The sequence below is a fragment of the Papaver somniferum genome, chromosome 10 (genome assembly GCF_003573695.1).
Source record: "Papaver somniferum cultivar HN1 chromosome 10, ASM357369v1, whole genome shotgun sequence".
NCBI classification, from domain to species: Eukaryota; Viridiplantae; Streptophyta; class Magnoliopsida; order Ranunculales; family Papaveraceae; genus Papaver; species Papaver somniferum.
Genome location: NC_039367.1, coordinates 41,472,101 through 41,544,189, shown reverse-complemented (window position 1 = coordinate 41,544,189; position 72,089 = coordinate 41,472,101). Strand labels below are relative to the sequence as shown.

Sequence of the window (72,089 nt, the reverse complement as noted above, 5' to 3'; positions counted from 1 at the left end):
TGGGTAACCGTACCTAAACGTGTATTTGAGTTGGCTCAATAATAGTTAACCGAAGTTAGCCATATGAACACTTATGTCTTAACCACATTCATCTAACACTTCAAGATCAACTATGATGATGAATCAACCATGAAATATAATCAAATGAATCTAATTGTGTTTCAAATAGAGTTGTTCAATTTTTCACTATTTTACAGAAATATATATGAACCAATTGAATCAAAATCGAAATTGATTCATGAGAATCTATTCATGAATATTAAGCCACGGTTTGTAAAGATTGCATTTCTTAATTCATAAATGTATTTGTTCATGAGTATGAAAACATACTTAACCGATTTTAGAACTTTAACCACTAAGTTTGCAAACAGGTACGCAAACTATAGCTTCTGGACTTTTATCTTGTCCAGCAGTTTGCAAAATGGTATGCATACTGTTGTCCCGGACCTTAACTCGGGTAGAACCGTTCGCATACAAGTATGCAAACTTGGTTCCCGGACTTTAACACTTAAAGTCGTTCGCATACTGGTATGCAAACAAGGTTTCTGAACCTGAATCATACCACAACAGTTTGCATACTGGTATGCATACTGTGTTGTATCCAGGCAAATGTTAATTGTTCTAAACACCCATTTCAATCATTGAAACATCCTTAGAAAACGACAATAGTTGTCTCACACAAACTATTATCTTATAAGTAATTTTCAAGTGATTGAATGATTAATACGAAACTTTCTGAGTCGACATCAAATGATTGACCCACACAAATCATATAAGATGTTTCAAGGCGATTTTCACATGATCATCTTTTGACTTATTATTTAGTTTCCAACAAATAAATTGTTTCCAAATAAAATCATCAAGAATATGATGAACGTATCTTAAGCAAAAATCTTCCAACACATATTTCGAGAAATAGATAACCGAGTTAAACTCAGCTCGAAATATCAAATGTGTATAATATAAAAGTATATATAGCTATACGACTTAATCTCATTAGGAGATAGAATATAATATACTTCTGAGTGATAGATAAGTTTTAGTCTCCATATACCTTTTGTTGATGAAGTTCCTCCAAGCTCTCCTCAGTAGATCTTCGTCTTCAATCGATGAACGCCGTGAAGTCTAAAACTCAATTGCACATTCTATCTGTTAATGGTGGATTTTCGACAAAGGTCAAAATTGTAAAATCATGATACTGCAAGTTTCTGACCCGGCTTCAGGAACGCATGTGACGATTCATATTTTACGATCCGTGAACCGTTTCACGATCTCTGATCGAGTTCCTCTCAGATCCATGATGAATATGATTCTCGAAAGGCCTCCCACTAGCTGAGCGTTCGATGCTGCGCATTTCATCGTGACCTCTATGTAGAATAACATGATTGGCAGTCCTCCTACATAATTGTTTGTTGAGAGGGATTAACGCCTTCAGGACGTCGGCGACACTCGTTGTTCCCTGACTATATAGAGAGACCCACCTCTACATAGAAGAATGATTGGGCGGTCCTCCTACATAATTGTTTGTTGAGAGGGCTTAACGCCTTCAGGACGTCAACGACACTCGCTGTTCCCTGACTATGTAGAGAGACCGTGTATAGATTCAGGCGGCTCTCCTACATAATTGTTTGTTGAGGGGGATAAACGCCTTCACGACGTTAACAACGCTGCACGTTGTTCCCTGACTATGCGCCTTTCAGAACGAGTATGATGCTTCAACTATCTCATATCTCGATTATACAATAGATTAATTGTACCGTGACATTCGCCACTGAATTCCTAGAAAATAATCTATTATATCTCATTACTCCGTTCCATGAATCCCCGGCTGACTCCATGGATTAGTAATAGATAACCAGTTCATCTCATTACTCCGTTCCCTGAATTCCCCGGCTGGATTCATGGATTAGTAATAGATGCACAATTCATGATTAGTACTCCGTTTCATGAATAATTTTCCACTGAATTAGTAATAATTACTCAACAATCGGGCATCTGGACTATCACCGAGTAAGCCCCAATAAAATGGTGCAAGTGTACTCAACAATGATGCACGAACGAGCACCCAAATGCACGAACGAGCATTCGAAAATATGGACAAATGAGGAATCCTACACAAAACAGGAGAGAGAAAATAATAATAAAAAATAAAAAAGAGGCGCCTAGGGACCGGGCCCACAGGTCGGCCGGCCATGCCGCCGTGGCCGGTCCCCCACGCCTCTTTCTTTATTTTTCTTATTTTATTTATTTTCATGAACTCATGAAAACTCCTTCATTCAAGCAACTTTCCTTGTTTGAGCAAAACTCACGGTTTCTCCATATTTTCACGGTTTCATGAAAAAATAATAAAATAGGGAAGGTATCGCGGGACCGGTCTACCTAACCGGTCGGCCATTCCCTAGCCGTGGCCGGTCCCACACCTTGCAATCCCTTGTTTTCATAATTATTATTTCCCTCATCTCATGAAACTCCTCCGTTTGAGCAAAAATCATGTTTTTTTCATATTTTCTCAAATATTGCCCAAACCATGAAAAAGCCAAAAAGTCAAATGGTCACATGACCGACTAGGCTAGTCAAATGGTCACATGACCGCCAAATAATAAAATATTATTATTTTAATATTCTCCAAATTTTGATCAAATGAGCAAAGTTCTACTTTCTCATTCGAGCAAAATCAAGAATTTCAGTAAAAGATCGAACTCTTCTGAAATTCCGAGATATTGCTCAAAGGCATACCAGAAAATATCAAAACTTTCAGGACTGAGACGCGGACATTATGGTGACACGGGCATGCTTCCTTGACTGACCAAGGCCGGCCTTAAGGCTTGCAAGGAGCTGGTCTCACACATTCTTATAATTTTGACCTAATTTGCTCAATCACTCATATTGGGTCCAAACTCTTTCCAACCAACTTGGAATTTGCTCAATCGACCATCAGCTAGTCCCACACACCAAGGTACGGTCCTATGCTCCCTTGGTCGGTCCCTCACTTCTCCATAATTAGGTTTTATCACCTAATGCTCACACGACGTTATTCTAATAAATGGTCAACACCAGCATTTGATCATTCATTCACCAACCGATCAACTAAGGACCCTGGTGCACGCTCACTCGAGCACTTGGGCACCACATGGTCATCCATCATCCCATTTGGTCGGTACCTCCCTCACTCATGACCTATTTTCAACAATTCATCAATTGACGAACAATTGATCAAAAATTAGGGTTTCGAACAAACGCTCCACAAATCATCATTCTGAGCAAGTTCAAACACTAATAAATTTATGTTGATCCAATAATCAACATTCAGATTAATTACATAATATTTGGTAGGTTACCAATATTTCAATTAATATTTTATTGGTCACTTTACCAATGATTCATCGAATTGAGCAATGCTTGCTCAGTTGCTCGAATATTGATCCAACTATCAATATTCAGTAATTCGTCGAATTGAGAAATACTTGCTCAGTTGCTCGAATATTGATCCAACTATCAATATTCAGTAATTCGTCGAATCGAGTAATACTTGCTCAGTTGCTCGAATTTACAACATTTGCTCAGACAAGCAATATCAACATATGAACTGTACGTCTGATATGTTCAATCCATGAATCACTGAACATTCGTCATTCATTCTCAATTCAACAAAACTTAGACTCACTTTATAATAATTCAACAACTGACCTAATACACGTCTACCTTGCAGACTCCACGTTCGTGAGACATCAATCACGTCACATGGGGGGGATATCAATTAGGGTTTTGGTATGGCGGCCTACGGCACGTGTGTTCATCCACAATGAGAAATGTGAGTAAGTCATTCAAACGGTTGAAGGAGTTAGCAAAGTGGTGGGTGCATAATCAATTAAGTCTCCGCACGACATGGAACTGATTTTACCATGATCTCCCACTTTCCCACTCTTTCACTCCAGAAACCCTCACACTTACTGGGATCAATGTGTTCACTATTCCGACAATATAAATAAGTCTCTGAATCCATGATTAAATAAGACACAGAAAATCCACGAGATACTGAACATACAATCCATCGTCTAACCAAGAATCATCGTGTGAGCAACACTCTCTCAATCATTTGAACTTATTCATCAATTTGTAGAAACCCACAACACATCCACAATCCTTGATCATCATCGATCCCACATAATTCTCAGCTTCCCTCCTACAGATCAACCCATCTCCCTCTTTGTGACCGAATTGACTCTAAAACGGCCATTGACTTGGTTTAGGCCGGAGTCTTACATATTGATCTATCGAACTCAAAGAAATCACGTGCAGTGCATCTGTGTGAGGTTAAGCAGTTTGCTCGGTTGAGGAGTCTCGTCCGAACGATCGTCTCTTCACTTTCCTAAAAAACCAACAAATCGTTTTCCCCCATCTACACTATCCTAATCCGAGACATAGCTATAAGTAGACTAGAAATCAAGACTTATAGTTTTGATCAACTAAACTTGACAAACAATCTTGAGATAGCAACCCTTGCGAGTTCGACCGAGAAATGCTCTAACAATCTCCCCCTTTGTCAATTTTAGTGAAAAAACTATTAATACCTATGGATTACATAATAAATAAACTTTGTAGCTTCTTATCCATCATGCTTGATTTCCTTGGTTCTTCAGCATTCCTTGAATTCTTCGCTACTCCAAGTACTCCAGTGATTTTGAACGTGTTCAACTCAGCATCATTGTTGCTGAACATCTGTAGCCATAACAATAAGAAAACATATGAAAAACATCTGTTCTCAATCATTTTTATACAGTGTTATAGTATCATTATACAACATCAAAGTCCAATTGTATCACAACTTCGACAATAATACTACGGTGATATGTATCCCCCCCTAGTCAATACTTCCATCTCACAATGAAAACCGCTCCCCCTTACATAATGATTTGTAATCCATATGTATGTAGTGTGAACTACCAAATAATTCTCCCCCTTTTTGTCAATATAAATTGGCAAAGGTCGAAAACTGCGGGATCATAATGAAATTCTCAAAGAGATAATTCATGACTAAAAGAGAACATATCAACTTTCTTTCGATGATTTCACATAGTCGAAACTTAGTGTATTAATCAAGGAGTTTATAAAGATACAAGATAACTCCTACAGTATTCCACAACCGCACTCCCCACAAAGATTTGGCAATTAAGCACAAGTTCAAATAAGAACTCTCCCCCATGAAATGTCATTCCCGAAAGAACAAAAAGAGCGACCTTACTTTTAACAAGAAAAGAAGGATTTCCTTGGACATTAAGAAATTACATGAAACATGAATTTGTATCCAGAAAACTAGAATAAATTAATCACAAGAAGACCTTATAGATTAATTTAGTCGGAAATGCTCAACATAAGAAAACTTACGGAGCCATACAGTACTTTCACATAGAAGTGGATCAGAGAAAGATCAATACTGCAGAATATTCAAAAGTTCATTCTATCTTTTATCAATATTTGCATAAAGGCATAATAGACTTAACTTTTGGAATATATGAGATAATCATAGTTCACGGACGTAAATACATATATCCCATAAAATATTTTTTGCAATATATAAAACCAATAAAGATTAATACTGCAAAATCATCTTTCAAATAACTTAGAATTTAAATAAATAAACCTAAAACATTGCAAGATGTCAAACGTTGGCAATAGCTATGTGTAATCACAACATTTGGTATTACAAACCCTAGTTATCCTTCTCAACCATAAGAATAAATTCTCATAAGAAGTTTCCTACAAAAAATAAGAAAGATAAGAGTTAGAGAAATCAATCATCATCTTCATCATCGGAATACATCCAAAAGGCATGAACTTTTTCCATTTCTTCCTTAATTTCGGGGAACTTTCTATCAATCACACATAATTGTTCTTGCACATATTTTACCTTGGAATTGATCTTAATATTAGAGCATAGCTCGATTGAACCCACCAAGCGTTGGTATGTCAAGTTTGGTTGTCATATTTTAGTGAACCAAAACTCATTTATAGAGTCGCTTGATTATGTACTAGAGTCAACTTCATATAGGTTAGCTTGAAAGTATTAGGATACGAGACATTACAAGTATTACGTGAACACTTGAAGAATGTGAAGAAGTACGGAGCTACAACGACAACATCATCCTTCCACTTGAGGTTAGTAATATTTGACTTGAACTGTTTCATTCCCTAACGTATCTTTCAAGTCGTGCATATTGAAAACATAACTGCGAAGCTATAAATGATTATACTCTAGTTAGACGTAGTATTAAGGAATACAATACGAAGTATAACGCTTATATTTTGAACTTCGTGCACAAGACACCGACATAATCGTCTGAATGCTATTGTGATTATGTATGGATGGGTATGAGGTGAAGATTTCATCCTAGGAAACAATCTTTTACATTCATTTAAAGGAAGTAAATTCATGAACTTGTTTTGTGAATCGAAAGGGAAATCGCTAGACTTATTGGTATTGTTATTCATTACATATCTTTTGAACTACCAATATGTGTGATTAGTATAACCGCTCATGACTTGTTTATGTTCTTGGTAAAACTATTCACAAGGCCTAACTTTTGTATTGGTATGACTTTTATTAGTGAAACCGATATTAAGTAATCACCTGAGATGGTATGATCGATTTAGGTGAACTATAGGTTTAGTTGCTTGGTCTCAACTATACGAAGTTGGTGTAATTTTGTGTAGCGGCTTAATCCTGAGAGTATTCAATTCTGGACAAGGTCCCGGGGTTTTTCTGCATTTTCGGTTACCTCGTTAACAAAATTTTGCTGTGTCATTTACTTTATATTTCCGCATTATAATTGTTTTATTATAATTAAAGTAAATCGCACAAACGTTAATTCCTATTTACTTGATAAGCAATCTTATTGTGTTTGGTTAAGTCCGAACCTTTGTATCAAGTAAACATACTTCGTTGTTGTACTGTCTCGATCTCGTATCCATAGACGAAGTGTGAACTGATTAGTTGTATTGTCTCGACTCTGTCCATAAACAATCACTTTCGGAGAAAGGACTTATAGGTAGGAAAAGTTTTAGATTGATGTATATTTGGGTACCCTCGCCTTTTTAATTGGTATCAGAGTAGGCAAACACGAAAAGATCTAACAATCTGTGTTATGTGCGATCCAACCTATAAGAATTGAAGCTAATGTCTGATTCCGTTAACGTAGTGGCAGGATTTGACTACTTTATAAGATCGTGGTGAAAATCACGTATGAAGTATGTAATACTCTTATTCCTAAACATGTTAGCAATTATGCTTGTGTATGTCTTGAGTGACTTACATGATCCTTTGGTCATCATAGGATTGTATACCATTATGGTAAATAACTATGGTACAATGGCCTATGAGGCATGTCGTATCGTGAAAATGCATGAGATTCTGCTTAAGATTTTTATGAACATCGGCTATTGTGTTCAGGCAAAATCAGGAATCTTAAATATATTTTGGATGGCCTACCAAAGTATACGCGTGTATATTTTCAGATCAACGACTGTCAATGTTCCGCTCTCTAGGATGCGGTTTTGGAAAATATGTGATTCTTCAAGGAATGTGTTTTCAGTATATAATTTTATTAACAATGGTTTGCTTCATGCACCTCACAATTGTTTTAATGAAGCAAGTGATCTTTTGAACTGGGATTATGATTCTGATGATATTTTATCTTGTTCAAATCTATCTTTGTAACTCTAGTAAATTCTTGAATAAATTTCAAGTGATACTGCCACTCTCAGGTAATAAAAGAGTAAACAGGTTTTTGGAAAAAACATGGAATCAATCTGAAATAAAGATCCAGTCCATAGAAAACCGGTTTTCCAAAAGAAAGACCTAGATACAAAATCGGAATTGTTTCCCCACAAGCCACGGTTTCCGATTTTGAGTGTTTTTCCTAAAACTACTTATTTCCGGTTTTTGATTTCAAGTCTTCCTATAAAAGATAATCTCTTGCTATATGTTCAAACATATTGGGGAAGATTGGTCAAAACCGTAACTAGGGTTTTTCATATTTTTGCAAGTATGAAAAAAGGGAAATCAAGAACTAAATCCGCTAATAAACATATCAGAATTGAAAACATGGATGAAATCAGATTTCCTAACAGTGTTGACAACAAGCATGAATTTGCACGTTTCTTTGATAGCTCTTGCTTCAGGAAATATGAAGCACTTAAAAGAATGGATTTTACCTCTGAAAAGAAGTTTGATCCAGATGTTCAAAATAAGGATTATGTGAATTTTGTTCAAGATCGAAACTGGGGGAATCTTTTTAATCTTGAAGAATATTCACCTGATTTGGTAAGAGTGTTCTATGCCAATATACACAATGTTGATCACAAAAAACTTAGTTTTGTGACTTTTGTTGGTCGATGTATCTATTATATTGATCGTAAAACCATTTCTAATGCTATTAAGTATAGTGAGGAAAGTAATGACCTGGTTACTGGAGTTGAAATTGAACACGATACCATTTCAACATGTCTCATTGGAAAGAAGGTTGCATGGAAAAATGATAGATTACCAACAAAGAATATACCCCTTCATCTTAGGGTTTTTGGTAAACTTGCTTTAGCATCCATATTTGCAAGTACAAGATATAAATCAGTCTGGGATAAGACGTTTGCAGAATTTGTCTTTTCTCTGTTAAAAGAGGATACTGAAATAGATCTTTGCGGTATCATTGTCAGCCAAATGATCAAGATATCAAATTTTATCTCATCTTCTGGTATCAAGAGGCATCTCAGTTTTTCGTGCATAATTACCAAAATCTACGAATCAGTCAAAGGAGAAGATTTTGACGAAATAATGAGCATTAATGCTATGACTAATAAGACGATAAGTCAAATGATTGGGGTACAAACCCACTATGATGTTGTTAGAAGAATTTCTCCAAGGAAGACTCTTCTTGTTCACCTTGAAAGTTTAGGTAAACAACTTGACTGTTTTCAGAAACAGCTGGGCTTTGCTGCTCGAAAAGACATAGAAACTCTTAAAGGGATTCGAAATTTTGAATCAGAGTTTTGGGACCAAGAATCAAAAATTGAAGAAGAGCGACAAAAAGCACTTGGTTCAAAGGAATTTTCTTCCCAATGATTAAGTTATATAAAAACAAAAAGAAAGGATAAATAGACAGTAATTTTTGATTTATTTCAATAAAGTCTATTATGAATAAAACTATTATGAATAAAATTATTTGATTGGTAATTGTTCTTGTGATAGTTTCAGTTTACATAGCATGTGCTTGAATGCTTTTATCTTATTGCTATCTATGTTTATGGGATGTTTGATTTCGGTTTTACTACCTTAATATCCGATCTCATATATTGTGAACCCTTATGGTTTGGGTGATTTTTTGATTTAGCAGGATTAAGTTCTATCCCATGTTGGTAGGCTTTATCAAAGGATCATGAGGGGTTCTGGTAGAAACAATATGTGAAAAAATCACAATATGTTGAATCGGTTTTGATTTAGCAAAAAAGCATATGTGTTTCGACGGTTTTCAACTCTTTCTTGCAATTGTTAAAACTGGTTTTCAACCTTTCTCTGGTAAAGGTTGAGGGTTGTTGTTATTCTTTTTTTTATGCATAAGGATGACAACGTGATGACATTTCGATATCAATTCTCCCTGGACGAAGATGCAAACATATTGGAGAAGTGGATGCGAAAGTTGAGGTAACAATCTTGTTACTTAATTGTTTTCCTGTTTAAGAAAAGCCTGAGTTTATATTATATATATTTGTTGCTTTTGCTTAACAAAATTTCGGTACAATTGATGTTTATTCCATGTGTGTGTGTGGATGTGTGATTCAATTGGTTCCGGTTAAGAAAAACTATTGTTATCTTGCTTTATTGTGTGGTATCAATTATTTAGGCTTAGAAAATTTCGATGCAATTGCGGTGCTTTTAATGTCTATGTTGTTTCAATTGCTTCCGGTTGAGGTGAATAATTATGCAAGTTGATTTATTTTGTTTGTATAAATTATTTATGGCTTAACGAAATAAAAGGTGTACGAGATGAGTTGTTTAGTCCAATTCGATTCCGGATAAGAGAAACTAGTTAATTCTGATCTTAATTAGACTTATCAAAGTGAGGTTTCGGTTATTCAAGTCTAATCGAATGCCTTAACAAGAAATGCTAGTTAACTAACCTAGTACTTATCTTGTTTAAAATTGGAAGGTCTAAGTTTATGGATAATTAGAACCTGATGAGAAAAATAGAGTTAATCTTTATTTTGGTCTTATCGAATTAAGCGGTTGTTTTTGAACTTTCGGTTTAGCAAAGGGACTAAAGTGCTTAGTTGATTTTTGGTTTGCTAAACTAAATTGGAAAAATTGTTTCGGACAATTGTTTCCTTGATAACATATCAAAATAAAACTACTTGTAATTTCGGTTTTGATATTGGTTATCAGAACATGATGTGTGGAACCCTCGTGCCTAACTCTACAGGTTTGCAAGTCTATCTTGAGATTTGTAAGACTCTTTTCGTGTTGTCCTTTATTTTTTTCGTTTCTTTGTCATTTTTGTGACAAAAGGGGGAGAAATATACAGAGTAAACAGGTGATACTGGCATTGATTTTATATTGATTGGTATCGCTAAGGAAAAGAACAATGGTGCTTGAATGTTTATCTAACAAAAGAGTGAAAGCACAGACTAAGGGGGAGTAACATGTCATATGAATTGGTATAACAAAGACGTGCGGATTGAATATCTACCTATATTCCTTAGGGGGAGTAATAGCTTTGTTATTATAATGTCAACAACGACATTTTCAAGGATTGTATGTAAGCAGTTTTACTGTGATGTTGAATTGGGAATCAAGTGGATGTGTAATGAATTCTTCTAATTTGTTTATCCATATGATGTAAGAGTTTTGTCACTAAAATTGACAAAGGGGGAGATTGTTAGAGCATAGCTCGGTTGAACCCACCAAGCGTTGGTATGTCAAGTTTGGTTGTCATATTTTAGTGAATCAAAACTCATGTTAGGAGTCGCTTGATTATTTACTAGAGTCAACTTCGTATAGGTTAGCTTGAAAGTATTAGGATATGAGACATTACAAGTATTGCTAAGTCTTGAAGATGTGAAGAAGCAAGGAGCTACAACGAAAACAATCATCCTTCCACTTGAGGTTAGTGATATTTGACTTGAACTGTTTCATTCCCTAAAGTATCTTTCAAGTCGTGCATATTGAAAACATAACTGCGAAGCATATTTGAACTCTAGATAGACATAGTATTAAGGAATACAATACGAGGTTTATTGCTTAACCATTAAACTTTGTAGATAAGACATCGCCATAACCATTTGAATGCTATTGTGATTATGTATGGGTATGAGGTGAGGATTTCATCCTAGGGAACAATGTTTACATGTGTTCTAAGGAAGTAAGTTCATAAACTTGTTTGTGAACCGAAAAGGAAATTGTCAGGTGTTATTGGTTTTGTTATTCATTGCATATCTTATGAACAACCAATATGTGTGATTGAGTATAACCGCTCACAACTTGTTTGTGTTCTTGGTAAAACTATTCACAAAGGCCTGACTTATGTATTGGTATGACTTTTATTAGTGAAACCGATCTTAATTAATCACCTGAGATGGTATGATCGGGTTTGTGTTTTGTCTGACCAAATATGGGAAAGGGGAACCAATCCTAGTAAGAGGTGCAGTACATCACAAAGGGTAACCGATCCTTGTATGGGGTGCAGCAAGGTTTATAGCAGAAAGGGGAACCGATCCAATGGACATGTGCAACACGTTTTTAGGCAAAGGGGAACCGATCCTATGGACATGTGCAACACATATAAGTTAGATACCATATATATGTGGGGAACCTATCCTAGTACCTAGTCAACCAAAATCTGGAAAGCTAGTGTGACTACGCACAGTACTCACATGGATGTAGAACCGAAACTTGTTTTGGTAGAACCGTTAAACCCATGATTGTGATTGAATGTTGGTTTGATCAATCACATAGTTCTTGAAAGTCAGATGAACCAATCCTAAACTTGTTTGGAAGTGTGCCAAATCGGTTTCAAGGTTGTAAGTGTGAAAGAGAACTTACAAAGTAAGGATGTCGACATACTTTGAACACGTGCTATGAATGTTTATTTCTTTAATTGTTCAAAGATATTCCATAACGGATAAGGGAAGAGAATCCCAGGATCGAAACATAAGTAAGTTAAGAATCTTTTAATTAAGGTTATTAATTTCATTTTGTAGGGAAATTCCAGAATTAGGAATGTGCATTTACTAATTAGATTTTTCGAGAGATTTCGATCATTATTGTTGGACAGAGCATTTTCAGGAATTATGAAAACCGAATTTGTAATTTAATGAATATCTTGAGAATATTTTCGGTTTTGGAAATTCCTTGGTGTCCAAACTTCCTTGTCTATAAATACTTGAAGTTTGCCTTTCTAGCAAACTAATCCTTCGTAACAACAGACTTCCTCTTTTGTTGTTGTTACTGGTGTAGCCGCCTATTCGGAGAGGAGAGTAACCTAATTAGGAGAAATCTCTTGCGGCCGCTCAGTTTAAAGTTTTCTTTGGGATTGAGAAGCTCTAGCGTGTACCGTTGGTGGGAAACTAGATAATTGCGGTTTATCTTTTGTTTTCATTGATTTGATTGACTAACGGTGGTTGAAATCTGATTGCACCTAGTTTGTTTATTCTTGAGAATCTTCTCTTCTGATATAAGATTCACTCAAACTAGTTCAGAGTTTCGACAGGGATCTTTAGACTGTTGTTAGTTCTAAAGACGATCTTGTGATAATCCACTGTTAACAGACTTCGTTCTGTGCGTGATTGATCACAAGAGATTCAAGTGATTGTGTGCAGGTTTTTATTGAAGATTTAAGAAGATTTGAAGACAAATAATATATTGAAGATCTGACTTGGGTTTTATAATCTTTGGTGTGCACAATACTTGTTTTGGTAAAAGAGTATCCAATTAATAATCGATTTATCCTTGTGGTAGATTGGATTGATTAATTGAGTAGATCGGTATCAACCCAATTCTTTGGATTTAGAGTGTTGTTGGCTTAATCTTAAACGATTACTTCGGTAATTGAACATAAGATAGATCTAAGGGCCTGACGAAGGAATTTATGTTAAGATAAACGGAAGAGCCTTTGTCCGACTCATATCACTTGGTTGAATAGAGTTGATACCAAACAGATTTTTTGTTCCTTTACTGTTTGGAATACTAACCAAAGGAATTATTCCAAGTACGTGACTTATTTATAAGTTGGACGCGTGGGAATACAGACAGAACTAGGTGAACTATAGGTTTAGTTGCTTGGTCTCAACTATACGAAGTTGGTGTAATTTTGTATAACGGCTTAATTCTGAGAGTATTCAATTCTGGACAAGGTCCCGGGGTTTTTCTGCATTTGCGGTTTCCTCGTTAACAAAATATTTCGGTGTCATTTACTTTATATTTCCGCATTATAATTATTTTATTATAATTAAAGTAAATGGCACAAACGTTAATTCCTATTTACTTGATAAGCAATCCTATTGTGTTTGGTTAAGTCCGAACCTTTGTATCAAGTAAACATACTTCGTTGTTGTATTTTCTCGATCTCGTATCCATAGACGATCACACTAAATGTGAACCGGTTAGTTGTATTGTCTCGACTTTGTCCATAGACAATCACTTTCGGAGAAAGGACTTATAGGTAGGAAAAGTTTTAGCTTGAGGTATATTTGGGTACCCTCGCCTTTTCAGTAACATATCAAAACAAAATTACTTTGTAGTTTCGGTTTTGATATTGGTTATCAAAAATTGTGTGTGGAACCCTCGTGCTTAACTCTTATAGGTTTGCAAGTCTTGTGAGATTTGTAAGATCCTTTCGGTTTGTCCTTTATTTGCTCGTATCTTTGTCATTTTGTGATAAAAAGGGGGAGAAATATATGGAGTAAACAAGTGATATTGGTATTGATTTATATTGATTGATATCACTAAGGAAAGGACAATGGTGCTTAAACATTTTATCTAACGAAAGAGTAAAGCATAGACTAAGGGGGAGTAGCATATCATATGATAATGGAAATAACAAAGACGTGCGGATTGAAAATATACCTATCTTACCTTTAGGGGGAGTATTAGCTTTGTTATTATAATGTCAACAACGACATTTATGGATTGAATGTATACAAGTTATTGTGCTGTTGAATTTGGGAATCAAACGTATGTGTAATGAATTCTTGTAATTTTTTTATCCATATGATGTAAGAGTTTTGTCACTAAAATTGACAAAGGGGGAGATTGTTAGAGCATAGCTCGGTTGAACCCACCAAGCGTTGGTATGTCAAGTTTGGTTGTCATATTTTAGTGAACCAAAGCTCATTTAAAGAGTTGATAAACGCATTTATGTGTCTATTTTGTTCTCAATGTTCTGTATTGTTAGACTCGATTAAATACTTATTGTGTTATTTTATGTTTTTGTAGATGTTTTTGGAAAAATAAGCTCTTGCGGCGAAATTGGCTCGAAAAGTGGTGTTTTACACCCCAGGATAGAGACTAAAAACACCCCAGAAAAATTACTTAAGGCACCCCAAAGGAAATGTATTATTCGGACTCCAGCAACGGATACGGGGCGACCACTGGATAAGGGGTGACCTTCTTCACAAATTCAAAAAAATATTTTGGCGGAAAAAAATTTCTTTTCACAGGCAGATTTTTCGATCGGATTTTGGAGGAGTTTTTGTGCGATTCAATCGCTGAAACTTCATGGGTAGTTGAGATATGTCCTAACAAAGCTAGTATGGGTGTTTGTTTCGATCAAATTTGTCTTGATAACTTGGTTTAATCCAAACAGGGAGTTGGAGGAAAAACATGAGCTTACACGAGTTGTGGTGAATCTAAACGTGTACTGCACGTGTTTGGAAGCCTTAATCAACACTTTGGAACGTGAAGAAGATTTATAAGGAATTTAATCCAGTTGCAGATGCGTAAAAATCAAAATCATTGATAAAAAAAGAAAGAAAATATCCCGAGTAAAAGAAGATTATTTGGGATTAATGGAGGAGATTCAACGCGTGTTTTTCTTTAAATAGATTCCCTGGGATTCCTAGAGAGGGTGTCAAGAGTTTGGGGGGCTGAGGAGAGCCAGAGAAGAAGAAAAAAAAATCAAGTTACAGAGCTGCCATTTTTCTGCTGCTGCTGAAGAACACGAAGAACATAAGACCCACACAGGGCAGTCTTATTTTGCTACAATTTCAGCGACTGTCGCTCGACAGTCTTATTTGTTACAGTGACAGTCTTATTTGTTACTGTCGCAGGACTGTCTTATTTTCCGAGGGTCGTAGTTCTCTGGTTTGTAACAAATATAATTGTTACAAACCCGGTTTTGAATTATTTCTCCCTTTTCATCATTTGTAAACACCCTTTGAGCAATAATAATGATTTTGAGCGTGTTTCCAACATGATAAGCGGCTAATTCTCCCACAACCAAGGAAATGAGGAAGCTATTTAGGCATGAATAATTGGTAACTATTTTATTTTCTCTAATATTTAAGTATAATTCACTCAATCACTGCTTTTGCAGAGTTTTAAATTGTTTGCGTAATTTTCCTAATCGGTTGTGATTCAATTAGATAGGTTATGCTTTGTTTAGATAATCTTTGCTTAAGGGATACAATTGATGTTTGAGAATTTGCTTGATTATTAGTGAGTTAAGATATAAAGGACTTAAAAGATAATTAGAGTTTTGGATTATTTACCATCATAATTCATGTGTAATAGTGGAATCAGTGTCTTGGTTGTTTTCTCATACCTCTCGCCCACTTTGCTAATATTTTTGTATATAATTTTACTAAATCTTTAAATTTAATCTTCACAAGTCCAAGAGTTTGAACCTCATTACTACAACATCATTCAAAAATATCATCAATTTTTGGCGCCGCCGACGCGGATTTGTGCTTAGGTAGAATGTTTAGGTTTTTTTTATTTAATTGTTTCTTTTTACGTTTCTTTGGGTGTGTCTTTGTATTACAGGTTTGAAGTTGGATACTAAAGACTTGGAATCAAAACTTAAAGCTAAAAGAGAAGGAAAAAGACAAAGCAAAAAAAAAAGCGAAAGAAAAAATTAAAAAAAAAGAGAGAGAATTTATTTTTATTTTATTTTTTTAGAGACTTTCCATTTTTTGTAATTATTATTTTTTTTTAATTTCTTTTCTTTTGCACTTTATTTGGACTTTGGACTTGGACAATTATTATTTTTATTTTTTTAAACCCTAAGGAAGGGTACATTAAATATAAAACTGTTTGCAGGGAAGGACGACGATTACAATATCGTCTCGGCCCCTCGGGTTCGCACATGACATAGGAGTCGTGGCCCGAGTCGACTTTAGCGGTTCTGCGCCCGTCTGGTACGGGAGGTAAGCTTTCGAAACACCCGTGAATCCCCTGTCAGCGGGTTTATTGTATGCCTTAAGGTGAATATATGCTGAGGATTTGAATACGGTTGTTTTAGTTTCCTAATAAAGGGAAAGGCCTGGCCAAATTAAGATAAGGACTCGGATTTCATCACTGTTTCCTTCTTGCCCGCCTTAGGAAAACGAAACCAAACGCGAACCTAAGCTTAAAATTTTGACTAGAACGAGACCTATAGGGTAACGAGCTTAATAGGAAAGTCGTTCGAAAAATATTGGTTACTATTTTGAGCATACTTTGAAGTTCATGATGGTTTCTGCGAGTTGAATGTGTGACTGCGCCTCCTTATAATACCGGTGAGACCTTGGGTATCAAAGCTCCTCGCAGCTTCCCTCGTCTCAATTCAACTTACTTAAACTCGGATTGATTCCAGAGAGGTTTTCTCAGATTGTAACGAATTCCTTTTCGAAAGATTAGAAGCTGGTCTAGAAACAATCTAAGTGGAGATATCATGCTTGTTGTTTGCTAGATTTTATAGGTTTGATTTGGTCTAGTCAGCCTTGTTTGTGATTGTGTAGAATTCCCTTACAATTAAGAATGTCGAACTGGTATGATAGAAGCCAATACAATGATTATCGACTTGAATTTGAATATGGACATCATCCTTTTTATGACCATGTTGGGAATAGTGGTTGGGAACGCCATCCTTTGGAAGGATATGGGTCATACCCTGGTGAGCCCAATTACTATCCACACATGCATCAGTCTTACGAGCAAGAAGATTATAGTACTAGTTCTTCGTCTCTAGAGGATACAATCAAACTATTGAAAAGTAGTCCTTTTTATGATCCCTCTGTTCCTATTCCTCCTTTAGAAGAGTCCCTCAGGAAGTTAGCTGAGTCGACGCGTAAGTTAGCTGAGATGAATAGTATAATTATAGACGAAAGAACTACAATAATGAGTGAACCTTCTTTAGAAGACCACCTCAAGCGGATAGCTGAGACGAACGAAAGAATTGCTCGAAATTACTTGAATTGCCAATATAGTGTATCCAATAATACCCTTGAGAATGAAGATAGTTATTTACATAATCAAGATAACAAGGTTAGAATTGGTAGCACTACTTGTTTTGATGAGGTTCGATCTTTTTCATGTTATTATGATGAGGATAGTGTTGATGGAGAATCATACTTATGTAGGAATAGTGATCAGGAAATGGATACTCCAATTGAGCTTTACAATGATAATATTTTCTATTTCAAATCCAAATAATTTTAATAATTATTCACCTATTCAAAAGGACGAGGATTTGACTAGAGATACCCTCGTTTTAGACGATGTAGTATTTCCTGTTTACAAAGCCGATAATGATTTAGAGGAACGAGTTTATTCTGAGAATAATGTTTTAGAGTCTAGCGATTTAGAAACAATAGTCTTAGACGAAGAAGATGAACTCGTAGAGCTTTTAAATATGAGTGAGGATGCATCACCTGAGTATAACCTAACAGAAGCAATTGACCATTTTCAGGATTCCGATGATCTAGAAATTAGGGAAATTGTAGTTAGTCTACCTAGAGACACCCAAAACTCTAAGTTTGGGGGATTATCATTCTCCCTGTGCTTTACCTTTAACTCTTAGAAAGTTCCCTCGTGTAGGGCTTGACATTTGTGCCTCAACCATCGTACAAGATTATCTCCATACACGTTTTCCCGAACCTAATAATGTCCAGAAAGAAGTTCAGTCATTAGAAACCCATCCTCTGGTTGATGTGGTTTGCCCAAGCTATGATACCCTTATTGACTTTGTTTTCCCACCAAATAGTTTTCCTCCAAATGTGGGAACGTTTATATTTCAAATGTGTCAAATGTTTAGTTGTGAGACTAAACCTAAATGCTTTAGGAAATTAGAATCAATACATTTTCTTAAGAATGACTACTACCCTCAATGTGGTCAATTTTGTAAGTCAAACCTGATTGACTTAGAGAATCCTCAATTATTTAGGTTATATGTGCTTCTAAATTTTTATTTGAGTTTTTACAGACTCTAGGACCTAATAATTTAGATCTCACTTTTGAGGAGTTGCAGCCTAAAGAAATATATTTAGACCCTTTTATAGAACCTGAACCTGAACCACAATTAGATGTAGTTGTCTTAATCAGGAAACTAGGTAAGGGCATGCTAGTCTTGTTCATTTTCTTGGTTTACTGCAGTTTCCTTTGGTCAGCTCTATTTGGTTTTGAAGACCCACAGTTATTCCGGCTACTGTTATACGGTTCGAGTTGACTAATCCTTTCCTAAGTCTGGATGAAGACTTTAAACTTAGCACTTCTTGGGAGGTAACCCATGCTCATGCAACATGGTAATATCTTTCCTTAACTCTTTTTCTTCAAGTGGTAACAGTTTCTCCTTGTTCATGCTTTTAATTTTATCTTTAGAACATCGAGGACAATGTTAGATTTAAGTTTGGGGTGGGGAAGAACTTTTTAGTTGCACTTTTGAAACTTCTAGCGTCACATGGTACCCGGTTAGCTAAGTTTACATGATGTTTCTCACTGAAAAGATAGAAATTGGAATGCTAGGGATAACAACCTTTTGAGACATTAGAGAAATAAACATTGAGATCCTTTAAATTCAGGAGAGAACTTGTTCCTTTTAGAGGGTAAGCGTGATGGACCTAACCATACATGATGGAAAGGCAAGTAGGTCAGGAAATGCCAGAAAGATAAAGCAACCTCACAATGTAGTCTTAGTTACTGGATTGCGACTCTCTCTCAGTAGAAACTTGTCATCAACAACAAGCGGAGCGACATCAAAATCTATGAAGAAAGTTGAAGACGTTTTAGGTTTAGAAGCAACAATAGAAAAGAATAATTCAAAAATCAAAGTTGAAGTTATAAGAGCAAACGATATAAGTTGTTAGAATCCATGATACCAAGACATCACAAGTTGCGAAGATCCAAGTTTTGAAAGTCCTTCTCTCATGGCCATGTAAATTGTTGTCTTGTAATTTTTGCTTCCAAAAAAAAAAAAAATTGAAAAAAAATGAAAAGAAAAAAAAAATGAAAAATGAAAATAATCATCGTTACGTTTTGTTCAATATAAGGCCAAAGGGAAGTAGAAATTTATAAGTCAAGCAAGAAATCAAAGAGAAGAGTTAATTGTCAAGGTTCTATGAGGTTCGATAGTTTATCATCAACAGTTGAAGACCGAAGAGGACGTTGTTTCTACTGAGCACTATGAGAGAGTCGAAGAAAGATACATTTGGTTTCTTTGTTAGTCCGCTTCCCATCTGGCACAAGATCTTTCTAGCACTGGTTAACTCATCACACGTAATTAGTCCAGCTGTGTAGCAGATGTCCCTCTCATCTTTATCTCTCTCCTAATCTTATCCAGATGTAAAGCAGCGGACGCATCTTACAATGTTTATCTAGCTGTGTAGCGGATATCTCTTTATCTAGCAGTGTTGCAGATGTGTCTCCCCTTTTCTTCAGTTAGCTTTAGAGATGACACCTTTAATTTCTCTGGCATTCTAGTTACTTGGAGATAGGTTGAGAATATGTATGTCCTCATAGCCTTTTGGATACTTGTGACCAATTAGAAGTGATGGTTTTGTGGGTACACCTCTGGTAAACCCTCCCGAGATTAACTCGGTTTTATTTTTTAGTTTTGCTCGAGGACTAGCAAATAATAAGTTTGGGGGTATTTGATAGACGCATTTATGTGTCTATTTTGTTCTCAATGTTCTGTATTGTTAGACTCGATTAAATACTTATTGTGTTATTTTATGTTTTTGTAGATGTTTTTGGAAAAATAAGCTCTTGCGGCGAAATTGGCTCGAAAAGTGGTGTTTTACACCCCAGGATAGAGATTAAGAACACCCCAGAAAAATTACTTAAGGCACCCCAAAGGACATGTGTTATTCGGACTCCAGCAACGGATAAGAGGCGACCACTGGATAAGGGGTGACCTTCTTCACAAATTCAAAAAAATATTTTGGCGGGAAAATATTTCTTTTCACAGGCAGATTTTTCGATCGGATTTTGGATGAGTTTTTGTGCGATTCAATCGCTGAAACTTCATGGGTAGTTGTGATATGTCCTAACAAAGATAGTATGGGTGTTTGTTTCGATCAAATTTGTCTGGATAACTTGGCTTAATCCAAACAGGGAGTTGGAGGAAAAACATGAGCTTACACGAGTTGTGGTGAATCTAAACGTGTACTGCACGTGTTTGGAAGCCTTAATCAACACTTTGGAACGTGAAGAAGATTTATAAGGAATTTAATCCAGCTGCAAATGCGTAAAAATCAAAATCATTGATAAAAAAAGAAATAAAATATCCCGAGTAAAAGAAGATTATTTGGGATTAATGGAGGAGATTCAACGCGTGTTTTTTCTTTATATAGATTCCTAGAGAGGGTGCCGAGAGTTTGGGGGGCTGAGGAGAGCCAGGAATTATGAAAACCAAATTTGTAATTTAATGAATATCTTGAGAATATTTTCGGTTTTGGAAATTCCTTGGTGTCCAAACTTCCTTGTCTATAAATACTTGAAGTTTGCCTTTCTAGCAAACTAATCCTTCATAACAAAAGACTTCCTCTTTTGTTGTTGTTACTAGAGTAGCCGCCTATTCGGAGAGGTGAGAAACCTAATTAAGAGAAATCTCTTACGGCCGCTCAGTTTAAAGTCTTCTTTGTGATTGAGAAGCTCTAGCGTGTACCGTTGGTGGGAAACAAGATAATTGCGGTTTATCTTTTGTTTTCATTGATTTGATTGACTAAGGGTGGTTGAAATCTGATTGCACCTAGTTTGTTTATTCTTGAGAATCTTCTATTCTGATATAAGATTCACTAAAACTAGTTCAGAGTTTCGACAGGGATCTTTAGACTGTTGTTAGCTCTAAAGAAGATCTTGTGATAATCCATTGTTAACAGACTCCGTTCTGTGCGTGATTGATCACAAGAGATTCTAGTGATTGTGTGCAGGTTTTTATTGAAGATTTAAGAAGATTTGAAGACAAATAAGATATTGAAGATCTGACTTGGGTTTTATAATCTTTGGTGTGCACAATACTTGTTTTGGTAAAAGAGGATCCAATTAATAATCGGTTTATCCTTGTGGTAGATTGGATTGATTACTTGAGTAGATCGGCATCAACAAAATTCTTTGGATTTAGAGTGTTGTTGGCTTAATCTTAAACGATTACTTCGGTAATTGAACATAAGATAGATCTAAGGGCCTGACGAAGGAGTTTATGTTAAGATAAACGGAAGAGCCTTTGTCTGACTCATATCACTTGGTTGAATAGAGTTGATACCAAACAGATTTGTTGTTCCTTTACTGTTTGGAATACGAACCAAATGAATTATTCCAAGTACGTGACTTATTTATAAGTTGGAGGCGTGGGAATACAGACGGAACTAGGTGAACTATAGGTTTAATTGCTTGGTCTCAACTATACGAAGTTGGTGTAATTTTGTGTAACGGCTTAATCCTGAGAGTATTCAATTCTGGACAAGGTCCCAGGGTTTTTCTGCATTTGCGGTTTCCTCGTTAACAAAATATTTCGGTATCATTTACTTTATATTTCCGCATTATAATTATTTTATTATAATTAAAGTAAATCGCACAAACGTTAATTCCTATTTACTTGATAAGCAATCCTATTGTGTTTGGTTAAGTCCGAACCTTTGTATCAAGTAAACATACTTCGTTGTTGTATTGTCTCGATCTCGTATCCATTGACGATCACACGAAATGTGAACCGATTAGTTGTATTGTCTCGACTCTGTCCATAGACAATCACTTCCGGAAAAAGGACTTATAGGTAGGAAAAGTTTTAGCTTGAGGTATATTTGGGTACCCTCGCCTTTTCTGTAACATATCAAAACAAAATTACTTTGTAGTTTCGGTTTTGATATTAGTTATCAAAAATGGTGTGTGGAACCCTCGTGCTTAACTCTTATAGGTTTGCAAGTCTTGTGAGATTTGTAAGATCCTTTCGGTTTGTCCTTTATTTGCTCGTATCTTTGTCATTTTGTGATAAAAAGGGGGAGAAATATATGGAGTAAACAAGTGATATTGGTATTGATTTATATTGATTGATATCACTAACGAAAGGACAATGGTGCTTAAACATTTTATCTAACGAAAGAGTAAAGCATAGACTAAGGGGGAGTAGCATATCATATGATAATGGAAATAACAAAGACGTGCGGATTGAAAATATACCTATCTTACCTTTAGTGGGGAGTATTAGCTTTGTTATTATAATGTCAACAACGGCATTTATGGATTGAATGTATACAAGTTATTGTGCTGTTGAATTTGGGAATCAAACGTATGTGTAATGAATTCTTGTAATTTTTTTATCCATATGATGTAAGAGTTTTGTCACTAAAATTGACAAAGGGGGAGATTGTTAGAGCATAGCTCGGTTGAACCCACCAAGTGTTGGTATGTCAAGTTTTTTTGTCATATTTTAGTGAACCAAAGCTCATTTAAAGAGTTGATAGATGCATTTATGTGTCTATTTTGTTCTCAGTGTTCTGTACTGTTAGACTCGATTAAATACTTATTGTGTTATTTTATGTTTTTGTAGATGTTTTTGGAAAAATAAGCTCTTGCGGCGAAATTGGCTCGAAAAGTGGTGTTTTACACCCCAGGATAGAGACTAAAAACACCCCAGAAAAATTACTTAAGGCACCCAAAAGGACATGTGTTTTTCGGACTCCAGCAACGGATAAGGGGAGACCACTGGATAAGGGGTGACCTTCTTCACAAATTCAAAAAAATATTTTGGCGGGAAAATATTTCTTTTCACAGGCTTTCGATCGGATTTTGGAGGAGTTTTTGTGCGATTCAATCGCTGAAACTTCATGGGTAGTTGTGATATGTCCTAACAAAGCTAGTATCGGTGTTTGTTTCGATCAAATTTGTCTGGATAACTTGGTTTAATCCAAACAGGGAGTTGGAGGAAAAACATGAGCTTACACGAGTTGTGGTGAATCTAAACGTGTACTGCACGTGTTTGGAAGCCTTAATCAACACTTTGGAACGTGAAGAAGATTTATAAGGAATTTAATCCATCCGCAGATGCGTACAAATCAAAATCATTGATAAAAAAACAAAGAAAATATCCCGAGTAAAAGAAGATTATTTGGGATTAATGGAGGAGATTCAACGCGTGTTTTTTCTTTAAATAGATTACCTGGGATTCCTAGAGAGGGTGTTGAGAGTTTGGGGGGCTGAGGAGAGCCAGAGAAGAAGAAAAAAATCAAGTTACAGAGCTTCCATTTTTCTGTTGCTACTGAAGAACACGAAGAACATAAGACCCACACAGGGCATTCTTATTTTGCTATAATTTCAGCGACTGTCGTCCGACAGTCTTATTTGTTGCAGTGACAGTCTTATTTGTTGCAGTGACAGTCTTATTTTCCGAGGGTCGTAGTTCTCTGGTTTGTAACAAATATAATTGTTACAAACCCGGTTTTGAATTATTTCTCCCTTTTCATCATTTGTAAACACCCTTTGAGCAATAATAATGATTTTTGAGCGTGTTTCCAACATGATGAGCGGCTAATTCTCCCACAACCAAGGCAATGAGGAAGCTATTTACGCATGAATAATTGGTAACTATTTTATTTTCTCTAATATTTAAGTATATTTCACTCAATCACTGTTTTTGCAGAGTTTTAAATTGTTTGCGTAATTTTCCTAATCGGTTGTGATTCAATTAGATAGGTTATGCTTTTTTTAGATAATCTATGCTTAAGGGATACAATTGATGTTTGAGAATTTTCTTGATTATCAGTGAGTTAAGATATAAAGGACTTAAAAGATATTTGGAGTTTTGGATTATTTACCATCATTAATTCATGTGTAATAGTGGAATCAGTGTCTTGGTTGTTTTCTCATACCTCTCGCCCACTTTGTTAATATTTTTGTATATAATTTTATTAAATCTTTAAATTTAATCTTCACAAGTCCGAGAGTTTGAACCTCATTACTACAACATCATTCAAAAAAATTAACATCAAGAGTCGCTTGATTATGTACTGGAGTCAACTTCGTATAGGTTAGCTTGAAAGTATTATGATATGAGACATTACAAGTATTACGTGAAGACTTGAAGAATGTGAAGAAGTATGAAGCTACAACGACAACATCATCCTTCCACTTGAGGTTAGTAATATTTGACTTGAACTGTTTCATTCCCTAACGTATCTTTCAAGTCGTGCATATTGAAAACATAACTGCGAAGCTATAAATGATTATACTCTAGTTAGACGTAGTATTAAGGAATACAATACGAAGTATAACGCTTATATTTTGAACTTCGTATACAAGACATCGACATAATCGTTTGAATGCTATTGTGATTATGTATGGGTATGAGGTGAAGATTTCATCCTAGGAAACAATGTTTTACATTCGTTTAAAGGAAGTAAATTCATGAACTTGTTTTGTGAACCGAAAGGGAAATCGCTAGGCTTATTGGTATTGTTATTCATTGCATATCTTTTGAACTACCAATATGTGTGAATAGTATAACCGCTCATGACTTTTTTATGTTCTTGGTAAAACTATTCACAAGGCCTAACTTTTGTATTGGTATGACTTTTATTAGTGAAACCGATCTTAAGTAATCACCTGAGATGGTATGATTGATTTAGTGTTATTGGTATGACCAACTCTAGGCAAAGGGGAACCGATCCTAGTAAGAGGTGCAATCGATCACAAGAGGGGAATCGATCCTTGTATGAGGTGCAGCAAGTTTCTAGTTATTGGGAACCGATCCTATGAACATGTGCAACACGTTTTTAGATATTGGGAACTGATCCTATGGACATGTGCAACAAATACAAGTTAGATACCATATATATGTGGGAACCGATCCTAGTACCTAGTCAACCGAATTTTGGAAAGCTAGTGTGAATAATTCCAGTACCCACATGGAGGTAGAACCGAACTTGTTTTGGTAGAACCGTGAAACCCATGTTTGCTGATTTGATAGGATAATCAATCACATAGTTCTTGGAAGTCAGGTGAACCAATTCTAAACTTGTTTGGAAGTATGGAAAATCGATTCCAAGATTGTAAGTATGAGAGAGGACTTACAAAGTAAATATGTCGACATCCTTTGAACATGTGCAGTAACGCTTATCTTTTATTGTTCAAAGATATTCCTTAATAGCTAAAGGAGAATCCCGCATCGAAAATAAATTGAGAATCTTTTGATTAAGGTTTTTAATTTTATATTTGGAAAATAAAAAATTAGTAATGTGCATTTACTAGTTGGAGATTTTCTAAGAGATTTCGGTCAATATTTGGACAAAGCATTTCCAAGAATTATGGAAACCGAATTTGTAAATATATTGCATATATTGAGAATATTTTCGGTTTTGGAAATTCCTTGGTGTCCAAACTTCCTTGGTCTATAAATATCAAAGCTTGCATTTCGAGCAAACTAATCCTCGGAGCCAGCAAAACTACCTAGTTGTGTTGTTACTGGTGGAGCCGCCTATTCGGAGAGGAAAGTAACCTAATTAGGCGAAATCTCTTACAGCCGCTCGGTTTAAAGACTTCTTTGGGATTGAGAAGCTTTATTAGTACCGTTGGTGGGAAACTAGATAATTGCAGTTTATTATTAGTTTTTGATTGATTTGATTGACTAATGGTTGTTGAACTTTGATTGCACCTAGTTTGTTTATGCTTGAGAATCTTCTCTTCTGATATAAGATTCACTCAAATTAGATCGAAGTTTTGACGGGGATCTTTAGACTGTTTGTAGATCTAAAGACGTCTTGTGATAATCCTTTGTTAACAGGCTCCGTTCTGTGTGTGATTGATCACAAGATATTCAAGTTGATTGTGTGCAGGTGTTTATTGAAGATCTAAGAAGACGAAGAAGACAAAGAAGACTTTCAAGATTTCTGGTTTGGGTTCATAATCTTTGGTGTGCACAATACTTGTTTCGGGTAAAGAGGATCCAACTATAATCGGTTTATCCTTGTGGTAGATTGGATTGATTAGTTGAGTAGATCGGCATCAATACAATTCTTTGTGATTAAAAGTATTGATTGCAAAATCTTGACAATTACTTTGGTAGTTTTTATTAGATAGATCTAAGGACCTGACAAAGGAGTTTATTGGGATAAACGGAAGATCCTTTTGTCGAACTCATATCACTTGGCTGAAAAGAGTTGTTACCGAACAGATTTGTTGTTCCTTTACTGTTTGGAATACGAACCAAAGGACTTGTTCCAAGTACGTGACTTATTACAAGTCGGAGGCGTGGGAATACAGACGGAACTAGGTGAACTATAGGTTTAGTTGCTTGGTCTCAACTATACGAAGTTGGTTTGATTTTGTATAGCAGCTTAATCCTGAGAGTATTCAATTCTGGACAAGGTCCTGGGGTTTTTCTGCATTTGCGGTTTCCTCATTAACAAAATCTTGTTGTGTCTTTTACTTTTCTATTTCCTTAATTATAATTGTTTTTATTATAATTAGAAGTAAAATACACAAACGTTAATTCCTATTTACTTGATAGTAATACTGTTGTGTTTGGTTAAGTCCGAACCACTTATCAAGTAAACATATTTCATTGTTGTATTGTCTCGATCTTGTATCCATAGTCAATCACACAAGTTATCTTGTTGTCGTGTTGTCTCGATCTCGTATCCGTAGACGATCACAAGAAGTGTGAACCGATTAGTTGTATTGTCTCGACTCGGTCTATAGACAATCACTTCCGGAGAAAGGACTTATAGGTGGAAAAGTTTTATATTGAGGTATATTTGGGTACCCTCTTCTTTTTACTTACGAACACCCTTGCAAATTTGATAAAGAATACTCAAGGTGGTAGGATCACAAGAACCGTCAGGAGAATCACATCTTTGTCTTTTGTAAACATTCATCTTCATACGTTTAAAGGTACAAGGACGAACAAATTTGGGAGTTCCAATAGAGTTTCCAATGTGAGCAATGGAATGTTCCTTACATATTTGCCCAGTCAAACATGGAAAGCCTAAGTTCTTATTGGATGACGTCATTGAGACCATTTGAAGAATGATAAATCCACAAATATCAAGACTTTGAGCACCCAATTCAAGGAAATATACCAACTATGCAAATTCACAACTCCACTGAGAGTTCTCAATTGTGGAGGGACAAAGATTAAAAATGCCAAGTTTTCTGAAAACCATCAAAGCAAGACAAAGAACATGGGTAGGAAATTTCCCTTCTATCCAATCAACATTCTTGTCACAAATACCATTGGGAATGGTTTCACACGATGGTCTTTCTCCTCTTGGTCTAGGAAGGCGAAGATTACCCAATGGAATTTTGGTAATTTTTGAAATCAACTCTCTATTAACAAGAATCCTTTTCCTATTTATCATAGTTTTGAATTATATGGAATCAAGGTTAACATCATGAATATTATCATAAAAGATTCTTGTGAGAGTGTCAAAACCTTCACCAAGACCATTAAAGATGTTACCAAGATTATACTTCTCAAAACACACCAAAACTTCTTTGTGACCACTTTCCTCTACCAATTTCTTCTCTAGTATGATACCACTAGAAGAAATCTTTTCAAAAGTCATACTACTAGAATTATTGATGAATCTAATTCTAATAAAGTCTTGGTCACTTGGTATGTTCATATTCATAAGAGAAGACGAAACAAGATTTTTTGACATCTTCTTTGAATTCTTATCATCATTATTGATTTTCCCCATGAAACCTAAAAATTGAGGAAAAAAATAGAAGGAAAATCTTACTTGATATGCTCCTTGAATATGATGACAAGCGTTTGCCTCTTTTAGACCTCCAATAACGTTTTTGATGGCGTTGATACGTGAACCCTAAAAAACACCCTTGTTCACGTACGCGGACAATTAGATGAAGAAGAAGGGTACGCATACTGAAACCCTTATAAAGCCGGTGGTGGGCTTGGAACCGTTCATGAACCGTGACCCATAAAAGGAAACATGATTTCAATTCTAAATCTGGAACCATGAGGTTTGCACACTGAGGAAATTTTAAACAGTAGAAAACTACATGACATTATCTAAACTCAGGTGGAAAGAAATTTTTTTCAAAAGGATCTTTTCTTGTAAAGAAGTATTTTACATTTCAAAAGCAAAAACTAACCCATAATACATAAAAGTCACAAAGTTAATCAAACAGTTACTTGCCCCATCTCAAATTATATACTGATGGGGTGAAGCGAATCTTGTTACCAAGAGGCTAGATGGACAGAAGATCCCTTATCCACCATCTCCGGTTGATATTTGTGAAATGTATCAGAAGTATAATCATAGTAATTATGATACTCAGGGTTAATTGAACCTTTTGACTCTTTTTTCTTATGATTAAGAGAAGGATTTTTCCGACATCTGGAACTTGCGAAAAAAACAGCAAAAACCTTATTATCGATTTTACCAGAATTGTTAACAAGACCCGAGCATACGTTATGAATACATGAATTGACATAATCGGAATTTTCACTAGTACAAACCTTTTCCTTAATCGAAATCAGTCGTTCTAGCGATTTAAAAACATTTTCAAAAGCCTTAAATAGATCTTTGTCGATTGATCCATCATGATAGTATTCCTCAAATAGATTGAGAAGCAGTCTAGTGAGGTTCCATATCCTTGAGCTTTTGTTTACACGTTTCTTGCAACAGACTTTTTAAAGGAACCTTTAATTTTTTCTTTAGATTGTTTTCCATCATCTTAGATTTCTAATATCTTAGATGACTCGAGATTATCTTTAAAGACCAGAGGTCTTGAAGAAAATAAACTCTGAACAATCTTTGAGAATTTCTGGTGTGCGTTACAGATGCACATAACAAGTTTCCCAAAGTGATTTCCCATCGGGACAGACCTTAGGATCAAACAAACACAAACTTATTAGGTTTATAGTGTTTGCATGCTATGATACCAATTGAAAAGGCGGGGGTATAACCACCACACCCAATAATTTGTTCGGCAATCTGTATGGAATAACTCCAATATAATTCCGAGAGCACCAGCTTATAAAGCGAGCTGAATCCAGAAATATACCAAAGAGTTATATCTCAAATTTCTCAATACAATATGCAATCGAACAGATAGAAATCAGTGAGCCCGATTGATATGAAAAATAACTTGGACGGTACCAAAGACCAATGCCCAAGTGCCAATCAATTACACTCCAACAAACAAGGTCGGATTTACCAATTGATTGAACTACGCACAACCTGTGATATTTCAATTATATAAACAAATATAATGTGGAAAAGAAATAACACAGATACCAAAAGTTTTGTTAACGAGGAAACTGCAAATGAAGAAAAACCCTGGGACCTATTCCAGATTTTAACACCACACTCTATTAAGCCGCTACAGACACTATCCTACTACAAGTTAACTTCAGACTGGAATGTAGTTGAGCCCTAACCAAGTCTCACACCGATTAAGGTACGGTAGCGTTCCTTACGCCTCTTGAACCATGCCGGATTCTGCGCACTTAATTCCCTTAGTTGATCTTACCCACAACTAAGAGTTACTACGACCCAAAGTCTAAGACTTATAAACAAATCTATCTCCTACAGATAAGTGTATTCTGATAGATAAATCTGTCTCCCCAAAAAGTACCTATGAAGTTTTTGTTCCGTCTTTTGATAAATCAAGTTTAACAGGAACCAATTGATAATCCGGTCTTATACTCCCGAAGAGCAGCCTTGAAATATCGACCACCTTATAATATCTTAACTATATGGTAATAGAAGAAGTTATTGCGGAATCACAAAGAATGAGACAAAGAGCTTTGTGATTACTTTTTGTATCTTACCTATCGGAGATAAATCTCGAGTTAATCTTAGAGATGATAGTATTCAATACGATAGAACAAGTAAGATCAGATCACGCAACTACATAGAAAATAGTTGGGTCTGGCTTCACGAATCCCAAATGAAGTCTTCAAGTCGTTAACATATAATGGTTTTGAAAAAACCTTGGTTAAAGGAGAATCGACTCTATTCGCAACTAGAACACAGGAAAACGTCAAGATTAGGTTTTCCAGTTGCTAGATTTCTCCCTTATATAGTCTTTCAAATCAGGGTTTGCTTTCAGTAAAATCTAAGATAGATTAGTAACAAAGCATTCAATATTCACTGCTAGATGAAAACCTGATTTAAGATTCAATCTAAGTCTGCTTAAAACCTAAGCAATATCTCTCCACCGTTAGATGGTCATAGATTGTTACACAAAAATGAAATATAATTTCATTTAGATATAGGTAACCATACCTAAAAGTGTATATTGAGTTGGCTCAATAATAGTTAACCGAAGTTAGCATCCATATGAACACGTTTGTATTAACCACATTCATCTAACACTTTTAGATCAACTATGATGATCAATCAATGAAAGATAATCGAATGAATCTTTCCTAACCTCCAATCTATTTATACATGCTAAAGATCAGGCCAAAACTGTGTGCAACCGCTTGCACATCCTAAAGACTGATACATGTCCACAGGTAGTTTTCCTAACCGCCAATCCGCTTTTCAACTGCCACCTTTTGTGTTGTCTTGAAGATTGAAGCCACACATGTCTTTAACGGTTAGGGACACTATAATAAGGTTATGAACTCATTTCATAACCCTTCCAACTAGTCTCGCACCTTTGGCACGCTTGTGAAGCCAATAACCAACTTGTAACCGCCACCTGAGCCATATTGCACAATTATTGTGGTTTACTGAATTCTGCCTTGATCCATTGCTCGGCCATTTTGGCCCTGCATGCTTATAAATCTAAGCTAATGCACGAACAATCCTAGTGCTTCAATCATCGAGGCCAACTCCTTAAGCTCATTCTGGTTGCTCATGTGTCATATGCTTCACTTGGCCAATTTGCTTAACAATAGTAATGCCACTCTTGCATTACTAACTTGTTTGCGCTGTCCAAGCTTTGGCCAGCCTTGAACTAATGCCATAGACTAATCCTTAGTCTATTCTACCTTCTTGCATCATCCTTGAGTTTGGGACAACTCAATTCAATGGATATGCCTTAATGCCAACATCGCATGTTGCATCTTGCATCTTGCCACTTTGGCTTTATCTTGCCTTTCCCTAAATGAAGCTTCATTGTGTCGGCCAATAATATTCATCACTTAGCCAAATGTCTTTATATTGTAGCACTACCTTTGCGCTTCACTGGCTCTGCAGGGTTATGCCATTCTTAGCACTTGACAGTCTATGTAGTATCGCGCAATCATTGTCGGACACTGACTTGGCATGCAACTTTGTAACACGCAGTCATTGTGCGCCACTTGCCGGACCGGTCATAGACCTCCCCCACCTAATATATTCAAGCCCTCGTTGAACGCGACCCAGTATGAACACCATACTTGTCTTAACTTAGCTGCTTGCACTTTCAGAACCTTTTCGCACTATGCCAACTTTTCATGCCTTAGCATCAGCATCACTTAGCTTCACTACTTTGCCATCGAACTCATATACTTGAGACACTTCTCGGCGTCGAGCTCTAAGCTTACACGGCTACTCAAATCATGCATCAATACCCAAATGCCAATTTGAAATTCCTCTTGCCAATTTCCTGAATTGTGCCTGAACTTCGCATGAATCATTTGTGCTATACACAAGTAATGATTATTCCCAACTGATCACATTGATCAATGTCATAATCTTTTTCCTTCATTTTCCGAATTTATTTGCACCACGCAACATAACAGAACTTATACAAGACTTGGCTTCATTCTTCAATCATATGCGCCTACGCTAAATCATGTCATGGCTTAAGGTATGCATGCTATGATTTCATACCACTCTTGATATGCGCCACAACCTATAGCCTTTTCTGCACTTTGAAAACATTAGCACTTTCACTAGATTTGGCCTCGAAATCATATTGCAAACTTCACCTTCTCGTACTTGCATCATCTGTATGCCAAAGAACCAGCACCTCGCTATTCTTTCATCGTCGCAACACCTTGATTGAAATGCATGACTCTGGTATAGTCATGACTTAGCATACCCGGGGCATTCCACCGTCACTTTATAGAAAAAGTATCCTCTTCACGCGCCTTTGAAACCCGCACTTCTAAGCATCAGTTGCTTTTTCAAACTGCTACGCTTTAATGTGGCGGAAAAATAACATCATGTTCTTCCTAACAATGAGTTACTCTTAACTCATATACTTGATGGACTTAGATCTTCATTCTTGTTGCGTTACTCCATGCTATCTATGTCAAATACCTTCGCACTTCCACATAACTCTCAACAGCAAACTCGACTATGCCACCAACTCCTCTATTTGCTTCTTTTCACTTTCAGCGTCTTCTATTGCATATTTTGGCTTAATATGTTATGTAGCATCTTCCATGCGAACTAACTTTACTTTGAACGAAACAGGCAAGATCTTTCACTTCAAATACCCTCATTCACTACTACCTTACATAGAGAGACTTTATTCCAACACCAAGGTCCACTCGACCCAAAATGAAAGTATACTCAAACTTGAGCAAATACTCGTGCCAACTGATTGCAACTTGTAAGACCTAACAAGCCTTGCAATACTGACTTCATCTTCGCTTCTAAGAAACAAAGGAAGCGAGACAACACCTACTGTCCCCAATGTAGCAATTCACTTTGCCACATGCACTCTTCCAACTATCAACGTTCTTATGCAACTCCCATAACGATGCACAATATAATTGACACTTAGTTAAATAATCCTTCAAACTGATACCATCATGTTGCTTTAGCTTTCATGAAGATTTCTTCAATAATGGCCACATGCCATCTTTATGCATCACCACTACTTTGTGCTTCTTTCTCCATACATCTACAATTCGCCTAACTTGCATCTCCAATCGCATCATGCATTTTGGCCATGCCCAAATCCTATTTGGCGCATGCTACTGTTGCATATTTGCTATGCCAGTCAACACCCGAATTTTAATGCAAACTTGTGCACCTTTGCACAACTGGAACAGACTTAACTTGGTGATTCTGAGCATCACCATATAGATCAGCAAAGTCATGTTACACAATGACTTTCGCGGACAATTCCCTTTGATAATCTCAAAAAGACCATAATCCTTGCAAATGAGGCGCCACTACCTACGTTTCATGAAGCAAGAATGCCATATTCTTCCTTAAACTTGGAACTCATTTTTATTGTCCATGCACATCTGGTTACTCTTGTCTTTCCCCTTCTCCAAAATCATCTTTGTAGCAACACTGATTTGTAGTGGACTAGAACATCCGCTTGTGGTTATGATCAAATGCAGGTCTTTGGACACCTTTGTCCAAGCATATTGATCCTACTCATAAACCAGGTGCAAACACACTCCTTGTGTGCATCTAGCATTAACGAAGAACACTTTGCAAACGCAAGACCGTGGTATCTCGGTTTTTCCCTAACTTGCACTTATTTCTTCAGCCTTTCGATAAGCTTTACGGTAGATAAGAATTGGCCATCCAATTATTCTTTTATGGCATCACATTGCCACAAAAATGCTGATTCACAATTAGACTTTGCATTACCACCAAGGTACATGCATTCGATAGAGATAACGTTAATCTTCCATCAACTAGCTACGATGAAAACACCTTTAGTCTATCACATAGACAAGTTTTCCATCTTATTTTCCACTGCAGATGCCAATAACATCTTTGCATTCAGGAATTTACCCCAAAATTCCAATTACTACTTGTAATGTACTCGCTACTGATAACACCACAAAGATATGCATTCCAAATGCGTAATATTTGCATACTTGTGAGAAAAATGGACTTTAACACCTGACTTGCACCATAGCAGTCAACATATTCCTTAGTTTTGTCATGCAATCACTTGAAAACCCGATTGTCAATGATTCTTGCGTGTTCGTCTAATACTTTGGGCTGGAATTCGGGCACTTTTGCCATGAACTTTCACGGCATGTTGCTACCTCAAGCTTCAAAGTTCATTCCAATTTATCTTTCCACATAAGATCAACTTCTTCTAGTCTCCATACTAGCGAAACCCAAACAATTCACAACTGAATTTGACAAACAAATGACACCAACTTGAGTAAAAGAGAGAAAAATCAGTAACCGTGTCCCCAAACATAGCTCTGATACCAGCTGTCACATGCCCATTTAATCGCCTAAAATTTTCATGGGACACGACCGACAATGATTGTGGTTCAGTGAACCAACTTTCCCCACAATCACTCAGCCTTGCATACTCGCATCAAAGTACGCATCTGCCTTCACTCTAAAAGCTTGGCACAACGGAAGTATTTTCTTCTTTCTCTCTAACTCTTCATGCCCCCATAAGCATAACAGGTTCTTCCATGTACTAAATCAATTCTCACACAAATCAAAAACATAATGAACACAAAGAATATTTCAACAAACCCATTTTATTGCACTAAAGGAAGATTACGAAACTCTTCCATCATATGGAACAAAACAGGCGATTCACCCTCTTGGTGAATGCCTAAAACACTCTCTACATTAGTGGTTCTTATCTCCAATCGGACAACCCTATTCTTATTGATCTCTAAGCTATTTATACATGCTAAAGATCAGGCCAAAACTGTGTGCAACCGCTTGGACATCCTACATACAGCTACATGTCCACAGGTAGTTTTTTTAACCGCCAATCCGATTTTCAACTGTCACCTTTTGTGTTGTCTTGCAGATTGAAGCCACACATGTCTTGAATGATTAGGGACAATCTAATAAGGTTATGAACTCATTTCATAACCCTTCCAACTCGTCTCACACCTTTGGCACGCTTGTGAAGCCAATAACCAACTTGTAACCGCCACCTGAGCCATATTGCACAACTGTTGTGCTTTACTAAATTCTGCCTTGATCTATTGCTCATCCATCTTGGACCTGCATGCTTATCACTCTAAGCTAATGCATGGATAATCATAATGCTTCAATCATCGAGGCCAACTCCTTAATCTCATTCTGGTTTCTCATGCATCATATGCTTCACTTAGCCAATTTGCTTGACAATAGTAATGCCACTCTTGCATTACTAACTTGTTTGCACTGTCCAAGCTTTGGACAGCCTTGAACTAATGTCATAGACTAATCCTTAGTCTATTCTACTTTCTTGCATCATCATTGAGTTTAGGCCAACTCAATTCCACAGATATGCCTTAATGCCAACATCGCATGTTGCATCTTACATCTTGACACTTTGGCTTTGTATTGCCTTTCCCTCAATGAAGCTTCATTGTGTCGACCAATAAGCTACATTACTTATCCAAATGTATTTACAGTGTAGCACTACCTTTGCGCTTTACTGTCCCTGCAGGGTTATGCCATTCTTAGCACTGACAGTCCATGCAGTATCGCACAATCATTGTCAGACACTGACTTGTCCTGCAACTCCGTAACGCGAAATCATTGTGCGCCACTTGCCGGACTGGTCATATTTAGGATGAACCATAACCAAACCGTGTACAATGACTTGTTCATGAACGGTTAGCCGAAACTAACCATTTGAATAATAAGCTTAACTATTTTCATATAACACTTTAAGACTTAATCTTGAGTGATGATTGTGATCAAACATGTCTAGATAGTGTTTTTTAGAGAGTTATTCAAATGCCGATTATCTCATAGAAATAATTCTGATGCATCTGAAAATATTCGACAGGGTAAGTACGTGTACCGGGCATGTGTACCCTTAAGACAATAACGAGTTCAGGAACTCACATATCTTTTATGGTTTTCATACTGGGTATGCGTACCTTATTGATTTTGAAACCATCAGATCTTTTACGGTTTGCATACTAGGTATGTGTACCGTCCTGGTTCACAAGTCCACAAGCTTTTTATGGTATGGATACCGGGTATGCGTACCAAAAAGTCGTTATAGATACGCCGGTACGTGTACAACGTACATGTACTGCGTCCTTGGACTTATAACAGTTTTCCCAGTATGCGAACTGGTATGCATACTGTCCTGTATCCAGATTTACAAAAGTTCTATACTTCTCTCTAATAATTTATTTGAAACATTCCCGAAAAACAACAATGGCACAGATCAGTGTTCCAAGATATTTTCAAATGATTAAATCTTGAATCATAATTAGATCATAAACAATAAATTGTTCTTAACCAAATTCATGAAGTATGAAAAAACGTGCTTAAGCTTAGCATATTTCGAGAATGATTAACAAGAAAAACTTGACTGGTAATTTATGTTATGTAAATACTGTCTAATTTAGTGATGCGATAATGTCTCATAGATAGAAATGTGAAAACTTAAGATATAGGTGGTTCAGTATTCACTTACCTTTTGTTGAAGAAGTTCTCCAGAGCTCATGTTGATCTTCGCCTTCAAACGATAGAAGGCAGTGATATCTGATTCTGAACTACACACATCTATCCTAATCCGAGACTGTTGATGCTGAGTTTTTGACAAGGGCATTTGTAGTAAATTTTCCTTAACCTAATTATAGGAATGCAAGAGAATCCCTGACCCGGCATCATGATTATTAAAGTCTATATCAATACAATTTGTATTCTACAAGAGAATCAATGAAGTATATTCAATTGAAGGACCTAGTAGTCCAAAATCTATTCTAAAAGTGTATATGCATGCCAAATTTAAGGGCTTTCCCCAGAAGAAACCTCGTTATTTCATGTGTGCCAATACATATAACTTTTATGCTATATGCATGACATTCATATTCAGAATAAGGTTTGACACCATTCTTGAATTAACATGCTACTGAGAATATTATATTTAAAACATAGTCATATCAGTATTGTCTCAAGATGCAAACTCCCACGGCTGAGTTCCTCGAACATACTATAACAACACTATTATATTCGAAATCTGTATTAAAGTAACATTACACCTCGAATCCAGGCCTGGCATGTTGCCTTAAACTCATACTCTAGATTATAGTTATGTGATGATCGCATCATTAATATTGCGGCATATTAGCAAGGCATAACTCGGCACAATATGACCTCTGGCATACCCAATGTCGTGCAAAAGAATAAGCTTCACATAATTCCCGGCCTTGGAAAATATGGCCAAGGCCATGGCCTAAACCACGCATGATTCTCGAGCCGTGGCATAGACCCACACACTATTCTCGGCCTTGGAATCCATGGACAAGGACAAGGCATTCATCCGCGCGCTATTACTGGCCTTGGAAAGCTATGGCCAAGGCCACAGCTTGAGCCGCGCGCTATTACCGTCCTTGGAAAGCTATGAACAGGGCCATGGCAAGACCTCGAGCGCTATTCTCGGCCTTGGAAGCTATATGGCCAAGGCCACAACATGCTCTGTGCGTTATTAATTCCCGTCCTTGGCAGTTATGGCCAAGGCCACAACCTATCCTCCGCGCCCTTCCTCGGCCTTGGCAACTGCGGCCAAGGCCACTTCTAATATTGCACGCCATTCTCGGCGTTTGGAAACCACAGCCAAAGCCGTGGCTTATGCGGTGCGCCGTTCTTGAATCTAAAATACGCCCCTACAATCCCCTTGGATCGGAGATTACCTTATTTAGATCACGAATAAGTAAAGGCTCGATAATTTCTCACTCTCATTGGCTGTAGCCAAGGAAAAATATGCTAAGTCGCTATAAAACCGCATCTTACCGAGGCAGGCGCGCGCACTAGCGCCGTGAAGGGGCTACAACGCGCCAAACCCTAATATGGAAATAAATTACCATGACATCTCACGCCAATAGCTCCAATTAGACCCAATGCTAGTTGTGGCTCTAAGGCCAAGGTCATTCGAGTCATCTTTTAGATCTCAGCTCATTAGGCCAAACATAGCGCCCCTGCGGGTCATGGCAGTGCCATTTTAGGCCACTACGCCATTTGCTATTTTATCGCCATAAATCGGCCATTCAAAGGCCACACGATAATTTATCTCTCCAGTATCTCACATGTAGATTATGGCCAAGAATATTTCTCTCCATTTAGCTGTGGCATAGAATACGCATGCACTATGCCACTTTTACGCCATTAGAATGCCATGCTAAATTATAACATCTCAACTAGATACAAACACGCCAAGTGATCCTCTTGCGCATCAACAGGACATAGGCATGCCCTAATCTCACGGATGGCCTTGGGAAAAGTTGTTTTCACAAAAATTCGACATGCCTATAAAACATGGCATGTCAGTTGCTGTTGTTAGAGCATAGCTCGGTTGAACCCACCGAGCGTTGGTATGTCAAGTTTGGTTGTCATATTTTAGTGAATCAAAACTCATGTTAAGAGTTGCTTGATTATGTACTAGAGTAAACTTCGTATAGGATAGCTTGAAAGTATTAGGATTTGAGACTTTACAAGTATTGCAAAGACTTGAAGATGTGTAGAAGCAAGGAGCTACAACGACAACAATCATCCTTCCACTTGAGGTTAGTGATATTTGACTTGAACTGTTTCATTCCCTAACGTAGATTTCAAGTCGTGCATATTGAAAACAAAACTGCGAAGCATATTTGAACTATAGATAGACATAGTATTAAGGAATACAATACGAGGTTTATTGCTTAACCATTAAGCTTTGTAGATAAGACATCGCCATAATCATTTGAATGCTATTGTGATTATGTATGGGTATGAGGTGAGGATTTCATCCTAGGGAACAATGTTTTACATGTGTTCTAAGGAACAATGTGAATCGAAAAGAAAATCTCCAGGCGTTATTGGTTTTGTTATTCATTGCATATCTTATGAACAACCAATATGTGTGATTGAGTATAACCGTTCACGACTAGTTGTGTTCTTGGTAGAATTGTTCACAAAGGCCTGACTTATGTATTGGTATGACTTTTATTAGTGAAACCGATCTTAAGTAATCACCTGAGATGGTATGATCGGGTTTGTGATTTTTTGTCTGACCAAATATGGGAAAGGGAACCGATCCTAGTAAGAGGTGTCGTACATCACAAAGGGGAACCGATCCTTGTATGAGGTGCAGCAAGGTTTATAGCAGAAAGGGGAACCGATCCTATGGACATGTGAAACACGTTTTTAGGCAAAGGGGAACCGATCCTATGGATATGTGCAACACATATAAGTTAGATATCATATATATGTGGGGAACTGATCCTAGTACCTAGTCAACCGAATTTTGGAAAGCTAGTGTGACTATGCACAATACTCACATGGAAGGAAGAACCGAAACTTGTTTTGGTAGAACCGCTAAACCCATGATTGTGATTGAATGTTATTTGATAAATCACATAGTTCTTGAAAGTCAGATGAACCAATTCTAAACTTGTTTGGAAGTGTGGCAAATCGGTTTCAAGGTTGTAAGTGTGAAAGAGAACTTACAAAGTTAAGATGTCGACATACTTTGAACACGTGCTATGAATGTTTATTTCTTTAATTGTTCAAAGTTATTCCTTAACAGCTAAGGGAACAGAATCCCAGGATCGAAACATAAATAAGTTAAGAATCTTTTAATTAAGGTATTTAGCTTCATTTTGTAGGGAAATACGAATTAGTAATATGCATTTACTAATTAGATATTTTCCGAGAGATTTTGATCATTATTTTTGGACAGAGCATTTCCAGGAATTATGGAAACCAAATTTGTGCTTTAATGAATATCTTGAGAATATTTTCGGTTTTGAAAATTCCTTGGTGTCCAAACTTCCTTGTCTATAAATACTTGAAGTTTTCCTTTCTTGCAAACTTATCATTCGTAACAACAGACTTCATCTTTGTTGTGTTGTTACTGGTGTAGCCGCCTATTCGGAGAGGAGAGTAACCTAATTAGGCGAAATCTCTTACGGCCGCTCAGTATAAAGTCTTCTTTGGGATTGAGAAGCTCTAGCGTGTAGCGTTGGTGGGAAACTAGATAATTGCGGTTTATCTTTTGTTTTCTTTGATTTGATTGACTAATGGTGGTTGAACTTTGATTGCACCTAGTCTGTTTATGCTTGAGAATCTTCTCTTCTGATATAAGATTCACCCAAACTAGTTCAGAGTTTCGACAGGGATATTTAGACTGTTGTTAGTTCTAAAGGCGATCTTGTGATAATCCATTGTTAACAGACTCAGTTCTATGCGTGATTGATCACAAGAGATTCAAGTGATTGTGTGCAGGTGTTTATTGAAGATTTAAGAAGATTTAAAGACGAAGAAGATTTTGAAGATTTCTGATTTGTGGGATCATAATCTTTGGTGTGCACAATACTTGTTTCGGTAAAAGAGGATCCGATTAATAATCGGTTTATCTTTGTGATAGATTGGAATGATTAATTGAGTAGATCGGCATCAACACAATTCTTTGGATTAATAGTGTTATTGGCTTGATCTTAAACGATTACTTCGGTAATTGAACATAAGATAGATCTAAGAACCTGACGAAGGAGTTTATGTTAAGATAAACGGAAGAGCCTTTGTCCGACTCATATCACTTGGTTGAATAAAGTTGATACCAAACAGATTTGTTGTTCCTTTACTGTTTGGAATACGAACCAAAGGAATTGTTCAAAGTACGTGACTTATTTATAATTTGGAGGCGTGGGAATACATACGGAACTAGGTGAACTATAGGTTTAGTTGCTTGGTCCCAACTATACGAAGTTGGTGTAATTTTGTGTAGCGGCTTAATCCTGAGAGTATTCAATTCTGGACAAGGTCCCGAGGTTTTTCTGCATTTACGGTTTCCTCGTTAACAAAATCTTGTTGTGTCATTTACTTTATATTTCCGCATTATAATTATTTTATTATAATTAAAGTAAATTACACAAACGTTAATTCCTATTTACTTTATAAGTGAATCCTATTGTGTTTGGTTAAGTCCGAACCTTTTTATCAAGTAACATACTTCGTTGTTGTATTGTCTCGATCTCGTATCCATAGACGATCACACAAAGTGTGAACCGATTAGTTGTATTGTCTCGACTTAGTCCATAGACAATCACTTTCGAAGAAAGGACTTATAGGTAGGAAAAGTTTTAGCTTGAGGTATATATGGGTACCCTCGCCTTTTCAGCTACGATTTAGCCTAAATATGATGAGATCCATAACTTATCCAAAAATACCTAAGAAACATCAAAATACGTCACATGAGGGGATTCTTCATGGGGTATTGATCTGGTGGTCTACAGCAACATGCGACATGGAAACACTCCGTGTGAAAAGTTAAAGTAGTGTGGCGGTTACAGCAGTTGGAGAGATAATGGGCGCGTTATAAAAGAGATTTCCAGAAACTTCCATAATTTATCTCGCATCACCCAATCATCTCCATCTCTGCATAAACCCACGACCTCCACTACTCACGAGAGGGGCAATGTGTATTCTACAATACTATAAATAGGCTCCTCAGCCTATTCAGAAGGACAACACAAGCTTTCATACCCAAAAGCTCTGTTATTCTTCATAGTTTTCAATACCCAACATACACAATTCAATACCATTGCCATTTTATCAAAATTTTACATTCCTTCCCCTAAGATCAACCCATCTTCCTCTCCTCGTGACCGAAGCAGGGCGGAACGGCTACTTTCATAGTTTAGGTTTGTCCTGTTCGATTTTGATTTTCGAACCTAAAAAGAAAGTACCACAGCGGTGCATTTGTTTTTCCTGAAAGTAATTTTTAGGTACTAATGATTGGCGACCACAGTGGGAGATCAACCTCTCGGTTACGAAATTAGATTCTTCATCCAGTTGAAAATCAGTTCTTCAACCTTTTAAAAACATGGTAGAGCTTAGATCCGGTGCAACGGTTGATCCTAGTTCAGCAACCTTAATGGTGCAAATCCTGAGAATACTTACGTGAATGTCATCCCGGAAAATAACACTACTCCTCATATCAGTGGCGCAGAAGATGATTCCAACAGAAGCGCCCTCGAGCATAGCGGACCTGATGCAGAGATAAGAAGACCTGGCAAAGACACAAGCAGCAATGGAGACTACTCATACAGGAGTGCTCACCTGCCTCAAAACTTTGACGGCGCAGCTGACTCCAGAATAACGCCAAGCTCAAGTGGAACAGGCTCAAAATATCCCAGAACTTGCCGTCAGAGTCGACAAATTAAGGGAACAACCTCGAGAGGATGGTATCCGTGCTAACATACCAGAAACATTCAGCAGCTGAACTTCATCACTCGACAAGATTTGGAGAAACTTTTGCAGAATCGTGGAAAAGATGAGTCGTCACTCTTCCATCACCACCAACCACCATACACGGAGGACTTTCAGAGAGTCCCTATACCAAGAGGATACGTATCACCTACCTTTTCTCTTTATGATGGAACAGGTAATACCCGTGAACACATTTCTCGATTTTTGGAAGCCTTAGGAGTGCATGAATACCACCAGGTGTTGTGGCTCAAAGAATTCTCCAAGTCACTTACTGGGAGGGCATATATCTAGTACAACAATCTCGACCCGAATAGCATATCCAGTTGGTCCGAGATGGTGAGCGCCTTCTATCGAAAGTATTTCTTCGTCTCCAAGCAAATTACATTTTCAGACCTGAGAAGGATACTCCAGTGCAACAACGAGCACCCCAATGACTATGTCAAGAGATACAAAATCCAAGCCCTCGATTTCCACAACCCAAACATAACAGAGCAACAACTAGTGGAATCATGTATCAACAAAATAATCCATGTGTATCGCGCCTTACTCAAAAATTTACGTTTCCAAACTTTCTCAGAATTGCACGAAGCATCCAAACGATCAACCACCACCGCTCCAGCGTTGATCGAGAGAACGAGGTCGGTCAAGGATGAAAATCGCTGACACACCCGCAGAAATAGGTGCTTAATCAACATGCAGTACTCAGATCAACCGTCTATTGGCGATGTGACCAATGAAGAGCCCAAAAGAAAATTCGCGCCTCAGCAAGCTGTCCGAGAAAAGTGCTCCATGTCCCCCCCAGCACCTGCCCAGAATTCAGCACCTACTCAAGGTCCACACAAAGTTGCACGGCAACAACCACCAGCGAAATCAGATTCAACATTTCTGGATTTCCTCTTCCCTATGGAGGAAGTTCTTGAGTTTCTAGAAGTCTGGATACAAGATGTAGCTATCAAACTACCTCTTGTGTGTCGCCCACCGACTGATGTGGACATGTTAAATGCAAAATATTTTCGCTTCCATAGATTTGTCAATCACCCCACCAATGAATACAACGGGTTGAAATGCGTCTTTAAGGAAAAGATAGATTCACGAGAATTGCACTTGGGGACTGAAAGCATTCACAAAGGTCCACTACCTGTCAGAAATTTCATCATGTCCGGAGAACCCATAAAAAAGATGGTTCAAAGTCATATGGAACAAATATGTGAAGTTCTTTACCTCTCAAAAATCCAACGTAAAGATATTTTCACAGCCCTTAACCAAGTCATCGACTTTTCAACACCCGATGAATGAGATATTTCGACCTCATTTGCACAAGTTTATTTTGGTTTTCTTTGACGATATATTAATTTATAGTAGATCATGGGAGGATCACCTAAAACACCTACAAATTGCTTTTCAAATTCTATTAGAGAATCAACTGGTGGTAAAGCTTAGTAAATGTTCGTTTGGTAAAGAAGAGACAGAGTATCTCAGACATATCATTACTGCAAACGGACTTGCCACCGATCCTTCCAAAATTGAGAGCATGTTGAGTTGTCCTAAGCTAAATCAGTAAAAGGTCTTCGTGGGTTTTTGGGACTAACCGGTATTACCGAAAATTCGTTAAGAACTAAGGAAGTATATCATATCCCCTTACTTGGATGTTAAAAAAAAAACAACTTCATTTGGTCAGAGGAAGCCGACGATGCATTTGAGGCCTTAAAAAAAGCCATGACGACAACACCGGTATTAGCACTTCCCAACTTTGATCAGAATTTTGTCATTGAAACAAATGAAAGTGGACATGAACTTGGAGCAGTATTAATGCAGAACCAAAAGCCAATCGCCTATACAAGTAAAGTCCTTGGACCTCGCCATCTCACCTTATTAACTTATGAAAAGGAGTTGCTTAAAATAGTACATGCAGTATCTAAATGGAGACCGTATATTTTAGGTAAGCGTTTTACTATCTATATTGATCAGCAAAGTTTAAAACATTTCTTGGAAGCTAGAGCCACTATTCCCTCACAACAGAAGTGGTTGGGGAAATTAATGGGATATGATTATGAAATTATTAAGTATAAAAGGGGAGTGGAAAATAATGCAGCTGATGCATTATCAAGGATGAACGAGAACCCAAAATGTAATGCTATAACATATGCTAGTTGTACTTGGATGGAAGACTTGAAGAGGGAATTGAGATCTGACCCATGGTTGCAAGAGCGTGTAGCGAAGATACACCAGTCCAGCTTTAACGAGAAGAACTATTCTGTAGAAGATGGGATGTTGAAGTATCATCAATAATGGGTATTAAGTCCCGAATCCCGATGGAGAGAGTTGTTGTTGCAAGAGTTTCACTCATCACCGACAGCTGGACATTCAGGTTATTTAAAGACAATAAAGAGATTGTCAAAGTTATTCTACTGGAAGGGAATGAGGCATGATGTTAAGAATTATATAGCACACTGCGACATATGCCAGAAGAATAAATATGAGACTGTGTCACCTGCTGGACTAATGCAACCATTGCCTATCCCTGACACTATTTGGGTAAACATATCCATGGATTTTATAGACGGTTTACCTAACTCGCATAGGAAGACTGTTATTTTTGTCGTGGTGGATAGATTAACTAAGTATGCTTACTTTATAGCCTTGAAGCATCCGTACACAAAAAGATCAGTGGCAAAAGTTTTTCTAGAATCGGTTGTGAAGCTACATAGGTTTCCTCAATCTATAATCTCAGATAGAGATGATGTATTCACCAGCCATTTTTGGAAGGAATTATTTAGACTTCAGGGTACGAAATTGAAAATGAGCTCTTCTTATCATCCCAAACAGACGGTCAAACTGAAGTAGTGAACCGTTGTTTAGAGTCTTACCTCCGTTGCTTCGCTGGAGACAAACCCAAGAGTTGGTCAGCATGGCTTCATTGGGCAGAATATTAGTATAATACAACACACCACATGTCTACTCGGATGACTCCATTTGAGGCGTTATATGGTATACCCCCTCCTACTATGCACCATTACATCCCTGGGGAAGCAAAGAGTACCCCAGTGGAGCTAGCATTGAGCAGAAGAGATCAACTTCTGTTACAACTTAAGGAGCACTTACAGATAGCCCAAAATAAAATGAAACAAATAGCCGATGCAAGTCGAACAGAAAGAGAATTTTAGGTTGGGGATTTCATATATTTGAAGTTGCAGCAGTATCGACAACAATCCACATCAAGGAGGGGTAATCAAAAACTTGCACCAAAGTATTATGGTTCGTTTAAGGTGATCCGAAGGATTGGCGAGGTTGCGTATGATCTTGAGTTACCAAGTGAATCCCGAATACATCCAGTGTTTCATGTTTCTTACCTCAAACAGGCTTTACTACCTAATGTGAAGGTTTACAGTGAGCTGCCAGAACCAGCCACAGAAGATGAAGACGAGTTGGCAGTAGAGGTACTATGCCTTAGTATATTGGCTCAACTCTATCTTGAACTTCAGATCTTTTTAGTATATTAGCTCTCCTTCACGAATCCAAGCGGGTATATACATATATCTGCATATATATATATAAAGAAGATTCTTAATCGGCCTAGGAATGGACGGTTTAGGCAAGAGGTGGCCAGCCAAACCGTGTGGGGCCACACGAGGCTATGCCTTAGCCATGTAAAGACCAGCTCCACGAGCATGAACACCATTAACACTACACATCTGCACCTGCTATGCCCAGAGTATGCTACCACACCATAACAATACAGATAAGTAGCGTCTCCTTTGCTTATGAATTTTGAGATTATGCAATATTTATGTCACCTTCTAATGCTTACCACGCAACACGATATTGTTCCGTACTAACTAGGGACTGATGTTGATGGTTATTTTTTGACAAGGGCATTTGTATTAAATTGGCCTTGACCTAATTGTATGAATGCATGAGAATACATGACCCGACATCAATATTATTAAAGTCAATACGAATACAATTTGTATTCCGTAAGAGAATCAATAAAGTGTATTCAATTGACTGACCCAATAGTCCTAAAGTTATTCCAAAAGTGTATATGCATGCCAAATTTCAGGGCTTTCCCTAGCAGAAACCTCGTTATTTCATGTGCGCCAATACATATAACTTTTATGTTATATACATGGCATTATTCATATTCAGAATAGGGTTTGACACCATTATTGAATTAACATGCTTCTGAGAATATTATATTTAAAACATAGTCATATCAGTATTGTCTCAAGATGCAAACTTCTATGGCTGAGTTCCTTGAACATACTATTGCGGCACTATTATATTCAAATTTTTTATTAAAATAGCATTACACCTCGAATCCAGGCGTGGCATGTTTCTCAAACTCAGACTTTAGATTATAGCTATGTGATGATCGCATCAGTAATATTGCGGCATATTGGCAAGGCATAACTCGGCACAATATAACCTATAGCACACCCAATACCGTGCAAAAGCATAAGTCTCGCATCATTCTCGGCCTTGGAAACTATGGCCAAGGCCATGGCCTAAACCACGCGTGAATCTCGAGCCTTGGCAGCCACGGCCAAGGCCGTGGCATAGACCCGCACGCTATTCTCGGCCTTGGAAGCCAAGGCATTGATCTGCGCGCTATTACCGGCCTTGCAAGCTATGTCCAAGGACACGGCCTGAGCCGCGCGCTATTGCCGCCCTTGTCAATCTATGGCCAAGGCCACAGCCTGAGCTGCACGCTATTATCGGCCTTGGCATCTACGACCAAGGCCATGGCATATTCTCACGCGCTATTACCGGCCTTGGCAGATATGGCCAAGGAAAGGCCCCGCTCGCTGTTCTTGGCCTTGGCGGCTATTGCCAAGGACAAAACATGCTCTGTACGTTATTCCCGGCCTTGGCTTGAATCTAAAATACGCCACTAAAGCCCCTTGGACCGGAGATTACCTTATTTAGCTCTCGTCTAAGTATAGGCTCGATAATCTCTCTCTCTCATTGGCCGTGTCTAAGGAAAAATATGATAAGTTGCTATAAATTGCAGCTTACCGAGTCAGGCGCGCGCACTAGCGCCATGAAGGAGCCACAACGCGCCAAACCATAATATGGAAATAAATTACCATACCATCTCACGCCAATATCTCCAGTTAGATCCAATGCTAGATGTGGCCCTGAGGCCAGGGTCATTCGAGTAATCTTTTAGATCTCAGCTCATTAGGCCAAACATAGCGCCACTGCGGGTCATGGCAGCGCCTTTTTAGGCCATTACGCCATTTGCTATTTTTCGCCATAAATAGGCCATTCAAAGGCGACGCTATAATAATTTACCTCTCTAATATCTCACATGTAGATTATGGCCTAGAATATTTCTCTCATTTAGCTGTGGCATAAAATACGCACGCATTATGCCACTTTTACGCTATTAGCACGCCATGCTAAATTATAGCATCTCAAGTAGCTACAAACACGCCAAGTCACCCTCTTGAGCCTCAATAGGACATGGGCGCTCCCTAATTACACGGAAGGCCTTGGGCAAAGTTGTTTTCAAAAAAATTTGACATGCCTATAAGACATGTCATAACAATGGCTATGATTTAGCGTAAGTAAGATGAGATCCACGACTTGTCCAAAAACATCTAAGAAACATCAAAATACGTCACATAGGGGGATTCTTCATGGGATTCGTCGGATGGGCTACAACAACATGTGGCGTGGCAACATCCCATGTGAAAAGTTAAAGTAGTATGGCGGTACAGCAGTTGGAGAGATAATGGTGCATTATAAAAGAGATTTCCAGAAACTTCTCTAATTTATCTCGCATCATCCCATCATCTCCATCTCTCCATAAACCCACAACTTCCACTACTCACGAGAGGGGCAATGTGTATTCTAAACTGTTATAAATAGGCTCCTCAGCCTATTCAGAAGGACAACACAAGCTTTCATACCCAAAAGCTCTGTTATTCTTCATAGTTTTCAATACCCAACACACACAATTCAATATAATTGCCATTTTCTCAAAATTTTTCTTCTTCCCTCCCATAAGATCAACTCATCTTCCGCTCATCGTGACCGAAGCAGGGCGGAACGACTACTATCGTAGTTTAGGCTTGTCCTGTTCGATTTTGATTTTCGAATCTAAAAAGAAAGTACCATAGCGGTGTATTTGTTTTGCCTGGAAGTAATTTTTAGGTACTAACAGAGACTTGACTAAATGTAGACTAGAAAAACAAGATATAATTTTGACAACTAAATTTGATAACAAGCTTAAGATAGCAACACTTGTGAGTTCGACCGAGCAATGCTCTAACAATAATATTAACTGCGTTGTTAAATTTCCGTTTTTAATAACAAAGATGAATTTGTATTAGACATTTAGAGATCACGTCAGGATGTTATGATCAAAACCCTTGATAATTAAAATAAAAATCGTATGTAAATACTCCCTCCGTCCCACTATTAAGTGACCTATTTACTTTTAGATTTTGTCCCACCATTAAGTGACCTATATCACTAGACAATGATATATTTCTAAAATTATCCTTTTAATTGATTATAAGAAATATGCATAATTTGACAGGCATGTTTATATTCGTTACATAAGTGTTTTAAGATGCTTTTCAATGGTATGAAGTTTGCGAACATCCGTGGTGTAGTTTGAGAGATAAATCATTTCAAAATTTCACTAGTTATTATCCATAAGGGTACAATTGTAAAAAATGCTTAAATATACTCTTTTCCCTTGCTTGCCTTAAAAATTGTGCACATTTAAACTAGGTCACTTAATAGTGGGACGGAGAAAGTATATTTTATTAATTGTATTGTGGAAGCAATAAGACTCTCAAATTTTGAGAACCAAAAAAAGTCAATTTAGAAGATGGATTATCAACATTAAGATTTATTCGGGTTTATTCGTACGGAGAAATAGGTTCTATCATATTCAAACTTTTAATTCAACTTCAACTCATGTTTTTTAAATGGTTTTTGATGAGTCCTCAAGGCGGATAAAAATTAAGAGTTTAATGTAAAGGTCAAATAGCGAAAATAGGTTTAGATTTAATATGGACAACTTAGTTAATTTTATTATATGTAAGAAAAAAATATAATACTTCTTCCGTCCTAAATAGACGACCTACTTCAAGTTTGCACAATTCCTTTTCTAAAAAAAAGTTTGCACAATTCTTAAGGTAAGGACGAGGGTGAAGTATTTTAAATATTTTTTACAATCATACCCTTATGGATAATAACTAGTAAAATTTAGAAATGATTTATTTTTCAAACTATACTACGGATATTCGTAAACTTTATGCCACTACAAAGCATTTTAAAATGCTTACACAACTTATATAAAAATGGTTATTAAATTATACATATTTCTTTTACTAACAGTAATCAGTTAAAAGAGTAGTTTTAGAAATATCCTCTTGTTTAATGATACATGTCATCTATTTAGGGACAATATTTAAAAATAAATAGGTCATTTATTTAGGGACACAGATTGGATCCCTAATGCTCACCCAGGCATTCAGTTGTTCTGCTGTTGGATTTTTATTCAAAACTGTTAGGTGGTTTTTCTGGTTTAGAGCTTTGAAATGGCATATCAGATAGAAAATTTATCAATTTATTTTGTATGAGTTTTGGTACCCTCACCAATAATCTGATCAGGGCCGTCTTAGGGGCTAGGCAGACTAGACGGTCGCCAAGTTCCCCAAATTGTTGAGGGGTCAAAATATATATTTTTTCGAACAGTAGCTAATATGTAACAATATAGGTGTTAGTAAAGGATTTTGTCACACTTATTTGCATTACAGATAGTTTGTAACAGTTATAGTCGCTATAAATTGTTTATAACAGCTATGACTGTTATTAAAATCTTAGTTTCTGAAAACAACAATCAGGTGTGGGTATTTTATGCCTAATTTTGAGTTTATAACCCAATATCTAATAAAAGGCTAAATTTTTTGTTGCGGCTTATGGCCGCGTAGGCTAATTCAAGTTATCATGTTAAATGTATAAAATCTATCTATAGAATAAGAAAACGTTGCCTCTGTTTGGGGATAGATACACCGTTCAAAAGAGGTGGGACAAATCTGAGTATCCATAAAGTAATCAGATGGGCTCGACACACCTGTTGGCGAAGCCTTCTAAGTGGACCTATTTCCTTCTCAATTACTCTAATCGTATATCCTTCTCAAAGATTTTTTTTTTTTTTCTTATCGTTTAAAACAACCGGAGCAAATTGGAGAATTTCAATCGTATCCTTCTCAGTAAAACGTGTTAGAGAAAACATGCACCCTATAATCTTTTATTTCAATTGTTATTTCTGATTGTTTTAGGGTTTTGGCTAGAATTTTTATTGTTTCAAATTCCAGGGATTTAGATCCTCCCCCACGGTTGCAGCAGCTGATGTTACTCCTCCACCACCGCCATCTACACATGCAGCTCTAATTTTTCTCTGATGTACGGTTGCACAGATGGTTAGGTTATATCACAATTCCAGGGTTTTATAAGAAACCTATGATTTAACGACATTATTCAAAGGTACATCATAGAACATTTCCAGATTTTCAGCAGTGTTTTATTTAATTTAATCAATGAGTATTTAATTTAATCAATGAGTACAATGGGTGTTAATTTCAAACATGAATAATCAAGAACAAACGTAGTGGTTATGAAGACGGAGTTGGTGGTTTCACTACAGATAAAGAAGTATGTGGCTTAGCAACAGGAGAGGGAGGCAGACAAATATGGAATGGTGCATCCCAATGGTAGTGGAAGATACAAGAGTGTAGGCGTGTAGGCTACAATATTGGGAGATACATGAGTATATGGTGTCTTAACAATGGAAGTTGCAGGTACGAGAGGATATTATGGTGGTTTTGCCATCGGGGTGACAGGTACATGAGTACATGTAGGTGGCTTGGCAACGGGAGTAAGAGGCTTATGAGACAAATCCTGATAATAAAACATTCAGTCCTCCGAGATTCTAGACTGGATATGCTAAATGGCAACGGAGTTGATCAGCCTGCTGTTCCAGAGATTCGTAGTATGCAAAAGAAGCTTAGTGATAATCTGCCGATTAATGGAAGATCCGGTTTGTTGAAAGAGTGGTCTTCCTATCAACAAGACGCTGATTCATCAAATTATTCTGAGGAAAGGTTACATTTTGATCAGTCTGCTGTTGTTGGACTTGCAAGAGCAAGTACTATCCGTAGTACGGCAGGAGCTGGCTCTACTATGGATTCCCATGAAGAATCAGCTGCTGGTCCTTTTAACCATAGCCCTTTTCTCTTGCTTTTTTTCATGTTCTTAAAAGCTTAAAATTTAACTGGTGTTTTTTTGATGCATCTCTATGATTTGGTCTCTATGTTTGTCTCTGTCCATGTCGAGAAAATCGCAGAACGCCAAGGACACTATTCAGGGAGAATGTTCAGCTTTGACTTAACGATATGGATGAGTTGGTAAGAAGATGAGTTGGTAAGAAGTATTGTAACAATTATTAAATGCTTAATTTTTTATTTCACATCAATGATGGTTCTAACACATAAGAAAACCGGGTACATCAAAATTCATGCAATGGCCAAGGCTGAATACACCTACATGCACAAAGAGATGCCGAGAGATCAAAATATGAACTCATTACGAACTTCTGGATGACCAACGTACAAGGGAGGTTACATGCCTGTCTTAGACCACAAGAGGGCTAGACTGAAATCCACATTTTTCACCAGTGTTAGAGTTGCAACCAGGGATGATCAAGGATTCCTAAGGTACAATTTCTAACTCATTGAACTGGAGGATCTGAAAAAAAATGAAATTTATATCAAATATGTACCCTATGCGGAATGTTATGTGATTGATTTACTCATTCGAAAGATTGTTTTGCAGGTCTGCTTGCTTAGTCATGCCTCTTTTGGTAAGCAGTTGTAATGAGATAGCTAATATGGTTCTTCTTTTAGAAATGTTTGTATAAGGTCACTTAACATTCATTAAACTATCTGAAAATAGATTACGTCACAAAACTTTCTCACAGCCGAATACATATACTGAGTTTAATCCATATAAATGAATGAGTTGGGCCAAGCATGATAACATTATGGTCCTAAGATGGTGTGAATAACCCTGATATGAGGCGATAGAATTAGCACATAAAGATGGAAGACTATGGTTGTATTTGCTGTCTTAGCTCAAATGGCAGAGCACATGGTTTTCACCATGTAGTTGTGGGTTCGACTCCCACAGATCGCACATGGTTCGCCGTCTTAGGGCAAACACAGACCACTAAGTTATAGCTACATAGACCACTGAGTTATAGCTATACCTTATGAAAATTGAAAGAATCCTGAATAGATCAAATAACTAGATTTCCTAAATGTTCAGTTTCCTGGTATAACTAGATTTCCTAAATACCCAGTTTCCCGGTATTACTAGATTTTCTATAATATTCAGTTTCCTGTTATAAATAGATTTCCTAATCCTGTGCATTCTTAGAGACCAAAGAACTAGATTTCCTAAAATATTCAACTAGATTTCCTCTTTATTATCTGATCTTCATACTAAGAAGATGCATTTATATATGAGGTACTTTTAATAACTACTTAAACAATCTCATCAGAATAAAATATTGAGATCAGTATGAGGTACACATTCACTTACGTTCTTTGAATTATTTGATTTTAATATTTCCTCTGAATATGAGCTAGGCAGTCAGTTCTGTAGTTCGCATTGTTTATTGTAATTGTTTTTGAATCATATGTTTCAGGACGCCTACTAATTCACTACCACTAGACGTCCAACCTGCAGAGGTGAAACTCAACCGTCCTAGCATTGAAAAGCCAGAAAAAGAGCCCTCAATGGTAAAATTCTAATCATCAATTCACAAATACAACAATCTTATTCAAATCCAAAATTTATTCCCTAATGTTCGATTTGAAATCTATTAAACAGGCTCTATCATTAGGACAGAAAGCACACCGACAAAGAGAGGAACAAGAGAAAGAAAGAGAAAAGCAAAAACAAGTTCGTTGCCAAACAGAGAACCCAGATTTAAAATCCGTTCCTCGCGGCAGAGGACGTCCAAAAAAGGAACCTTCAATAGTAATTTTTTAATTATCAATTTACGACTACAATCATTTATATTATTCACTTTTCACTGAGTGGTTTTATTCTGGAAATCTATTATTAGGTACGGTCCTTAGCACAAAAAGCATGTCGAGAGAAAGAGAGACAAGAAAAAGATCGCTTGGAAAAAGAGAAACAAGAATTAAAAGATCGTCTTGAAAGAAAAAAACAAGAGCTTCGGGAAAGAGAAAAAGAACAACATCGAGAAAGACAGAATGAAGAAAAATAACGTAGGGAAAGAGAGCAGCAGGAAAAAGAACGTCAGGAAAGAAATAAGAAAGAACAGAAATGTATTTCAGAGTCTACTGAAGATTCATGCAGTCGTGCTGGACATAATGGAGTTGCACTTCAAAGAGCTAAAGTACTATTTCAAACCTACCTTATCAAACATTTAGCTATACAATTACCTTTGAACGTTTGGTAGATCACTTTCTCGAATTTACAGGAAAGGATGGAACTGTCCCAACAACAACGCCGCAGGAATGAATCGAAGCAGAAAGTACATAAACCAAAAAGGCAGCCATCGATGGTAAAGTTCTAATCTTTAAGTACAGTGATATCTCTTTATATAAAAAAATGTTTAGATCACCATGTAATTTAATATTCAAAATCTAAAGGTTGCATCACTGGCACAAAAAAAACGTCGGTTAATGGAGAACCAAGAAAAAGAACTTTGTGAAGGAACCATCGTTAAGGAAGGTGTGAAATTATATCAACAAGATAATGCTACTGTCGATGAGCAAGGTTATCGAACAGAACATGCAATGAAATCTCAGGCAAGTAGATAGTACATAAAATGTTAGTTATCTATGAATTTTTTATTCATGATTGCCATGTAATCCATACTTTCTAATTGCAGGATACTCAACGCAAAAGATTGCGTAAAACTGTTCAACCCCTTATGCGAAACAAAGAGCTAACAAATCCAGATTTAGATGCTGCGTATGGTGATCAGATAAATAGCAATCGGTTTCATGCATACCCAAATTATGCACCTTAAAAGATCATTCTGTCATAAGATGCTTAAGTATGCTTAACCGGACTATTGGATAGTGTAATGCAATGGCAGTAAATGCTTTTAGATTAATGAATCTCAATTGGTATTCAGTTATTATATGACCATTCAGTATTCTGCCTACCAAAATTTATAATCAATTAACCTTAACTTTTAATCCACTAACAGTATAAAGATTTATAATGGCAGGATACTCCGCGCCGAATAAAAAGGAAAATCACTCAACCGCCTATACTAAACGAAGAGACAACACATTCAGATAATGATGCTGCATTTGACGATCAGGTAATATTAATTTTAGTTCCTGGTTTGATGCTAAAAACATATATTAAGGAGACCCATATAGATTAGACTATAGATATCCTAAGTCCAAACTAAAAAAGTAAGTGATTTTTTCCATTGAGGTTGTACAGCTAAAAATTCAACTATGATTACATTGAGGTTGTACAGCTGAAAATCATTGAGGTTGTACAGCTGAAAATTCAACTATGATATGGGATTTCATGTCATAATTGTTTAAGTTTAGAAACTGTGTTGATATATTTTTGTACACCGATGGACATAGTTTGATTTCTTTTGTTGCTCAATACAGTGCCTTCGCTATGCATACAACTGAACCATAACCTGATTTTGATCTATGTAATTCATATATCAGTATTTTGCTGATTCTAAGCAATTAAAATAATATTGTGTGCCTTACGTTGACTGCAGATGAATTTACATGGAGTGGAGAGGAATATGCAGATAGATTCAGTCTGTGTAGTATCCAATGAAAATGATAATGAGATGTAATATACTCAGAATTTGAACTACTAATCTTATGTTAATTCTATCCAAGTGTAATGTTAACGATTTGTTTTTCTACTTATTTTCAAACAGGTCTTATCCACCTCTAGATATATCATCCGATGAGTATAGTGATTATTATTATTCTTCGGATGACAATGTGCACAGTCAGTCCAGAGATGTACCTAAGGCGGTTAAAAGAGGTCGCAGAAAAGCGGCCAGTGTTGATGAGAATGGTCGAAACTATGTGGGGAGAATGGACGTTCAGTGTCCATTTTGTGGCGCATTGCATTGGATTGATGAAAAAACATCTGATTCATCTTTTGTAAACCCCAAATTCAGTAAATGTTGTCACAAAGGAAAGGTGAAACTACCAGCACTCCTTGAACCTCCTCCGGCACTAAAAGAGTTATATGAAGGAGATGATGATCGTTAAAAAGACTTCAGAGATAATATCAGAAGTCACAATGCTGCTAATGCCTATACAAGTCTAGGATGCAAATACGACACGAGAGCCAAAAAAGGTAGGGGTCCGCCAAGCTTTTTGATACATGGAGAATTGCGACATTATAGTGGTTCCCTGATGCCAGCAAAAGAAGCAGAAGCAATTTACTGGCAGTTGTTCTTATATGATCCAGCTCATGCATTGTCCATATGTGAAAAAAGAAATCCAAATCTAAGTAGAGAAGTTCTTGCGACAATTCAAGATACACTACTACAGCACAACATATTCACTCCATTATATCGCCAGGCACACGAAATTCTGAAAGATAAACATGCTTCATCTGATAAACCTGTCCAAGTTTCTCTTCATTTTAATGAGAATTCTGATAAGCGACGTTACAATCTTCCGGCTGTTGAAGAAGTATCTATCATCGTACCTGAAAAGCCTAGCGACGTAACGGCAACTCGCGATATTCTATTGCACCTAAAAGACGGAAGTGGATTCACAAGAATAGATGAATGTCATCCTGCATATCTACCTTTGCACTATGTTTTGTTATTCCCTTATGGTGAACTAGGGTGGAGCACCGAACTCGCGCAGTGGGACGGAAAAAACTACACAGATACAAGATTAAGTCATATGCAGTTCTTCGACTACAGACTCTTCGAGCGGAAATCAGAATATTCGACAATTCTGAGAGGAGGCAAGCTTTTCCAAGAATTCTTAGTGGATGTGTGGGCTTCGACTGAACAGAACCGTTTGGATTGGCTAAGGTTTAACCAAAGGAAGCTGCGCGCAGATCATTATGCTTCCATAATAAAAATGAAAGAAGCTGGTATAATGCCTAATCAAGGAGGTACACCATGTGTTCTGCCATCATCACATATTGGAAGTCCAAGACACATGTATGAGATCTACCAAGACTCGATGGCAATTACACGGTTTAACCATCATCCTGATATTTTTCTGACAATGACTGCAAATCCGAACTGGACAAAAATAAAAGACGAGCTTAAACAACATCAATATGCATCGGATCGTCCTGATTTAGTGGCACGAGTTTTTGAATTGAAAAGGAAAACATTGATGAATGAGATAACTAAAAAGAATGTGTTTGGAGAAGTTGTCGCACATGTGCATACCATTGAATTTCAGAAACGTGGACTACCGCATATGCACGCGCTAATATTCTTGGAGAAGTCACAGAAAATACGTACAGTTGAACAGGTAGACGAATTTGTTTCAGCCGAATTTCCTGATGAAAAAGAAGATCCAATACTCTTTGATACAGTGAGGAAATGTATGGTGCACGGACCATGTGGTGATAGGGATCCAGAGGAAAATGTACTAAAAATTACCCCAAAAAATACAATGATGCTACGTGCTTAGATGGTGGAGGGTGCCCAGTCTATCTCCGACGAGATGATGGAAGAGAAGTTATTGTTCGCAATAAACGTAAGGCATACAATACTGATGTTGTACCTTATAATCCACATTTATCGAGAATGTTCAACTGCCATATAAATGTTGAAGTATGTGCTGGCATAAGAACGGTCAAATACATAAATAAGTATATCTACAAAGGATATGATAAAACAACGGTTGTTGTTGGAGCAAAAGACGAGGTTCAGATGTATATTGATGCAAGGTATATTGGACTGCCTGAAGCTGCATGGCGTTTGTACAGTTATTCAATGCATAAGGAACATCCGCACGTCGAAAGATTGGCAATCCACTTTCCCGGGAAGCAAAGAATTATCTATGAATCAGCAGGGACAATTATCTATGAATCAGCAGGGACAATAGACGGTGTTGCTAAATAAGCTGAGAACTACAAGTCAACGTTGATGGCTTACTTTGAGTATTATGCTGAAAATTCAATAACACCTGCATATACGTACCAAGAGTTCCCGCAGCACTTTGTGGGGGATAATAAAAAGTGGAAAATTAGGCAACAGGGTTTCGCAATTGCTAGAATGTATTTTGTTTCTCCCAGCGCAGGAGAATTATTCTATTTGAGATTGTTATTGGTCGTTGTTGCAGGTGCCAATTCGTTTGAGAAACTAAGAACAGTAAAAGGTGAATTGCATTATACGTTCAAGAAAGCCTGCATAGCACTTGGATTACTAGCCGATGACAGCGAATGGCTAGAATGTCTTATAGAGGCCGTGGATATCCAAACAGGCAGCGAACTGAGGAATCTATTTAAGATCATCTTATCTGATTGTAACCCAACTGAACCAGAAATATTATGGGCGGAGTTTGGCTTGAAAATATGCGATGATCTTCCAAACAGATTGAAAACAGTGTTTGACATTCCAAATCCAACGGATGAACAGACACTGGATTATGGATTGTTTTTATTGGATAAATTGCTCCGTGTAGGAGGTAAAAAACTAAAAGATTTTTCTACAATGCCGCGATCGAAAGAAAATTGGGGTAAATTTTTTGGAAACAGGTTGATATGCGAACATAGGCTACTTCAGTCTGCAATAAAAGAACCAGAACTCCGGCGAAATATTGTAGGCTTAAACCCGGAACAATTGTCGGCGTACACCACAATAACAGAGTCTGTTGATAAAATGGATGGCCGTACCTTTTTTTCTAAATGGCAGTGTAGGAACAGGCAAAACATTTTTATACAACACAGTAGCTGCGAGCTGTCGACTCAAAGGAGACATAGTTCTCACCGTTGCGTCATCAGGTACCTCTTCTTCATTGCTTTAAGATGTGCAATATACTTCTCATAGAGAAATTAATTCACCAAAGGCTCACTGTTAATTGACATCATATCTGACAGTACGACAAGAAGTATATATACCAATAGAACCACATTATACTAAGAGCATCCACAGTCATGGAGTCGACCAAATGCCAAATAGCAGACCAAAAGCTAAAAAAAATTGGCATTTTACACTGAGCAACCACAGTCGTGGAAGACTATTTTTAGTCAGCGGAAGTATAACAAACGCCCCAGTTCAGGCGCACTTTTAATGACCGTCCCAGTTCAGGCTGTGCGCCTGATTCAGGCGCACTTTTAATGTCCGTCTAATTCAGGCGCACTTTTAATGATCGCCTGATTTCAGGCGCACTTTCAATGACCGCCTGATTCAGGCGCACTTTTAATGACCGCCTGATTAGTGAATTTACATAAATATTATCCACTAATCTTCTTCTAATAACGTATTAGCCCACTAATCTTCTTCTAATAACGTATTAGCCCACTAAACGAGTGAATATACCAACGTCCCATTGGGGCGTACAATATAACTACGTCTGTGTTGGGGCGTATGTATTACATGCGTTTGGTTAGGCGGAGTTTATAGATGCGCCTGATTCATACGTTAATTATACTTCCGTCTGATTTCATACGGTCACTAAAATCTCGTCTGCTTTCATACGCTATTAATACTTCCGTCCCACTATATTTCGTTTAGTCTGGGTTAACGACCACATTTGGTCTCAAACCCTAATTTTGGCGATCAAATTTGGGTTTGGTCCCTTCCGTTGCGGCATATTTTGAGACCAAATTTGAGTTTAGTCCCCAAATTTGGCCGTGACTGTGGTTGCTCTAATGGTATTAAAACAACATGACTTTCACTAAATATTAATTGCTTCTATAAAGTAATCATTAGATGTTAGATCTTAATTTTCCCATGAAAAAATTAATGCTTAACGAACCGTAGAATGGCCATTCAGAGACTAATTGTTGTCACAACTAATCTGAGCATCAATTTAAAATTCATTGACTAATTATGAAAGAGAAGTAATGTGTATTTTATTCATTGGTATATTATGTATGTCTGAGCTACGAAACACATTGTTATTTTGAATTAATATGGCATATATTGTTATTTTGCTAAACCTAATTGAGCATTTGAGAAATTATATAATTGATGTACGCTTGGCAACATCCTTTGTATGTTAACATGTTTTATTTATCTTGTTAGTTGAATTTTTATTTAGCCTAACATAGTTCTCACCGTTGTGTAATCAGGTATTGCTTCATTATTTTTGGTGGGTGGTAGAACTGCCCATTCAACTTTTAAGATTCCGATAGAGATAAATGAAGCCAGTGTATGTTCGATTCCTAAACAGAGTTCAGCAGCTAAGTTTCTTAAAGAAGCAAAACTGATTATATGGGACGAAGCACCGATGCAACATAGATTTTGTGTGGAATCGGTTAATAAATTATTTAAGGATATCCGCGAGAACGAATTAGCTTTTGGAGGTATTACTGTTGTTATGGGTGGAGACTTCAGGTAAACTTTGCCGGCTATACCAAATGGAGGTCGTGCAGATGTTGTAGATGCATGTGTTAGAAGATCTGTACTTTGGAATAATATATATAACAGTTCTAACACTTAGAAAGAATATGCGTCTTGATCTACAAGATCCAGAAAACAAAACTTTCGCATAATTCTTGCTCAAGGTAACATTTTCCAATATTGCATTTTAAAGATAATACCTAAAGTTTAGATTTAAACTGCTATTTTACTTATGTTATACGTATGTGATAGGTCGGGACAGAACCAGAAGAAAAAATTCAACTACCTTCATCGGTAAATAGATGCAGAGACATGAAGGAACTTATATGCAAGTTGTATCCCCGTTTGTCCAAATTGCATCCCCATTCAGGAACATCTGGTCAGCTATCAGAGGAAGAGCTGACTGAGAGAATAATTCTATCAGCGCGTAATGACGATGTTAATGAAATAAACATGGAAGTATTGGATATTTTAGAAGGGGAAACATTCACTTATTTGGCTGCGGACAAATTGAACCCAGACGAAAGCGGTAAAATCCCAAATTTCACTAATGAATTTCTACAAAATTTGAATCCGCCAGGGATGCCATTGTTCAAGCTACATCTTAAAGTTGGTTGTCCAGTTATCTTGATGAGAAATCTAGCTCCATCAGAGGGTCTTTGCAATGGTACTAGGCTGTTGGTAACTCATTGCGGTAGACATGTAATTCAGGCGAAGATTCTAACTGGGCACAAAAAAGGGGAGACCGTGTTGCTACCGAGAATATCGTTTCAACCATCGGTTCAGAGTTAAATGTAAACATGACAAGACGTCAGTTTCTCGTTCGGGTAGCCTATACAATGACAATTAATAAATCACAGTGCCAGTCGGTAAAGTACGTCGAGATCGATTTAAAAACTCTCGTGTTCAATCACGGTCAACTTTATGTAGCTTTGTCAAGATGCACTGCTGCCAATAGAATAACCGTAATAGAATAACCGTATTGGTCGAAGATAGTGCCGAAGACCTCGAAACAACAAACATTGTATATCCAGAAGTTCTATTGTAGGTAATTATATCATTGGTTTGTGATGGTATGGGAATTAAATAATTGACAATCATCTCATATGAAAATATCCTCCGTAATTAGCTTTTTTCAGTTGAAATACGATATGATTTTTGGAAGTTTAAGTGTTTTAGCTTTATTCCACCATCAAAAAACCTGACACCGGCCATTCCACTCAATTTCACTGGGAGGAAGACTTCTTTTGCAACTCAATATTAATTGGCACGACTAATACCTCCTATAATCTGGACGAAAATGAAGTCCTCAAAAGGTTGAGCCCCGGCCGTAGGCCGGGTGGTACCTAGTCTTCCTATAATCTAACATTTTAACTCTCACTGTGAGTTGGTGACCCGTAAAAAGCCCCAAATTTCAAGTTTGCCTAGGACACAAACAGATCTCCGTCTCCTCAATGTTTTCCGCAGATCTGTTATACTTGCCGACTGAAACAGAGTCTTAATCCATTCTTTGATGGTTACATTGTCGTTTGCAGTCTTCCTGACTTCAAGAATTATCATCATGCAGTGTAGTAACGACACATAACATTAGGCCTAACAATTGTCTTGATCTCACGAATTATCATGATGCATTTTGCCTCTGCAGTTGCACCAAAAGCCACAAACATTTCATTAAGCTTAGACTATAGGCATCTGTATTTAAAGGTATAACCCCACAAAATCAAATGGTCCCAAGTCCCAACTTCCATACATCATGCATGCCATCAAAAATGGATTTAGCGTACTCAACCACTAAATATTACTCGAATGATGACTATCCACTTGGGTATGGGTCTTCCAATCGAGAGATTCCAAACATATTAGCTAATTGTTGGCAGAGACTGTCCGCTATAGGAAGAAAGATGTGGTAATTCATTCCTGCATAGGTGATACGAGTGTTGTTGAATGAACGCTACAATAGGACGTTTGAAGAAAAATACTCATTCAAGACTGACTGATTTTTCTTTTTTTTTTTTTTTTTGCTGCTGAGAAAGACACTATTTCATTAAAAAAAGACTATTACAAACTGCATTTAGAAATACATTCCTCGTAACATCTTCTAAGAATAGAGGAGGAGAATCCCAAATATTACTCAATCTAAATCTTCTAGCTCTACGAGCAAGTTTATCTGCCAACTTAATTTTACAACGCCTAATATAGCCAACCTTACAAGATAACAAACTAGATAGGGAAAGACGACAATCTTCTAAGAGATCAAGACTTCGCCAATCCAGATCACCCTTGCCGTTATTTACATAACCAACCATCTGAAGACAATCGCAAACTAAGAGGACTTTAGACAGATTCAAATCTCTTGCCCAGGAGATCGCCAAAATGAGCGCGGTTGTCTCAACCCCAACAACGCTAGAAATCAGTCCAAAATCCGCTCTAAGACTCTTTATTGTCCCTGCAATATCACAGAGTATAACGGCAACACCCAAGTTAAAATTTTTAAAAGAACCATCCATAAACATGACATAATCAAAATCCTGTTTTTGAAAAGTAACTTCCATACTAACTGAATTAAGAGACAAAGAAGGAGCTATATAAATATTAATAAATCTTCTAACATCCAGCACAACCCTATCAAGATTGATTTGCACATGTTTAAACACAACATCACATCTCAGGTTCCAAGACCGACTGATCTGGACTTGGATTTTGAAGCTAAATCTCTATTACTTTCTTGGGCACAGGCTTCATCTTGACTTCTCAAGTCACTTGTTTGATTAGAAATTTTTTTATACTTGTAAATACTATACTTTGTTCTGCTTATCCGTAGTCCTCCATTTACCTTTTGTAGATGTTATAAATTGTTGTTATTCTTCCTATCAAAAACAAAAAGAATGACTATCCACTTGACTACTTGAGTACTTCCAAACAAAATATCTAAAGAGAATCGTGGATTTGTTTGTGTTTTACCTTTGCAGTACATGGTGTACTTGTAAATCTCGACGGCCATTAGTTCCACTCAAGAGCCGTTAATCAATATGTGTAGGAGGGAGAGCTGAGCATTACCATATTATTCACCAACTTGTGTGGTATATGATCCTACCAACAACATAATTGATTAGACACCTTCCTCGGGAAAAACTAATACAAACCCCACCTGGATTGGCAGCAAGCCATAATGTATTCTCATGTGTTTTTATCAAAAAAAAAAAAAACAATATTGGAGGTGGGTCTCAAATAATATCTGGAATAACTGAGAACCCATATTTGGGGAATACTTTTATAGATCGACGGATACATAAAAAATAAATAAAAATAACAGAAAATGAGCTATATACCTAAAAAGATATTTTTTCTGGGTCAAATGGACGGGTAAACATTCCATCTGGGTCAAATGACCAAAAGAATCTTTTGATAGGGAGAGACGTTACTACCCTTTTGTAACCGTCACGATCTTCTTTTTTCCCACATAAAAAACCACGATCTCCCTCTTTTGAAGAGAAACCACCAACGTTCTTCATCTTCTCAATATCAGTAACAACAACTTCCTCCACCGTCTCCCTACCATCAACACTACCAGAAAACGTTATCATCCACCGTCTCCTCACCATCATTACTAGCAAAAGTTGGTTATCATCCATCGTCTCCTCACCATCATCAACAACAACTTCCTCAATTGTCTCCCCACCATCAACACTACCAGAAATTGGTTTCATCCACCGTCTATAAAACACCATCAAATAGGGTTTCATCAACACTACCAGAGAGGTTTCATCTACCAGAGAATTGGGGTTTCAATCATTTCAGTGTATTGGAAGAGTTAGGGTTTCAATCGATCCACATAATGTCTCCTAAAACTAGTAAGTTTTCAAACCCTAACTCTGTTTTGTTCTTATTTTCAAAATTGCATGATTAATTTGTTGAATTGGTTGTTCTTATTTTCATTTCAGTAGTTTAATGTGTTGAATTGCTTGTTTTTTGGTTGAAGTGAAATTGGGCGAATTTGGTTTTCAACTGGGTATCTAAATTGTTTCAGCAGGTTTAAATCAGGATGGAACTGATTTCATCTCGTTGTTAATCTGCAGTGTATATTCTTTTAGCAGATTAAAACTGGATGAAAACAGTTTCATTCAGGTTTAAAGATACATCTGCAGTGAATATGAGACTAATGTTGTGGATTTTGGTCGAAATTTTAACAAGATTTAATTTGGTTTTTGTATGAAATTATATGTTATGGATTGCATCTGGTTATGTTTTGGATTGATTGCATGAAATTGGTTTGCATTTGGTTACAGAATAGGCATAATCGAAGTGATGCTCAGCAGTGTAGGTATGCTGCACTGCATTAACGCTCTTAATATCCACTAACAGAACATTAAAAAAATTCAATAGAGTCTAAATGGAACATAATAAACTGAGTATAGGCATCACAGTATATGATATTTGCACCTCTATCATTGTAAAAGAAATGGAAATCACAACAGTATATGCATGCTGCACTGTCTAAAAAACTACCTTAGGACTCTTAATATCCACTAACAGAGCATCAAAAAATCAATAGAGTTTAGATGGAACATAATCAACAGAGTATAGGCATCACAATAGAGGATATCTGCACCTCTATCATTGTAAAAGAAATGGAAATCACGACAGTATAGGGATGCTTCACTGTCTTAAAAACTTCCTTAGCACTCTTAATATCCACTAACAAAACATCAAAAAAATGAATAGAGTTGAAATTGAACATAATCAACAGAGTATAGGAATCTCAGTTTAAGTTAGGATGTAACTGGGGTAAACACGATGGAATCTGTGTAGTTCTTTGTTACTGGGTAAACACGATGAAACACGGGTTAATGTACTCGTAAATCTGTTTTTTTACGTGTTTATTAAATTATTATGCTAACAGATGTAATTGATTTAGATTGGTGATATTTAATATAATTTTATGTTTCCTATTGAGGAAGATATCATTTAATATTTAGATTGGTGATATTTAAAATAATTTTATAATTGTAAAAGTTCGAAGGATATATTTGAGAGTTTGACTGAAAAATATGACTATAAACAGAAGCTGGACAATATTTTAGGACAGATGAAAATAGAATAGATGACAGAAATTTTAGGACAGAGGGAGTATAAAATTAGGAAAAGTGCTATGGGATCGGGCTCTTTGGCCGGCCGGCCATGCCTTGGCCTTATCCGGTCCCACACTTCATGATTCCTTATTTTATTATTATTATTTCCATCATCTCATGGAAATTCCTTAACCTTATGAAACTCCTCAATTTCATGGTATTTCCTTCACATTAAGGAAATTACATAAAATTGGAAAAGGTGTCACGGGACCGCCGACCGGTCATTCCCTAGACGTGGCCGATCCCACACTTTGTAATCCCTTATTTTATTATTATTTCCATCATCTCATGGAAATTCTTCAGTTTCAGCAAAAACCCTGAATTCTTCATATTTTCTCAATGAATGCTCAAATGCACGCCAGAAAATATCAAAATTCTCAGGATTGAGACACGAACACTTTGGTGACATGAGCATATTACCTTGACCGACCAAGGTTGGGTTTTTGGCTTGCAAGAGGTCGGTCCCATACTTTTTCATCATTTGACCTAATTTGTTCACATTAGGTTCAATCTCTTCCATACAACTTGGAATTTCATAAAACGATCATCAGTCGGTCCCATGAACAACCGGGGCCGGTTTCATGACCCCTTGGTCGGTCCTTCATCTCTTCATAATTTATTAGGTTTTATCACCTAAGGTTCAGACAAGCATTTTCAATAAATGATTAAATCAGCATTTGATCATCTTTTCACCAACTGGTCTTCAAGAGACTTTGGTATTTTGCTCACTAGAGCATCTGGGCGTTACATGGTCGAATCATCATCCCATATAGCCGGTCCCTCATTCACTCTGTGGTTGATTTTCAATAAATCATCAATTGATCAGCAATTCATCGAAATTAGGGTTTTCGAATCCAAGGTTCATAATTCTAGATTTAAACGCTAATAATTTTACGTTGATCCCGTGATCAACATTTTAATTAATTATACTGGGTTCAGTTGCCAGTATTCTAAATTAATATTTTATTTGGTTCTGTTACCAATAATTCATCAAATGAGCAACATTTGCTCAGACTAAGGAATATTGGTTCAACTATCAATATTCAACAATCCATCGAATGAGCAATATTTTCTCACTTTAACTATCAACATTTACTCGAGAATTATACCTCTGTCTCAACAGACACGTTCAATTCATGAGTCCCAGAATATTCGTTCGACTCAGCAATACAAGGACTCATCGTCCCATGAAGTCAGCAACTGACTAACTAAATACACATCTGCCTTGCAGACCCACAATCACGAGACATCAATCGTGTTACATGGGGGGATATTAACTAGGGTTTTGTTCTGGCGGTCTACGGCACGTGTGTTCATACACAAGATGAGAATGTGAGAAAGTCGTGCAATCAGTTGGAGGAGTTAGCAAAGTAGTGGATGGAAGATCAACCAAGTCTCCGCACGATGAGCAACTGGTTTTAACACGATTTCCACTTCCCCACTCTTTGACTCCAGCAACTGTCACATTTCATGGGATCAAGGTGTTTACAATTCTAGTAATATAAATAAGTCTCTGAATTATGATTGAAACAACAAACAGTTTTTCGTAAGACAATACACTCTTTCGTCGAACAGACAACAAGAGCACACGAACTCATCGTCTGAACAATTACTCTCAACATAGCAAATTAAATCAATCAGAACTTATCTTATTTCTTCACACAGAATACACAACACACCTACAATTTCGATCACCATTGATCTCACACATTTCTCAGCTTCCCTCCTACAAATCGACCCATCCTCTCTTGTGACCGAATTGACTCTGGAACGGCCATTGTCTTGGTTTAGGCCAGAGTCCTACAGATTGATCTCTCAAATTCAAAGCACTCCCTCTTGCAGTGCATCTGTGTGAGGTTAGACAGTTCACTCGGTTCAAGGAGTTTCCTCTGCACGACCGTCTCCTCAATTCCTTAAAAACCAGCAACTCGTTTTGCCCCATCTACAGATTGGCGACCACAGTAGGAGGTTAATCTCTCGGTTGCAACTCACAATTTCATCAGATATGGTCGATTATTGGGAGGTCTCAGAAACATCCAATCTCAATTTATTATCTCCCAGCACTGGTGAATTTCTTCCAATTACTACTAAACTCGGCTGGCCCGATCAAGCTCCCACAGAGGCTATGAACACTCAAAGCTCAACCACCATTGCTGATCTGATGAAAATCCTAAATGATGTAGTAACAAATCAAGCGGAAATTGTCAAGATACAGAACGAGGTGTTCGCTCTTTTGAAAGTTCTTTCAGATCAGTTATCAAGGGAACCAACATATGATCGCTCTAAAAAGAATGTTGCTGGCAATCCTTCCTATGTTATCACTGGTGTTAATTTATCTTCTAAGATTCATACCTCCACCAGCGACGACGAAGACAAAGTACACACCCATGCTAAGCGCAAAAGGCTCCAAAAATCTAGCTTGGACGTTCGTGAAAGCTCGGAACAATTCTCACGAATTCATAAAGAAGACCCGTCTATTTTGGCACCTTCAATAAATACTCTTACGATGAAGGGATAATGTCATTTTATAAATTCCTTTTGGAGGATTTACATTCTCGGATCGTAGCCGAATCAACTGACTGATCGGCTGCTGCTGTACTCAGCCAATCCGAGCCATTCCAGAATAAAGAATTTTGCAAGGGTATAAGGAAAAACGGGTATTCTTCCAATCCGAAACTCAACTTCCATCCTTACATGAACGTTGTTGCTGAAGGAAGTAAAAAGAAAACTGAGGCACAAAAACACAAGCATGCTTCTCCAGTATCCCAGGCTCCTTCACAAAGGAAGGATAATCAAACCAGAAATGCACAAATGTCGACTCAGCGTCAACAAAATGACCAGACAGACCCGGATTTCCCTATTCTCATTGAAAAAGTGATCGAGTTGCTAAAAGTCTGGATCCAAGATGGTTCCATACGTCAAGAAAAAGCCGACTGAAGAAGAAATTGAGAATCCTCGTTATTGTCGCTTTCATAGGTTCGTCAATCATCCAACAAGCGACTGCAAGGTTTTGAAGCGCATCTTCAGGGAAAAGGTCGAATCAGGAGAACTTAACCTGGGGACTGAAGGGGTGCACAGGGATCCTCTCTCAGTCAGGACTTTCTCTCTCTGAACAACCTGTCAAAGAAGCGGTTCATGGTCGAACATATATGTGAAATGTTCTATCTGTCGAAGACACAAATGAAAGGCATGTTCACAACGATGAATCACATCGTGTCAGGGAGACGACCGTCCATTTCCGAAAATACTCCCTGGGCTTTCAGTCACAGACAAGGAGATGCACAATCGTAGACTGCTTACCGTAGTCGATCTCAAAGGAAACAAATTTGGAAGAACGTTGATCTGCCATCAACATAATTCCACTGAAGACTCTTAGAGTCGCATGCATCACTCAAAAAGAAGCTACTTATGTTCCCATCTCAATCAAGAATCATGAAGGAACTCTCAGAGATGCTTATGACTACATTACTTTCAAGATGAAAATACGCTCAACCTAGACAGAAGCCAAGTTTTTCATAGTCAAGGAAGATCCAAGATATGACATGATCCTCGGACGAACATGGATCCATGCTGAAAATATGGCTACTGATAAAACGCCTTTGGTTTCACATCTCTCCAACGAAGAAGGTTCTATCCAGGGGATTTGGTGAGCGCTCCGTCGTCATGGCACTAGGAGGAAATTCTGATTAGGTTGAAACAAGAACCTGAAGAAGGTGCATCGATATTTCTCAAAATATTCTGCACTCAGGCAAGTATCATTCCTCCTATGTCCATATCATATATTCTCCTACATGCTCTCCTAGCATGGGGACTCAATTCTGCTAACAACTCAGTCGTTGCAAGACGTCATGAATGGATATATTCACCACAACAATATTTTACCAAGTGGTCGCACCTCTTAAAATCGAGCATCTCACTGGAATGTTCATTTTAGAGACGATATGCAATCATGACAAGCAATGTCTTGGATGCACTCCTGTTCCGCATTCAGGAATGTCCACCGCCGAATCATGCAAAAGTGCTGACGCCCGTACGAGCATGAAATCTCACACGTTGGAGGACTAGTGAAGGAAAAATCCGAACAGACGATATTTAGGGCCAAGACGATCATTCCTAAGACGTTCTCTTAAGGGATATGATACTTTTAACCTCAAGCTTCTGAAGTTTGAAGCAGGATATTTTTAATTTATTCGTGGTTTTATCAATCCCTCGAAAAGATATGCAATACTTGCATTCAGTAATTGAATCTCTTTCAGCAATCAACATCAGTTTATTTAAATGAAAATCTTTATCAAACCAAAAGAAAATCCCTACAACTCTCAACTCTCAACCGCCTAATTTTCCAAGGCCAACTGAAAATCAAAAACTGCTAATCTCTCGGCGCGTTATTCTTAGAAGCCTTCAAATTTTACTCCCAATCAAAGAGTACACCTTCTATAATGGCGCCTCTAGCTTCAGCACAAACATCTCGACGATGACACACTGATTCAACACCAGCACAATCAAAGTGTAACTGAATTTATCCCATGATAAGACTTCTGAAGCAGATGCAACATCATTCATCCATGGATGGCACAAACTCCTTCAATATACACCGGGGACTTGATCTTATTGGAGAAATTAATTCTATTTTAATAAATATTATCCACACAACAAGTTATTGCAACCTGATGTGATTCCATGAAACTTCATCAACGGATCTCTCTACATCACAAGCCCATGCACGACTGAGGAACTTCCTCTCTTCACCGATCACATCCAGAATGGAAACTGCCGCTGCTATCTACCGCAACAACGCTGATTCCCTGATAAGGCGCTTCACGGTAAAGATTCGGGAGAATTTGGGTTAAACCCTACACCCTCATCTTAGGGACGCTCAACTCATCAATTAGTTCGTGAATGTAAAGGCTCACTTGATGAAGGAGTAAAGACTATGTCGATAATCATGGATCTAGCCTTTTCGGTCTCTGGAGCAACTCCGACCATAGTATCGGCATTAACAATCATTTCTGGAGAAAATTATATCGTGATAGGGTCTCAGGGGCAACATCCTCATGACCAGCTTCATCAACTATCCGTTCTCTGAAGTGTTACTCGATGGATCGGACTTCTCCAAGAACTAATGATTCATATCAAGGTATGTAGACATGAAATATGTTCACATGAAAGTCTTTCCGAAGCTTGCACAACAGGCGGGAACAATCCCAAGTCTTCTACAAGATGTTCTCACCACCTCTACAAATGAGATACAACATACTTCAGCCCATGGGTTTACAAAAACGTGACAATGAGTGAGGAACGGGACAATACTTCCTCAACAAAATATGTTTGTGTATGTCTCTTCTATAACATACCAAAAGGGCGCATCAATCGGATATACGAGCTGAAAGATATGACCTTCACATTCAAGTTCATGGAATCTGAAAACTTGCAGGGGATTACAAGTTACAAATGTGCACGCTTCGTTGGCTGACCTAGACAACTCCAAATTGGGTGATTCTTTTTTCGTATGATAACTCGTTCTCTTAGCTTCAAAATTTGTGGTCAAGCACCGAATTCCGACGATGTATGAGGTTCCTACAGCCTCCAGAGCATACAACATGTAAGCAGAAATTCGTGGACGGGATTCATAACCTCTACAGTCGATCGATGTCCACTAGGTATTTTCGCTAAGTCCTTCATCAAGGTACCTCCTACTTAGACCACCTAGGAGTTTACATCAAGTTTTTTGTACCTGGGTCCTCTATCTAGGTCTTGCCAGAACAAGGGAAAAAGAAAGGGAGAGATTTAACAAAATACTGGGGACTGACGGTCCACTGATCATGACGATCAGTTCACAGTCCAAGACTCGTGAATGGCACCAGGTTCACCTATGCTAACTATTCATCATAAAACGAATGCTACAACCAAGACATACAACCACGGTCATTACATCATCCCCTCTTGAGAGCAACCTCAGTTAAGGTCCCGTGATCAAGGTTGCATAAGCGATGTTTCTACGACTGACAGAAACAAGATGGCATTGCAAGCACCATGCTCATGTATCAATCACGGGTCTTGATCTCAAATGCGCCAATATCATTAAAGTCCTTCACCAACCGTTCAAAGACATATGCGAATGGTCTAAAGACACAACAGGAGTGTTTTACAACAAGCTCGTCTGAGATGATTTTACACTGTCCCGCACAAATCAGAAAGCTGGGAGAAACTGGTGAAGAATATAGGGATGAGTCATATACCATTATCTTCGTATGGATGTCCTCTACAACATATCCAAAATTTCCAACAATTGGATAAACGAGCAAAGAGATGTGGCTGAAAAATTGGACTACATGCCAGCTGAAAATTTTCTGAAATTCTCCTGGAAGTGTACTGTTTCGTCGATTTCGACCCTTAAACGTGCTCAAAAGCCGAAAATCTTCTTTACTAAAGCTTGGAAATTTTCCGAGGATGAAGAAACATGGGTAGATAACGAAATCCCGACATCGGACGAAGATTCTACAACATTTTGCTAGAAGACCTAACTTCTGAATTTTCCGATGACGAATTATGACGAAATTCTTCATTCATCAACATCTGAAGCAGGAGCTACACCATCAACGCGAAGCCGAACTTCATATTTAGTTGATAATCTCACTTGCTAAAGTCGGCGGTGCTTTGCTGATGAGATATGAGCTTTTCATCATCAGCTCTTTTCTTCTGTGATATTTCATCACGTCCCTGCTTTCCCTCCGCAACTGCTAATACCAATAAAGCATATATCTTAGCACGGATGACTCCCAGATGACCAAGAGACATACAATGTGCCAGCCTTCCAGCGTCTCTGAAAGGTTGATTCACCTCGGCATGAG

General features: G+C 37.4%; 3 protein-coding genes across 3 annotated transcripts; all 3 read left to right on the top strand.

Moving 5' to 3' along the window:
• The first annotated feature begins 52,131 nt into the window (after positions 1-52,131).
• Positions 52,132-54,349, top strand: LOC113317788 (putative uncharacterized protein DDB_G0271982). Its single transcript, XM_026565920.1, has 6 exons — positions 52,132-52,244; positions 53,237-53,330; positions 53,422-53,571; positions 53,660-53,956; positions 54,041-54,124; positions 54,213-54,349. Exons 1-4 carry the CDS (start codon positions 52,153-52,155, stop codon positions 53,822-53,824), a joined length of 501 nt encoding a protein of 166 aa, XP_026421705.1. The 5' UTR covers positions 52,132-52,152; the 3' UTR covers positions 53,825-53,956; positions 54,041-54,124; positions 54,213-54,349.
• Positions 54,350-54,461: 112 nt separating this feature from the next.
• LOC113317787 lies at positions 54,462-60,619 on the top strand. Its single transcript, XM_026565919.1, has 6 exons — positions 54,462-54,695; positions 54,800-54,895; positions 55,322-55,398; positions 55,490-58,545; positions 59,839-60,273; positions 60,362-60,619. The coding sequence occupies exon 4, from the start codon at positions 55,980-55,982 to the stop codon at positions 57,228-57,230; it is 1,251 nt and encodes a 416-aa protein (XP_026421704.1). The 5' UTR covers positions 54,462-54,695; positions 54,800-54,895; positions 55,322-55,398; positions 55,490-55,979; the 3' UTR covers positions 57,231-58,545; positions 59,839-60,273; positions 60,362-60,619.
• Positions 57,689-60,901, top strand: LOC113315558. Its single transcript, XM_026563823.1, has 3 exons — positions 57,689-58,433; positions 59,839-59,918; positions 60,362-60,901. Exons 1-3 carry the CDS (start codon positions 57,689-57,691, stop codon positions 60,899-60,901), a joined length of 1,365 nt encoding a protein of 454 aa, XP_026419608.1.
• Positions 60,902-72,089: the final 11,188 nt, after the last annotated feature.

What these genes read in the sequence shown, in the direction of transcription:
- LOC113317788 (XM_026565920.1), top strand. Translation starts at nt 52,153, where the DNA reads ATGCCTGTCTTAGACCACAAGAGGGCTAGACTGAAATCCACATTTTTC. An exon ending in GATGATCAAGGATTCCTAAG is followed by an intron (nt 52,245 to 53,236) that starts GTACAATTTCTA and finishes CATATGTTTCAG; the next exon opens with GACGCCTACTAATTCACTAC. An exon ending in CAAAAAAGGAACCTTCAATA is followed by an intron (nt 53,572 to 53,659) that starts GTAATTTTTTAA and finishes ATCTATTATTAG; the next exon opens with GTACGGTCCTTAGCACAAAA.
- LOC113317787 (XM_026565919.1), top strand. Translation starts at nt 55,980, where the DNA reads ATGCCAGCAAAAGAAGCAGAAGCAATTTACTGGCAGTTGTTCTTATAT.
- LOC113315558 (XM_026563823.1), top strand. Translation starts at nt 57,689, where the DNA reads ATGGCTTACTTTGAGTATTATGCTGAAAATTCAATAACACCTGCATAT. An exon ending in TGTTGATAAAATGGATGGCC is followed by an intron (nt 58,434 to 59,838) that starts GTACCTTTTTTT and finishes TTGTGTAATCAG; the next exon opens with GTATTGCTTCATTATTTTTG. An exon ending in TAGAGATAAATGAAGCCAGT is followed by an intron (nt 59,919 to 60,361) that starts GTATGTTCGATT and finishes CGTATGTGATAG; the next exon opens with GTCGGGACAGAACCAGAAGA.